The 54,534-nt window shown below is 31.8% G+C and overlaps 5 protein-coding genes and 3 pseudogenes across 9 annotated transcripts; 5 read left to right on the top strand and 3 right to left on the bottom strand.

The window, feature by feature from the left end:
* The first annotated feature begins 6,251 nt into the window (after positions 1 to 6,251).
* Positions 6,252 to 8,173, top strand: MTACP3 (mitochondrial acyl carrier protein 3). Of its 3 annotated transcripts, none has more exons than XM_028075516.2 (3): positions 6,252 to 6,405; positions 7,376 to 7,606; positions 7,804 to 8,173. In XM_028075516.2, the coding sequence occupies exons 2-3, from the start codon at positions 7,412 to 7,414 to the stop codon at positions 7,990 to 7,992; spliced, it is 384 nt and encodes a 127-aa protein (XP_027931317.1). In that variant the 5' UTR covers positions 6,252 to 6,405; positions 7,376 to 7,411; the 3' UTR covers positions 7,993 to 8,173. The 3 variants fall into 3 exon arrangements, with proteins under 3 accessions (XP_027931317.1, XP_027931318.1, XP_085530587.1); XM_028075517.2 differs by having other exon boundaries at positions 6,297 to 6,437; XM_085674461.1 differs by lacking the exon at positions 6,252 to 6,405 and adding an exon at positions 6,524 to 6,931.
* Positions 8,174 to 13,342: 5,169 nt separating this feature from the next.
* Positions 13,343 to 14,406, top strand: LOC114186988 (nuclear transcription factor Y subunit B-3 pseudogene; annotated as a pseudogene).
* A 2,473-nt stretch (positions 14,407 to 16,879) lies between these two features.
* LOC114186933 (nudix hydrolase 2) lies at positions 16,880 to 22,225 on the bottom strand. Its single transcript, XM_028075011.2, has 9 exons — positions 21,901 to 22,225; positions 19,469 to 19,686; positions 18,804 to 18,869; positions 18,529 to 18,666; positions 18,158 to 18,235; positions 18,026 to 18,076; positions 17,862 to 17,896; positions 17,407 to 17,515; positions 16,880 to 17,195 (listed from the first exon to the last, which is right to left on the bottom strand). The coding sequence occupies exons 1-9, from the start codon at positions 22,010 to 22,012 to the stop codon at positions 16,995 to 16,997; spliced, it is 1,008 nt and encodes a 335-aa protein (XP_027930812.1). The 5' UTR covers positions 22,013 to 22,225; the 3' UTR covers positions 16,880 to 16,994.
* A 2,914-nt stretch (positions 22,226 to 25,139) lies between these two features.
* LOC114187295 (Homeodomain-like superfamily protein) lies at positions 25,140 to 27,450 on the top strand. Of its 3 annotated transcripts, none has more exons than XM_085674512.1 (2): positions 25,140 to 25,606; positions 26,470 to 27,450. In XM_085674512.1, exons 1-2 carry the CDS (start codon positions 25,389 to 25,391, stop codon positions 27,239 to 27,241), a joined length of 990 nt encoding a protein of 329 aa, XP_085530638.1. In that variant the 5' UTR covers positions 25,140 to 25,388; the 3' UTR covers positions 27,242 to 27,450. The 3 variants fall into 3 exon arrangements, with proteins under 3 accessions (XP_085530638.1, XP_027931309.1, XP_027931308.1); XM_028075508.2 differs by lacking the exon at positions 25,140 to 25,606 and adding an exon at positions 25,649 to 26,024; XM_028075507.2 differs by lacking the exon at positions 25,140 to 25,606 and adding an exon at positions 26,113 to 26,331.
* A 2,770-nt stretch (positions 27,451 to 30,220) lies between these two features.
* On the top strand, positions 30,221 to 31,026 carry LOC114187433 (putative lipid-binding protein AIR1B pseudogene; annotated as a pseudogene).
* Positions 31,027 to 33,629: 2,603 nt separating this feature from the next.
* LOC114189138 (14 kDa proline-rich protein DC2.15-like) lies at positions 33,630 to 34,817 on the top strand (annotated as a pseudogene).
* Positions 34,818 to 35,333: 516 nt separating this feature from the next.
* LOC146885907 (uncharacterized) lies at positions 35,334 to 37,863 on the bottom strand. Its single transcript, XM_085674221.1, has one exon. The coding sequence runs from the start codon at positions 37,803 to 37,805 to the stop codon at positions 35,601 to 35,603; it is 2,205 nt and encodes a 734-aa protein (XP_085530347.1). The 5' UTR covers positions 37,806 to 37,863; the 3' UTR covers positions 35,334 to 35,600.
* A 12,210-nt stretch (positions 37,864 to 50,073) lies between these two features.
* Positions 50,074 to 54,257, bottom strand: LOC114188585 (uncharacterized). Its single transcript, XM_085674306.1, has one exon. It carries the CDS (start codon positions 54,224 to 54,226, stop codon positions 50,369 to 50,371), a length of 3,858 nt encoding a protein of 1,285 aa, XP_085530432.1. The 5' UTR covers positions 54,227 to 54,257; the 3' UTR covers positions 50,074 to 50,368.
* Between the last annotated feature and the right edge of the window lie 277 nt (positions 54,258 to 54,534).

Below are 54,534 nucleotides of genomic sequence, written 5' to 3'. Positions count from 1 at the left end.
GACCGAACCAAACAAAACCAAACCAAACCAAACCGAACCAAAACGAACCAGACTAGACCAAACTGAACTGAACTGCACTAAGCCAAAATGAACCGAACCAGACCAAACCAAACTGAATCGGATCGGACCGAATTGAACCGCATTGAACTGAACCGAACCAAACCGAACCGAACTAAATCGAACTGCACTAAACCAAAATGAACCGGACCAGACCGAACCGAACCGAACCAAACTAAACAAAAACGAACCAGACCAGACCGAACTGAACCGAACCGCACTAAATTGAAATGAACCGGACTAGACCGAATCGAACCAAACCGCACTAAACTAAACTGAACAGGATCGAACTGAATCGAACCACATTGAACCGAAATGAACTGGACCATACCGACCCGAACCAAACCAAACCAAATCAAAACGAACCGGACCAGACCGAACTGAACCGAACCGCACTAAACTGAAATGAACTGGACCGAACCGAACCAGAGCAAATTGAACCAAATCGAACCAAACTAAATTGAAATATCATTTAGTTGTGTTTAATTTTAAAACACATTCAAAAAAAGAGCAAAAAATTTAAAGGAAAATTTTACACTTTCATAGTTAATTAATATAGAGCAAAAGGATAGTCGTTTTGTAATGTGCACAAAAAATGTCATACCCACAAGTTTTTTCAGCACCAACACCACAATCGTAAGGTCCCTCTTAAACAATTGAAACTTAATGTTTTTTTTCCCAAATTAAATATAGAAAGTGTATAAACAATAACATAAATAAACTGTATACTTTCAATAAAAAAAAACATCCAAAGGATAAGCTTGAATTGGTTTGTATTCACCTTTCACACAAATAACTATTTATTTTGTCAAAGTGGAGAATATAGAGTTCCGAAATTGGTAAAAGCCTAAATATTTAAGTATTTAAGAAAAATATTATAAGACGATGAAAAAGAAAAATGAAATGGGAACAATGAAGCATTGAGTATAAAAAAATAAGAAAAATGCAAAAGACATATAAGAGAATGATAAAATGTTAGTTAGGGTTAAGGTTCAAAAATAAGACATACAAGTTGGGTGGGGTGTGAGGTGTTAAAATTGCACTGAAGGTGATAAGGTGGAATAATGAGAGCAAGGCGACATGACCTTATATAGTAGTGACGGAGATGAGAAGTTCACGATCATTGTCTCAATTGTGGTGATTGAATTAAAAAATGGAGTGTGCGCGGTGTTTAGGATAGAGGCCATTGAAAAAAAGGAGAAAATAGAATACATAATTCAATTAGTGAGCAATTAACCGATAGAAGTTTAATTTTTAAAAAATAAATGGTAAAAAAATACGGTTTAATTTTTAATTATTTTTTTTACTATAATATATAATTTTTATTAAAAATATTTTTTTTACTTTAATATAATACATATAATTATAATTAAGTTTAGTTAGATTAATTTTGTTCATTTATAACAATATATAAAGAGATACTCTTTTTTGTGTCCATATTTCATTATTTCAATTTTACCCTTAATTATTATTTTAAAAACTAATTATTTTATAAATAGTTTACTTTTAACCGTTAGTCTAAAAACCTCTTTTGTCTTCAACCGTTGTTTTAACAACCTCTTTTATGTACATATTTTATTTTTATAATTTTACGTTTAAAAACTATTTTAAAAATTCATTATATATTCTTTATTGAACTGAACCGAACCGAATCAAATTCAACTGAACCGAACTAGACAAACTGAACTGAACCGGATCAGACCGAATCGAAACGAACCAGATCAGACCAAACCGAACTGAACTAAACCGAATCGAACCGCACTGAACCGAAACGAATTGGACTAGACCAAACCAAATTGAATCGAACCAGACCGAATCGAACCGAATTAGACCAGACCTCACTAAACCGAACCGAATCTCACTAAACCGAATCGAACCGGACTAAACCGAATCGAATCGCACTGAACCGGAGCGCACTAAATCGAACCAGACCAAATCGGACTAAACCAAACCAAGCCAAACCAATCTGAACCGAACCAAACCAATCTGAACCGAACCAAACCAAACTGAACTGAAATACTCTTTAGTTGTGCTGAATTTTAAAACACCTTCAAAAAAAGAGGAGAAAACTTAAAAAAAAACACACTTTTATAATTAATTAATATAAAGCAAAGGAGAGTCGCTTTGTAATGTGCACAAAAAATGTCATATCCAAAAGTTTTTTCAACATCAATACCACAATCGTAATGTCCCTCTTAAACAATTGAAACATAATGTTTTTCCCCAAATTAAATATAGCAAATGTATAAACAATAACATAAACAAACTGTATATTTTCAATAAAAAAATCCAAAAGACAAGTTTGAATTGGTTTGTATTCGTCTTTCACACAAATAACTATTTTGTCAAAGTGGAGAACATAGAGTTCTGAAATTGGTAAAAGTCTAAATATTTAAGAAAAATATTATAAGACGATGAAAAAATGTGAAATGGGAGTAGAAAAACATTGAGTGTAAAAAAATGAGAAGAATGCAAAAGACATATAAGAAAATGATAAAATGTTAGTTAGGATTAAGGTTCAAAAAAAGACATATCAGTTGAGTGGGATGTGAGATGTTAGAATTGTAGTGAAGGTGGTAAGGTGGGACGATGAGAGCAAGGCGACATGGTCTTATATAGTAGTGACGGGGATGAGAAGCTCACGATCATTGTCTCAATGGTGGTGATTGAATTAAAAAAGGAGAATGAGTGTGTGCGGTGTTTAGGATAAGAGGCCATTGAAGAAAAATGAGAAAATAAAATACATAATTCAATTAGTGAGCAGTTAAAAGATAGAAGTTCAGTTTTTTAAGAATAAACGGTAAAACAATATTATTTAATTTTTATTAATGTTTTTTACTTTAATATTTAATTTTTATTAAAAATAGTTTTTTTTTACTTTATAATATAATACAGATAATTATAGTCAAGTTTAGTTAAATTAATTTTGTCAATCCCTAAAAGATAAAATAATTTTATAAGGATGATATATTCTTAAATATAAAGAGAAAATAGAAGAAACAAAAAATCATAACAAAAAATTAACAAAAATAACGTACTACTAAAGGAAAATATCAAAGATATTCATGAGACATATCGTTATTATATTGGTCAAGTCAATTTTATCAATATTTTTTTTACAGAACAATTAATGCTTCCTTTTAATATCTTTTATTTTTTTTTTTTATGAGAGACATTAATCTATCCCAATGTAGATGTTAAATTTTGTCTAAAATAACTACAAATCTCTTCTAGAGTGACAAAATATTAAGGGTAAATATCTAAAATTTATAAACCATTTTGAAAATTTCGCTTAATAGACAACAATTAGATAATCAAATCAAAGAGATGAAGAAGCACGTGACATTTTTTTTTCAGCAAGCACGTGACAATGTAAATGTAATAAGTATGAAGGAAGGAAATCTCTACTATATTTAAAGGTTAATCAACAAGTAATTATAAAATATTTAAAAAAAGAAATAAAAAATACATTTTCTATTGTATTAAAATAACGTTAACCAATGATTGATTATGTCTATTCTTTATATATTGTTATAGATGAAAGAAAAAGACATTTTTTTTTGCCCTCCTATGATTTATAACAACAGTCACATGTTTCGAAACAACCTTCTACCCTTCCTAAAGAGACTTCAAGATTACTTATTCAATAAGATTTTTGGAACAAACTTTATGAAATTATAAGAACGTGATTTCCAAAATAGGATTTTTGGAAGAAAAACTTTGAAATAGAATTTCTAAAGCATATGAAATACATTTTGTAAAGAGCCTTCTAGACTATAATTTTTAAAATAAGCTTTCCAGAACATATGAAATACTTTTTTAGATGAACTTTTCAGAACAAACTTTTCAAAACTTATAAGATGTAGTCTGGAATAGGATTTCAAAAACAAGATTTTCGAAACAAATTATTCAGAATGAGTTTTCTTGAATAAGCTTCCCATAAATTATCATCGGTTTACACTCTCTCTTATTGCTTCCTCTCAAAAGGATTGCAACAACAATGGAGAACGAAGGTGTAATGACAATGGCGACGGATGCGGAGGCTCAATAGCCGCAATGACATATTCAACGATGAAAGATATTTTAATATTTTTGCTTTTAGCATGGGAGTTAAACTTAACACAAATTTCTATAAAATATTAAAAAATACGAACACACAGGCGCAACAACGCCTGTGTTTTTGCTACAACAACAAAAATCATTATCAATCCATACTCGCTACAACAACAATCTTTGTGTTTAGCAAAATATATGCATCAATAAGGTTATTACTATTTCTTCAATATTTGTATACCATTACATATACATTTAATGTCTCATAAGTAAATAACAATATTCATTGATATTTTTTAGTTCTTTAAAACTCAACAACTTATGGACCATGTCTTCTACAAAGAATTAAGAAGACTGCTTCAAAGGTAAATAATTTTTTTTATTATTTATACATAATTCAATTGCTACATAATATTTCTGTTATTTGCATATTTATTAACTATAATATTTACTTTTTTTAAAATGCAGGGAAGCTGAAACACATTCTAGACATCAATCTTTATTTGGCCTCCCAATTAAAGAAATGTTTAAGGATGTAAATCTATGATACTTTCATTTACTTTTTTTTTCTACATCATTTTTTTAACGAATGTATATTTATAGACACCTACTAAAATAGTTTGTATATTTATAGACAACTACCATTGACTCCATCACATATAGCTCATTGACCCAAAATCTTGATCAAATGTATTAAATATTAGTTGATATACAATCTTATGAATTAGTAATTTACTGTTCTCTTTTTCAACCAATCTACATATACCTATAATAAATTGTCATTGATTATTCTCAATATTATACATATAGATACATAAAAAAACAAACACACAGACGCGACTGTGTTTTCGCTAGTTCTTATTAAACATCATAACTTTTTTTTCTATTAAAAATTTGGTAGAAAATGTTTTTTCTATATATTAATAAATAATTCAAAGAAAAATTCAAAGTTATTGGTAATGAGTGATAGTACTTTAAATAAAACAATTAAATTAATTAAATCGGTAAATTGTTTGTTTGAATTGAGATTTATGTTGAGAATGAAATAACTTTAAAGTATAACTTAATGTATTCCTACCAAATTATCTGATAAAAATTTTTGACTGAGTTCATTAATAATGACTTTATAAGTTATGATTTCAAACGTGGTAATTTTAACACAATATTAATCATTTAAACTTTTCAATTACATATGTATTTCGTTCTTCTATTGAATTTGAATTGTTCTAGTATATAGTTTTCATTTTTGTTATGCACGAGAAGTTTTCTCCAATGTAACTTAACTGACTCCTTCTACAGTGGTCATTCATTGGTTAAGGTTTTAAAACTTCTTTTAAAAGTTTAAGTGTGATTCTCCAAGGTCAAGTGCTTGAAAAACAGCGTGAATCAAACTTTAATTTTCTATTTTGATCGTATTTCTTAGTTTCCCTGTATAAAAGAAATTTGTGAAATACACTAACAATAGATGATATGTTAGATCTATAGATTTTGAAACTAAATTCTTTCCTTCTGAGTAGTAAAGATATCCTTTGAATTCCTTATGTTAAGAATCACACTAATATAGTATTAGGTAAGGATTATTTCTATATCTATTCGTGAAGTGTTACAAAAGTCTTGACTTTGTACTATTTGATATTGTAGCCAACAAATTGAATATTAAGTTTAGTTTCTTTTAACTTTCACGTATACTTTAAACATATAAACAATACAACATTGTTGTCTTGATTAACTTTTGAAATATGACAAATTAAATACTAAGATTTTATAAATTTGAATGGATAGAAAAATGACTAGATAAATTTTTGTAAGAAAGATTAAAATCTAAATCTTTATAATTAACCCAAAAAAATTATTATGACTAAATTGAATAAACTCAATCAAAATAAAATAAATTTAGTATTTAAGTCTTTTTATCAAAGCAATTGTTTATAACTTTTTTATTAAATTGAGTACGTGTTTAAAAGGGACTATCTTATGTCATGTATTACTAAATAAAATAAAAAAATAGTTATTTAAAAGGGACTATCTTATGTCATGTATTACTGAATAAAAAAATAGTTAAAAGCTGTAAATATTGTTAAAATTAAAAAAAAAAAAAAAACGGAACTGCTGTAGGTGGTGCTCCCAACTGTGTAGTGTAGATAAGGATCAAAAGTGATAGAATATATAGGAGGGTAGTAGGAGCGTGCAAGAGTGAGGTAGAGAAATCAAAGAGTGGCATTATATCAAACACCTACCGACCACTTCATTTGTCAGCGTATCTGACAAAATCAAAATCACAGCCACTGCGATCTCGTGAGTGCCCACTTTCCTCTCTTCCTCTTTCTGTAAATTTTCTCACTTCCACTCTCACCCGCTTTTCACTTGGTTGCTATTTCATGAATGCTATGCTTTTAGTAGGTTTAGCCACTCTTAGTTTGTGATATTATATGGAAACATGATATAACATTTCAGGTGCATGTGTAAAGTTGATTGTAATCTATCCCTATCAAGACAGTTTAATGGAAACGAGTTGATGAACTGTGATATGCTGTTTGCAATGTTATATTTGTGATGACCTTTGGCGTTTCTCTGGGAATTTCCTATCTTTCTTGACCCTGACGAAATGTACTGAATACAGTTCCGGGTGCCAAGGAAATAGGGACAAGACAAGCACCTTTCCTTGTGTAATTCGTGTATTGGTTCGAGGGTGATGTTTTGTTTGACAAAAGACCTGGCTAATGGTGTTGGCATCTGGGAGTTGACACCATTCAAGTCTTAAATCATGTCCAGTCATATATATAGCTTCTAGGATGCTTGCTGCTCATAGACTATGGCTTAGGTCTCTTTAATTTTTCTCATTGAATAGTAAATTGTGTTTCTGTGTAATTTATTTTACCCTGTATTTTGCTTTTTGGCTGATTTTGATCGGCCATACGTTTTAATTTGGCCCTACTTGTAGTGTCATACACTTCAGAGTTTTCTTATCTTCAACTAACTATTTTAGGGAAAAAAACTTACACGCCATTTCTTAGACTCTTTTTATGTTGTTCTTCAATTAGAATTGAAGTTAAACTTTCGAAATTTTTCTTGATTGGAAAACAAGTCAAAAGACACGGAAAAATTGCATCTACTTTTTGCTTATATTAATTGCGTGGAAGCATAAGCAGTGTTTTGAATGAGAGGAAGGACAAAAAGTCCTTTATTATCCTCTATTTAATAGTTTCACTCTTTAATGACGTTTCCTATGTTCTGAAACTAATCATCTTGGATAACTTTGAAATAGTGCTTGCGTTGCTTGGATCATTTTGCGGGGTTGAATATGCAAAGCATAAGGAAATCTATCTTGAATCAAGTGAATTTAAGGAGGTCAGCTGAAAGATGGTTTTTGGCTTGGGATGAAGGTCTGAATATGCATTTGAGATCTTGGTGCTCTGCAACAGCTGCCAGTTCTGATCAAATACTGGACCGCGTAATTGCATTGGCCAAGAAGTATGATAAAATCAATGCCTCAAAGGTATAAAATTAATGGTCGATGGAGATTTATCATTTTATATAGCTATGTTTAGTTCTGGACAATCCATTTTTTTTTTTTCTGTTTTTACTATTCAGATGTGAAAACATCAAAATATTACTGAATCATCTCTTATGCTGAGGGAGAACATTTTGGGAAGTTTCTGATCACTTCTAAAATTCGACTTGACCATTTTGTAGGTTACTGAAACAGCTGATTTTCAAAAGGACTTGAACATGGACAGCTTGGACCGAGTGGAACTCATTATGGCCCTTGAAGAAGAATTTTCTATTGAAATTCCTGATGAGCAGGCTGATAAGCTTGCTTGCTGTGCTGATGTGGCGAAATACATCGCAGAGGTTGATCAGAAAAACGTGGAAAAGCCCTAACTTCTTAACGTTGCTTTGAGCTATACATTCCAGTTATTTTGGCTGATCTCTTTTGAGTCAGCTTAGTTACATGTATGCATACTATCTACAATTTGGCTAATCTCTTTTGAGTCAGCTTAGTCACATGTATGCATACTATCTACAGTTTGCTTTAATGATTTTGAGGTAGTTATTGGTAGAATGTTGATCTAGCCAGGAAGTGTAGAGATCCCTAAGTTAGACTATTTAGTGTGTCTTTCTTTTCTTTTATGGTCCTACCTAAGCCGGCTCGACTCAACTTAACTTGGATCTAGGTTGACTGACCTTGACCTGAGTTGTGGCCTACTTAGCTTAACCTTGGCTCGACATGACATGGTCTTGTCGGATTAAGATCCAATTGAGCCTAGCCAACTCCAATGAATGTGAGTCGTCCCAACTCAAATGAATGTTTATCCATTCCAACTCGGCTCGACCTGGGATTGGGCTGACTTAGACTGTTTTGGGCTCAGGTCGACTCAATTTGATTTAAGCTCAAGCTAACTTGGATCGACTATGTTCGTTTGGACCAACTCAACTCAACCAAGCTGACTCAACATGACCTAGGCCTGATGTTCATCTTAACCTAATGTAAATCGGGTTAAGAGCGACCTGGTCTTGATCAATCTAGGATTGATCTAGGCCTAACCCAACTTGGTTGCACGTAAGGTGACCTCGACTTAAATGAATATGGACTTGTCTCGGCTCAATTAAATGTGAGATTGTCCCAACATGACTTGACCTAGGCCTAGATTGTTCATCGATCTTGGACTAGGCCAACTTAGTTAAACTCGACTGAGCCTAGACCGACTTAACTTGACCAGATACGAATAGACTTGGTTTGGTTTAGATTGCTTATTGTGGAAATTCCACAAAGTACATTGTTTCCTTCTCATTACACAATTAGTAATGTTAAGTCAATTAGTAAATTAGAAATAACGTTTTTCTTCTCACATACGTGCAAGCTACCTTCATTATTATTTTTTTCACCCAATTAAACAATTGAGTACCAATTCCTGTAAATTTGCAGCATCAAAACATTATTAGTCAGTCTTAATTTGGGCAGTGCTGAGAGATACTTAATATGTATTCTACTTCTTAAACAGATTTATTCAAAAAAAAAAAAACAGGCAAGCTCATGATTAGTAATTTGCTTGCTACTACGTAAAAATATTGTTGGAAAATTATTTTTATATTTGTAATTTAAAATTTAAAGTAAAAATATATTTATTGGTTTTAGATAAAAAAATTTAACTTAAAATCACCCACAAGCTTTAATTAATTTGTTCCTGATTTATATATTGTTATAAAAAAACGTTTTTAACAAAAAAAAAACTATAAACCCCAACTTATTGAACTTTTTCCGTAGAGAGAAGTAAATTATGTCGTCTTCTTAAAAACTTTGTTAATGTCCTATAAATGAAGGGGAATTTTTTTTTTGAAAAACATTTTTTGAGAATTTTAACAATGTTCATATGACAACACTTAATTGGATCGATATTTTTTCAAATAGTTTATTATGGCTTCTATAGTCTTCTAGTTTTATCAGGTTCCATAGTAGATGTTAATGTTCTTGATCTCGAATATTGGGTCAATGAAATAAAAAACAAATCTCTTTTTCTCCTCGTATATCAATCTTATGTCTTGCATATCTTTCTTTTTCCTCTTTTTTCCCCTCCTCCAGTAGATCGTCCCGTTATATAGTATTTGTGTTGCTCTCCTCCTGAACTCTCCTGTTTTTTCGTCCTTACATGCCACCATAGACCAAATATCTTGGAATGCATCTAGGAGTCTCTCAACGTACACGTCCCCTGGACCTTATTCGAATTTCACATTTTAATAGGCTGGACTTGGTTTGGTTATCAATACTTTACGATCTCACGCTCATCTTGGAAAGAGAAGATAATGATTTGATGAAGAATTTGTCGAAGTTTGTTAGAACAAACTTTGTCAAAAAATAATTCTTTAATAAGATATTGAGTCGAAACAAAGTTTTTATTTTTAATTATCAATGTAGTAAATATTATAATTCATTACTGCTTGACTTAACCTATTAAATTGTTTAACAAATTACCTAAATATCAATTTAGAACAAAATAATTAATATGTCATTTAATTGATTATTATAAAATGAACAACCTTTTGCCCTGTAAGAAAAATAGTTTACGTAATCAATTAATGAGTTTGTAATAAAGTCTTTAGAAAACATTACTTTTTTTTTTTTTTTATAAAATCACGCCCTTTTACATAGAATACCCTTGATTCGTTTTAACATTTGAAAAGAAAACTCTAGTTTTTAATTTAACTTTCAATGCTCATTGAAAAATTATCACGATGATAATTCACAGTTTGACATATAACAACATAATGCTTCACAACTTAGACACAACACAATCATCATTAACGCATATTAATAGTTGTTTTAGCCTAACTTATATCAATAACACTATACAATGTGGACTTAAGAAAACTAAATATATATTTATATATAACGTCTAATTTGAAGTGATCGGTACTACGTGGCCAACGAACATATGAATGTAATGTAACCGACGATTAAATAACTAAGATATCTTTTATCTTCTTCTTTTTCTTTATCTCGTGGGGACACCAAAGACCTCAGTCGAACCTTAATTTTGTCAAAAAAATTCCGATGGAAAATGTTTGCTTCCCCGTAATATATTGTTGGACCCCTAGGTAATAACAATGTCTCCAATTCATACCTGTCCCAAATATTTTTCGGGTGAAAATATATAAATTTATAATTTTGTTATTATATATTATTCATCTTATTTATTTCTAATTATGATCCAACTTTTATCTTATTTTAAATTTCTTAGTTTTATTTTTTATTATTAATTTAAATTTTACTCATTATTTTATAATATCATTTTATTTATTTATGGTTAATCGTTGATGAGATAGGTAAATATAAGTCAATCTTCACTTTAATTGGAGCTCTATTTACGGTTCCTTCCAACATCAAAACATAATCTAATAATAAACCAAAGTTGTAATTAAAAGGGTGAGGTTAAGAATTGAAAAGTGGGGCCCAAAATTGATGATAGAGTGCCAGGTGGGTGAAGGTGGTGGCATAGCAAGAAAATGGAAAATGGAAAATGAAGAATGAAGTGAACAGTGTGAGGGGATTTGTCTCATGCGTGACGCGCCCCCACACTCATCTCAATTTCTCATATCAATATCTCATCAATATCTCATCTCATCAACCGTAAAACTCAATCGGAATCAAAGCTCTTCTCACATTAGGCGGCTCACTTCATTAGTCCACCCCGCTCTACAATTTGAATTTTTATTCATGAATTATTTTATTAAATATAAATTTATTTTATTTATAAATAATATTTTTAGATTGTAGCTTTACCATCCTGCATTTTTTTTTTCATATTAACTGGTCCATTCGAAAGTTATTAAATGTTTGAAAAAGTTAAGTTGAAATTGAAATCTAACAAATCACTACTACTCCAACACTACAGTGATTTAACAATGTAATTACGATCGTATTTTTTTATAAATTCAAGATAAGATTTGTAATATTTTTTAGAGTGCTCTAAACTTATTTTGAAAAACAAAAACAAAAAATACAATAGTTCCTTTTTAGTAAATTAAGTGAATGATAAAACTTTATTTGACAAAAAATGTTAATATTATCTTAGACGTTGTGAATGACCATGCAGACAAAATTTTTCAAAAACAAGACACTTAAAAAGACAGACTATTTACTAACACATCAAGTTTTACATAACTTCTCGAGTAAGTTCTATTAAACTTTTATTTACATTTATAAGTACTACTTCCTCTATTCTTTAATTGTATTAGCTCAAGTTTTATTTTTTCAAAACTGAGAAAAAGATTTAACTTTTTATTTTAAATGAATGACCTATTCTAATCTTCTTTTTTTTTATTTCACGGTATTTTATATATCAATACATTTTTTCCATGTTGTCATAGCTATTTTTTTCTCTTATATATTAATTAAATTAAAAATATAACTAAAAAATAATAAGAATATTATCTTTTAAAAAATATGTAATTTCGGAAAAGAGAAAGTAAATTAACTACCTAATAAATACCGATTCTATAGTTAATAAAGAAGTGATGCTTTTACATTAAAGGTTGAAAAATTGAAACAAGGAAAAATCATACTTTTCCATTAAAGATTGAAACGTAGAAAGTTGAAAATTGAAACATAAATCAAGTTATTGTTTATAAAAGTAAATACAATGTTCTATGAGGTTTAAATATGTGTAATACATAGTCTAATTACAGGACCAAAAAATTAAACTAAATTAATAATCTTAACTGTGAAAAAGAATTTTGTGTAAGTTGTTCAAATCTAAGCAACATAACACCTGCAAAATCAACACAAATAATTTATTTAAATGTTTATACACAATTAGGGGTGACAAAACGGGCTGGCTCGGCCTGCCTGTGATCCTTCAAAAACGGGCCGGGCCGGCTGGCCCGCCACCAATAAATGGACTGGATATTGTAATTCATTCCGTTCTAGGGCGCGTTGGTGGGCCGACCCACCTCTTTTTTTTTTTAATCTTTTTTAACTTTTTTAACTTTTTTAAAATTTTATAAAAAATTTGTTTATAAATCTAATATATATAAATTTATTTATATAATATAAAAATATTATTTTTTAATTATTTTTAATTTTAAAAATTAAGAAAAAAAGGTAAGCGGTCCAGGACGGACCGACCCGTTTTGACCTACTAAATTGGCAGGTTAAATGAATCAGATTACAACAGATTAACGGGTTGAAAATTTCAATCTGACCCGCATTTTTTTGACGAGCTAGCGGGCCTGATCCGTTTTTACATCCTTATGGACAATAAACATTCTAATAGATTATTAAATGGTTAAAGTATAAATATTTGACAAAACAATTTAATAAGATTTAATTAATAATAATAATGTGATAAAGTGATTTTTGGGTAGGCTTGAAGTTTTTGTTTTCTTGAGCCGATGGAGCCGTCCTACAGAAACAGCTTATAAGCTTTTCTTCCCTTTACCATAATTCAACGTCCACGTGGATCTTCATCTTTTTCCTTCTAATCCAGCGCCAATCATCAACCATACGCGTCAATTACTTAACCAATCACATAAACCAACGCCCACAAATTAGCCACGTCTCTCGGCTAAGTACACTCCGTTATAATTAAACATAATTAATTAACTCCTCCAAATACCTTAATTAAACCCCTCTTATTAATTAATCCAACAACACCCACTTCTCCCACTCCAACCTTCCTTATTTAATCCTATCCTCTCCCATTTACATTCACACTCAACCTTCTTCTTCTTCTTCTATATACATCACTCCCACAATCCAATCTTAATTACTATTAATATACCTACTCAAATACTATTATCAATAATAATATTTTCATAAAATACGCATCTTTATCTGAATAAAACAACCTTAATTCAATCAAATAATTTTGTATCAGTTAATTTATTATAGTTGTAGTAAGTGACGGTTAATTAATACTTTGTACGTATATATATACATAGAGAGAGAAAGAGGATGTGATAAAAAAGAGTAATGTGTATATAATAAGTTTGTGTGTGGTGGCATATATATATTTGTGTTGTTGTTGACTATAGTGTGTGTGAGTGAGGTTATGGCCGAGTCCGATAACGATTCCGGAGGTCATGCCGGAAACACGAGTGGAGGGAATGAATTCTCGGGGTGCAGAGAGCAAGACAGGTTCCTTCCAATAGCAAACGTGAGCAGGATCATGAAGAAGGCGTTGCCGGCGAACGCGAAGATCTCGAAGGAGGCGAAGGAAACCGTGCAGGAGTGTGTGTCGGAGTTCATCAGCTTCATAACAGGTGAAGCATCTGATAAGTGCCAGAAGGAGAAGAGAAAAACTATCAACGGTGATGACCTACTGTGGGCCATGACCACACTGGGGTTTGAGGAGTATGTGGAGCCTCTCAAGGTTTACCTGCACAAGTATCGGGAGATGGAGGGGGAGAAAACTGCTATGATCGGAAGGCCACAGGGCGGTGGTGGTGGTGGTGGTGGTGGAGGTAGTGGCGGTGGTGATCAGAGGGATGAGGCTTATGGCCATGGCCATGCTCATGGAGGTATGGTGCCAAACTCTATGATGGTCATGATGGGGCATCAGGGACACGTGTATGGATCTGGGAGTGCTGGATCAGCATCTTCTGCAAGAACTAGATAGTAGCAGGTTTATGCATGTGTCTGTTTAAGCTTAATTGATTCTATAAGATGATTATCATTAATTTATATTCGTATATGTTTGTTTTAGAAGCAGCTCCACCTTGTAATTGCTTGTTGAAATTTCGTCGTTGAGAATATAGACATTATATATCATGGATGATGGTGATGTGGCATGCACAGAATTTTTGTATTTTTCTTTATGTTTTTATGTGTATTTGTTTTCTGATCCTGGTATGGTGGTATATGGGTTCAGATTTTATTTTTTCCAAGCAAAATGCAGTAGGAAAAGGAGAAAAATATTTTGGCATTACTTTTAAATTAACTAGCAACTATTGCTACTGCTGCTGCTTTATCTTTTCTTTTGGAGTAACCGATAATTGTTGCATGTTATAGTGTTGTGTAGTGGTGTCATTTTTTGTCTTCTAGTTTTCCAATTTTAAGAACTTCAATAATAATATATGAAGCATCTGTGTTACATTCATATATACTTTCCTTAATGGTGAAATGGGTTAATGACTACATGAGGGGACACATTAAATTATTAGGTCTTTTTAGAAAAAGCTTCATATTTGAACGAGTATATGAAAAGGGTTTTATTAAAAGAGTTAAAGTTCACTTTTTGATATATGTGTATACACAAACTTAAAAAAATAGTTTGTCACTCTTAAATTATAAATAAATATGTTGGTGAAATAAATGTTTAAACAGAAAGAGACAAGGGGCGTATCATCAAATGAGCTTTTGGTCACAGTTGACTCTACAAATGGTTTTCCCTGACTTTACCAATTCATCGGATTAAAGCAATGAGAACAATAATATCTTCTGTCTTCAAAACGATTTTCCTTAGAACATAAATTATATACAACAAAAAAACACATAAATCATATAAGAGCATGCATGGAATGTCTTTAACAAGTATTTCAAGATATTAGTTAAGAAAAGTAAATAAAATTATTTAATAAAATAAAGATATTAGTCTATGATACGAAACATATTATGTTTATTTTATAATTATTTTAAGAGTACTTAAAAAAGTAGTTGGTTATATTAAATGTTTCTTGGTCGATAATTTTGAGACGTTTCGTGACTCTTTTGTTTATATTAAGGATAACTCTCGTTAAAAGATTTTGAATGGCTTACATTTCCATGCTCTTATTTGATTTGAGTGAGATATTTTTGCATGAACGTCCTTCGTCAAATTTTGAGTAGGATAAGGTTGTTTTATAAACTAGATTATCTGAATGTTCCTACAAATTGAAGTGAACGAAAGCATGGTTAAGCTTTGACGCAAAGTGTAGACAAGTATTGAAGCAGAAACAAGAGACACGAGTTCCGTGTTATTCGGATTATTTGGCCATTGCCTCAATCAGTGCTATCAAGTATCGATTTTTCTTGCATCTACTTTACACTTATTCTTCAAGTCCACTCCATATACATATCCAAAGAGACAAAGATGTTAGCATCACGATCCAATTGTTTAAACACGAAACATTTCATATCGTATTGGTGAATTAATTGGCCTTTGGTCAAGGGAATGAATATAATGGTCCCCGAAAGGACGTTTTTGGCCATTGATAATTGTCTTAGGTTAGATTCTTATGTAAAACAACAGTAACTAGGTGGAAATTGAAGCGAAATCAATGTTACAAGGCCACGAGGGGTTGTAGATTAGATAGGTTTCTTCCTTCTGAAGAATTAGGGTTGTCTATTGACGCTTCAACTACATGTGAAGGCAGGGCCACACAAAAGTCTTGAATGGAATCTAATCTCAATGGATGATGGATTTTGTTACTTAGTCAAGATAGTGGACGGTTTGTTTAGAAAATTATTACAATCTAGGTAAAGGGGTGAAGAATATTTATTCACTAGTGCTATTTACGGTCTATGTGTGGGTCTACGTTAAACCATCAATTTTTTCCTCTTGTTCTTCAAACATTAGTAGGGAGAGAGGACAAAAATAACATGTTTTTTTCAGACAAACTAAATTTATCATATTCAAAAAGAAAATTAACATTGATTCATTTTTTACATGTTACGGTAAAATTTAAGTAAGATTGGCATAAGATAAATGTCATTTCACCATATAACCACCAAGTAATGACATCTCTCTGTAACAATACTGAAGTGTATCTTTCTAGTTTCACTAGATTGTAGTGTATGATCTTCTTACACTATTGTTCCTATGAACTCAATGATGGCAAAAACTTATTTAAAGATTCTTTTTCTGGTCTAAGTCAGCATAAAAAAAATAATGTTTGAAGAAAGAGGTTGAGTTGAAAAGAGGAGGAGCAAAACTGGGAAGTGATTGGTCCACTCCACTCAACATAGCTTTTCAGCACTTTGAAATGAAACTAATGAAATAATCTTGTGCACTGGACCAAATGTGCGCGCATGACAATCAGCACTAACAAGCTGCAACCAAAGTCACGGATGATGTCAACATTCATGCAAGTTCTTTTATGATGTCTGCATGACTCCAAATAACTTGCAGTACACCATGGCCATCATAGGCACAGTCACAGTCACTCACTTCTGTTGTATAGATCAATTTGAATAAACTTTTATAAGTGTTTATTAAAGAAGAAAATATAACGTGAAAAATGATCGTTTGTTCAATGTTAGCTTTTTTTCTAACCATTCTTGACAGAAACTAAATTTTATGATGAATGAAATGAAATTGCTTTCAAATTTGGCTTCCCTGATGAAGACCAGCATGTTCACATAATGAATGAGATAAAGTAATTGAATGTCCTTTAATCTGTGATGATGCTCAGGAAGAATAGGAGCTCTTTAAGGTCCCAGCATTCAAGTACAAATAATTCTTTTGATCAGAAAAGTTGGATGACGTAGATACAGGACAAAATCCAGAATATTGTCCACCCATCTTTGCCAAACATGTATCATTTATGTACTTCAAAAGCTCACTCTTTTGGACGAATGGTTGAGCTGCATATTCCTCAAATGGCATCCACTGCAGAAAATTAATCATAAGAAAATTGATATTTCCCTTTGTCTACAATGATTTTACATTTCCTTGGGATCCTTTTTCAAAGTATATTTTAGATTGAAATTAATATTTGTGGTCTCTATAGTTTGAAAAAAGTTAGTTTTTAGTTCCCTGGCTTAAAAGATATGGAAAACAAACTACAATTAGTGCTTGGCCTCAAGTAGAATTCGCATACCTGTGCATCCAGTATCTCAAATCTCTGTGTTTGGATGTTAAAAGAAAGAGGCCGCAACATGCACACGAAGAATAAGTCTGACTTCTCAAAGAATGAATTATGACTTTGTCTGTCGATCAGATATTTAGATGAAACAAGAAAAGAATTCTCAGTCATCCATACTGCAGTCTCGTAACAAGAACTCAAGAAACTCCAAAAGAAAGAAATCACCAATTCATCGAGAAATTTTACAGAATATAAATATTTCAAGCATATTCTCCAAGAGACAATAATATAGCTAAAATGGATATGTTAACATAGCAAACTACTCTTGCTAGACACTGCAAGACACAGAAATGGACCCTGCAGCTGAGATCTATTCCCTATATCCCCAATCAGTGAAATCTAAAAATTCTATCTCCTATAGAAACTTCCCATATTCAAATTGTTACAATATATTCATATAAACATGCTACCTGAATGCTAATACTTCCACAAATTCTGAATCAACCTGAAAATTGAGAGAACAACCCATAGCATTTAGGCTTCCAACAACCATAAACTTTACTACTGACACTTAAATATATAACTGATTTCAGGGCTAACCACTTTTGATTGGTACAGCAATGAGATTACTTACTCCTGTTTCTTCTTTGACCTCTCTTACTGCTGCTACACAAATATCTTCTCCCTGTATAGATTGAACGGGTAGATTATATGCACAAAGTTTAGACTTTTAGACCGTGATGAGAAATATATCCAACACATCTACCTGATCAACAACTCCAGTAGGGAATTTCCAAATTCCAGTTCCTTGAAATAGTCCACTATTCTCCTGAACAACCAGGACCTAAGATCAAGAAAGAATTAAAAAGTGAAATGTTAATCGCCAATAAAATTAAATTCTTCAGACTTCATATTTCTAATGGGACAGAAAATGAAGGGACAAACTAAAATAACCCCCAAAAAAAAAAAATCTAAGTATACTAGCTCCTTTCAAGAACAGAATGCAACACATACACAGTAAAGGCATAACAATATTTATCAAAGATAAAACACTCAAACAATGAGAGATCTCTTCCAATTAAGTATAAGCCTGATTATGAAGTTGCACTACATTGTGATAGATGGTGGAGGGAAAACCTCTTGTTTTTCATTCATGACAAATGAACCAACCCCCACCCTGTGTGTGGCATTTACAGGAATAGTACTTGGACTGTCAGGAATCCAATATACAAGCATTAAATAATTTGGTTCTGCATGATGATACCAAAACCCCTCCTGCATAGAAGTACACAGGAAATAATAGTTAATAAATAGAATAGATACCCTGACAACGTTAATGGAACTCCAACTTTCATCAACTAAACTTATTAAACACAACAATTATAATTAAGGTAAGCAATAATATTAGTCACCTTAACTAAAGCTTCAACAAGACCGGCTAAATGAATAGGTAATTTTATCCAAACACCTTTCTTGCCCTGCATGACAACATATAGTGATGGATTCGGATTCTCAGTACAGATAAAAATGCCCCAGTTTTTTTGGATATAACTGACAAGCTTATTAGCGCGTTTTACAAAATAAAAGACAGAAAAGTGAGCGTAGAACCATCATTAAATAAAAAACCTTAATGCAAATTCAAAAGGAAAATAGTTCACATCTTAATTGCTGAACTAGGATTATGAAGGTCAGCTAACATTTTTTTATTGAATAACCAACTAAACTTAACTAAAAGATAACGATCTATGTACTGAATGACAGGTTAATGAAAAAAGAAGAAACTAAAGTCACTTAAAAGTAAATCTTCTGTGTGTGTCTGATGCATTGACGATCAACATATGCTATTTGTTGCTAAACAAGGAAACAAAAAAGGAAGAAAAGGATGGCCAGTACACGTACATGGAAATTATCTATGTACCTGGTCTGAGTGCTAGTATTATTTACCATGATCATGCGTAGTTTTGAATGAAAAAGCCTTATATTTTATTAAACAATTCACCAGTATGTTTTGATCAATGGGTGACATAAAATATGATATATTAATTACTTTAAGCAACTGAGTAGAAAGATTACCTACCAGCTGCTTCCAGTGAGAAACTGAAGCTCTAAGGACTTGGATAAATTCTGAAGAATCCATAGGATGATTCAGTTCCACAGTAACACCACCATAATTATCATCAGTTGATGTTAGTAGCTTGATCTGTTGAATTTGATCTTCTGCAGCAGTTTCTGACGCAATTGCAGATGAAGTTGACTTGGATAGTATAGAAAGAGTGGTTGCCGCTCCAATCTTGACTATTAAGGAAAAGTGAGAAAAAGTAACATTAGATTATTATAATTAAGCATTCCTTATAACATGGGAACAGAATCCAAGTGTAAACGAAGGATTAGCATTCCTGACAGCCAACCTTTTCCCAACTGATTGGGAAAAATATACAACCAAACTTTTACAATACCATATGTGTGGATGCATGAATCACTCATTTCAAATTCAAACTGAAACTTATAAGAGTTTAGAACAGTTACGAAAGTAATTTTCTGAATGAGTAAATTTGTTCAATCTCCCTACTAAATTCATCATTTTTCAGTTACCTCAGCCAATGTAGAAACCAACCAACGATGACCTTTGGATAGGAAAAAAAATTGGAAAAATCAAGAAAACCAAGTTAAAGTAATCCTCCCTTGGGAATGTTGCAACTTGTAGAAAAACTCGCTAACAGCAAGCTTGGTCACGCGTTTGCCAATGCTATTTTTTATATCAAATGAAGCTACTAGAGATAGCTTTGGCATATGTGACATTAATTTTTCTTTTGCTCGAATATATATATATATATATATATATATATATATATAATTTTTCTAATTTATTCAAATACTTTTTAATTATATAGATAGATAGATAGATAGATGAATGGATAGATATATCCAGACAAGCTATAACAGTGGAGAATATCAAAAGCAGACAGCCACTCTTAATTGCAGAAATGTTGAGTGAATTGTGCCACAAAGAACTTGCTGATTCTCTAAGCTAAATATGCTACATAAACATACATATAGATAGATGTAAACACACAGAGACACATATACATGCATACAAACACATAAACTAATTTGTTGAGTTTTTCGAGAGAGGATCATCAGGAAGATACAACACCAATGAAACATGAGCTTAATTCACACATAGGATATTGACACCACTTTCAATTCAAAACTTTAGACTCACACTTGGATCCTTAACAATCTCTCCCTCAAGTGTGGATCCCTTCACATTGGTACTCCCTCCTCCAACGGAAACATTTTAAGTCATGAGTATCCCTTACTTGTACCGTTGTTCATCTTAACGGAACCTTTAGCTCTGATACCACTGTTGTATCTTTTGAGAAAGAGACTAGGGAGATACAATACCAATGAAACATGAGCTCAATCCACACATAAGGGATTGACACCACTCTAAACCCAAAACCTTAAGACAATGGGTTTATGGGTCTTCATCTTTATATGGTGTTCAACTTTTTCATTTTTACTCAATGTGAGACTTAGACTCACACTTGGATTCCTAACAATTTCTCCCTCAAGTGTTAGTCCCTTCACATTGATACACCCCCTTCGAACGGAAACATTAAGTCATGAGTACCCCTTACTTATACCCCGTTGTTCATCTTAACGGAACACGCTTACCTGACCCAGGTTAGGAAAGACTTTCGATACAGTGACTTGTCTAAGCCAGTCACCATATGAACCTTTGGGTCTGATACCACTCTTGGGTCTTTTGAGAGAAAAGATTATTAGGAAGATACAACGACAATGAGACATGAGCTCAATTCACACAAAAGAGATTGATATCACTCTCAACCCAAAACCTTAAGATAATGGGTTAATGGGTCTTTTTCCTTATATAGTATTTAGATTTCTCATTTTTACTCAACATGATATTTAAACTCACACAATTGAATTCCTAATATAATTAAAGGTTTACCCTGTCATATAATTGCAAACTGTCATGTACGATCGTGTTTTTCCTGAGAATATCTGTTGACTAATTCCAATAGTAAATGAAGATTAGACTAATGCATATATACTTGTGTTCATGAGTCAGGAGGATATTGGTGATATACTATAACAATATATCATAACAACACTTCTCATGATACAGGAGACCCCAAAAAAATGTGCAATAGCAAGCCAAGCAGTGAGGTCTACCCAGCAAATGCAGATCCAAAACGAAACCATTACGGTCAGCATGTGCGTTTGGGCTAGTTATTAGTAATATTCAATTCAAATCAGTATATAATAATTAAATAAGATTTTCACTAAGTAATACTAACAATAAAAAGAAAATAGACACGCCCATTGGAAGTTGGAAGCAGTGAAAAAAAAGGCTAAATTTTGCCAGTGATAAACGATACCCAAAAGCGAAAAGAAACAGAATTGGAAACCGGGTCAGTGTTAATCCGACAAAGCAAACATTAATAAGGTGGTTTGATTATTTAGTTTCAGTTGAAAACATACCTCTTGAAGTTGGTCTTCTCCCTTGAGATATGAAACGCTGAGCACTTCTAAGATAACGAGGATTCCTAGCTGAGGAAAAGAGGGGTGAGAGCTTGGGCAGTGATCTCAGCATGTTGTTAATGTGCGATAGCGAATCCAAAGCCACAACAACAGAGAATACGTTATCGTAACATTTGTCTGCTTAATTAATTATTGGGTTTATAGGACAAGTAATGAACCTGCGAGTGCGTAAGGAACTGAAATTACTAAATCAAAGTTTGACGATAAAAATGAATGGAGACATATTGGCGTGTTATTTGTGTTTGTGAGAAGAAAAGTGAAAATTGAAATCAAAAAGGCTTTCGAAATAGCAGAATCTCCACGGAAGGAAGGGAAGCGGTGGAGAAGTTGACACGCAAGCACGGGATACCCTCGCCATAATAAATCAACAAAAGGTCACACCCGTAATTCAGTTTGAGAGCTCATTTTTTGTTTTTTTGGAGTACATTAAAATTTAGTTTTCTCTAGTTATATATATTTTAGGTGATAGATTTTAATATAATATATATATATATATATATATATTAAATGATTGGTTTCTGATAATTTTTTAATTTAATTAATTATATAATTTTAATAGCACTCTAACTGAATATGTAAGTTTGGGATTCGGTTGGATTAAACAAAATATGTACTAAATCAAAATTATGAATTTTAAAAATCTATAAATTAAATTAAATAAAATTGGAATTAAGAAATAAAAGAGAAACATTGCAATATAATTATATAATATAATAATAACAAATAATAATAATACGATACATTCAATTTTTAGTTAATATTTTTATTAGGCATTGCTAAACGAAACTATGATACAACATCAAGTTATTAACTTAGGTTAAATTAAAAAACTAAGGTATAAGTGATGGTATTTTTTAGAGGAACTAGTGTGAATACGAGGGTAGTTTTTTAATGTTTTTAGGTGTACATGATTATATTTATCTTTATCGTGTTGATAAGTTAGTTAATTTTTTTTTATAAAAATTAATATAAATGATTTAATATTTTACTTCATATATTTTTTAGATTTTTTTTATAATAATAAATAAAGTTTGTCAATATTTCGTTAAGTTTTTTTTATATATATAATAGGTTAGGTGTGGTCTCCCTTTATTTTATTTTATTTTTTAATCAAATTTTATGTGACAAATAATTGTTGAACTTTGAAATATCAATATAGTTTAGAAGTCAAAGTTCACAATTGCACGGGAATGAAGAGTGGTAATGAGCCACTCGTGATGAATGAATGTCATAAGTAAACATAGAAGAAGAAAATGAGAAGAGAAAAGAAGGAGAAGAAGAAACAAATCTAATTACATAAAAGAGACAAACATGACACGTTCTCATTTTTTATTATATTGATGTTTTAAGTCATCTATTATGTATCAATGTGAATATCTCAAAACGTCATCCTCTTCACATTGTCAATACCAATATAATAAAGAGAACCACATTAACTATTTTTAAATATGAAATAGGACTAAAATTAGGAAAAACAATCTAGAGATTACATTGAATATATTCAAATATATTGAGAACAAAAATTTTATTAAATTAATTACATTTGAGTGCATGGTTGGATTTTAGTAAAATATTTCTTGTCACATGAATAAAAAGTCTTCATCAAAAATATTATGAAGGTAAAAAAAACCATCAATTTTTATTAACTATAAGAACAATATTTTATGTTCACAACTTTGTGGTCAAACTTTTATTATAATTTTTTATTATTATCATTTGGGCATAATCACAACTTTATCGTCAAATCTCATGTCTACTTTTTTACAATGACATATCTCATATCAATGTGGATACAATCATATATTTTGTGTTTGAATCTCTTGTGATACTTAATTAGTATTTTGGTCCATATAATAAAGATAATTTTCATATTAAATGTTGTTTGAAAACTTATTTTTAAAATTGATTTTGAGTGTATAATTACTAAAATGGGCAATCATACTTATATATAATTTTCACAGAGACATTATTATTTCCACTTTTAAAATTATTGCAAGAACATTTTTTCAAGTAATTACTAAGTCAACAAAGATAGAAACATGCATGATTGATTTCATATTCAATTTTTCTTAAATTAGTGTTCACTTCACAACAATCACTTCGTTAACTCTATAAATGTGGTCAATGTGGTCATCTAACGTCTTTTAGCTTCATAAATACACTTGGAGGGTGATTGCAATACTAACCCGTGTACAATATAGGAAACTTTCTTCTTGGGATTTTCATCTAACACTTTGTTTGCCAACTCTTATTTTTCACACGCAATATGCGTTTGATTCCTAAAGAAAGTTTTTGTAAAGGTTGAATCGCAAATTAAATTTGTAAAAATTAAAAAAATCAAAACCAAGAAAAGAAATTAAAGAAGAAATAATCACAATTGGAACAACCAAAAACTCAAAGAAAAACCACATACAATAAAGACAATTTCACTTTGAATATAAGCGCAACCAACAACGAGGAGTAAAAAAATAAATGAGAGTATGAACCTCCAAATCGTTGACAGAGAAGGTAAAATGAGTGGTTTCTCTCCGAACATGAATATGCCATCTTTAATTGATTTTGAAAAGCAACGAAACAATCTATCACCATGATTTTGATGATTTTATATGCACCAACATTGATTTTGGGTACTTGCAATCTAAAACCAAAGAGACACCTATAGAAATATATAACATTTCTTTTTTGTGTTTATGTAAAAAAGAGATTAAATTTTTACATTTAATATCCAATTATATCTTGAATTACTTTCTCTATAAATAAAATATAAAATATGTAAGAAAAACAAGAGAGGCTCAGATTAGTATGTTGAAAACATATGAAAGCCTATCATTTTCCTTTAATGAATAGTTTTACGGGGGTAACAAATAAAGAACCCCAATTTACCAATTTACAAAGCAGTCTTATTTTATATAAACAATAGGCTAATTTTTTAAACTACATGGCAAAATAGAAATTTCTTTAGCCGACATTTTTCTACCGACACAAGATTTGAAATTCAACTGAAGTCTCCTGTTTTTACGATAATCCAAATATCTAAGCAGTCACTAAATATATAACTAGCTATGAAAATATTATTATAATTTTTTTTTTCAACAAGCATGCTTTTATTTCAATTTAAAAGGATAAGAAGTGGAATGTGTGTCTTGCATTCTTTAATTCTCTTAGAAAATTGTATTCATGATTGGTGAATCAAACATTACACATACCTAAAATAAAAGGTGTAATAAGAACATTTTGGGCACATTACAAGTTACAACAGTAGATGGTTCACTTCACTTCTTCCAAGTTATATTCTAATTTACCAACGGAGTAACGCAGTAGTCATTTTACTTACCAACGAATAACCATTCTCCTTCACTTTTCACCTCTTCTCAAAACCCTCGCGCCGCAATTTTTTCCCCTTTTTCTTTTTTTTTTTTTACCATTTTATGGACCTCTTCGCCGCCGATCACTTCCCCGTCCCCGACCACGTCGCTCCATTTCCCGATTCCGGCGACCTTCTTTTCCCTGCCGACCTCCTCTCCCACCGCCACAACCCCCAGAAGCTCCGCCCTATCCGGTCCCTCCCCTCCGCCCTCAATGCCCACCCTCGTCCGCCCGATCCGACTGCCTCCGGGTCGGGTCACGCCCCGAGCCAAGAATCTGAGTGAGTCCATTTCTTTTCTCCCATCTCTACCTCTGCTTTTCTCCTTTTATTTTTTTATCTAATCAATTATTAAAAAGATCCCCTTTTTTCTCTTCTGTTATTTTTAATTATTAATTCGATTTGAATTTGTGTGCCTTTATCTTTTATTTTTATGCTTATATTATACCCTGTCTTTGCGGAATGGGGGCGGAACGAACAAACAATAAAGTGATTTCCTTTTTTATTATTTTAGTTGTTTGGAAAAGGATTGTGATTGGCCGTGGTTGCAGAGTGTGTTGTTTTTTTGATGGGTGTTTGCGATTAGGTGTTAGGCAGGAACTTGTTCTTAGAATATGTTGCATTGCAGTGTTGTCCATTTGATGCTATAAACTCTGTGTTGCGTCTTTATGAGAGAGACAGAGACTGAGCCCACAACTTGGTACTACTATACATCATTCGTTTCTGATTCGAGAATGCTTTGCTTTGTAGCAGTGTGCTTTTTGGTGGATAAAAAAAATGTACGGTGTGTTATTGTTTTTGTAGTTGGGTCACGAGTTATGTTTTATTTGCACACAAGTATTTGTAGTATATAGAATGTTCTGTGTGGTAATTGAAAAACAAGCCTTGTGGGCAAGGTCCTGTAGTGTAATAGAATGTTCTGTGATTTACTAACGGGAGGTGAGTCTGGTGAAAGGGTTAATCTCTTGTGACATGAAAAATCAAGGTTCAGAATTTTACCGAAAGAGGTGTGTGTGTTTCATTTATTGCGTGAGAGTGTTTCGATCAAGATTCACTCTGATGCATGTGGGAAATCAAAACAGTCTTTCTTGACAGTTTTAAGATTGGTTTGGACTGTTTTTCTGATTTGTTCTTCCTTGTTTCAGCTCGGCTTTGGATGCGGAGGATGAAGAGGAGAATGATGAGAATTCATCAACAAGCACTGAAGGAAATGGCCCTAGAAAGAGGAGGAGAAAGACGGTGAGAAAGCTTGAAGTTTTTGTGAAGAATTTGGTGACAAAGGTGATGGAGAAGCAGGAACAGATGCACAAACAGTTGGTGGAAATGATAGAAAAGAAGGAAAGGGAAAGGATAAAGAGAGAAGAAGCTTGGAAGAATGAGGAGATGGAGAGAATTAGAAAAGAGGAAGAGGCTAGGGCCGAAGAAAAGTCTCGGAATTTGGCCCTGATATCCTTCATTCAGAATCTGTTGGGCCAGGAGATTGAAATCCCCCAAGCAGTAGAAGCATGCAGCAAAAGAGAAGAGGGAGAAGTTGAAGTGAATGGTCATAAAGAATTGAATAGTGATCCTAGTAAGAGTAGATGGCCTGATGTTGAAGTGCAATCACTTATCACAGTGAGAACTTCATTGGAGCACAAGTTCCGTTTCATGGGATCAAAAGGGTCAATATGGGAGGAGATATCTGAAGCAATGTATGGGTTGGGCTATAATCGCTCTGCCAAGAAGTGTAAGGAGAAGTGGGAAAACATCAACAAATACTATAAAAGGACAATAGGGAGTGGCAAGAAGAGGCGTCAAAATAGTAAAAGTTGCCCTTATTTTGATGAGTTGGACATTCTGTATAGAAATGGCCTCTTAAGTGTTGGAAATGCCTTGAGCAATACCACTGATGCTCCCCAGAATGAAGAAAAGGAGTAGACTCAAACTTCAATACTACTTCATAGTCATAGATACGCCTTATGTATAACTTCTTTCACTTCAGTGTTTATTTACCCATTCTTCTTTTTAGTGACAATATACAATCCTTTAACTCTGCTTTTAAAGTTTTAAATATGAAGCTCATTGGGTTGATATCTTTAACTCGTTGGTTTATGGCAATGGACAAAGGTGTTTTTGCATCTTTTTGGTGATGGAGTTGCGTTGAAATTGGAGTTTCAAAACAGTACTCCACAGATATACTTTTTAATATCAGCAAAGTTGGTTTTTCGCATACTTTTTAATAGCTGCAAGTTGTTAATCTTGATCTCAAAACAGTAGAAAAAATTGATAAAGTACTGTAATATGATTTGTCCTTCAGTATAAAGGTGTATAAACTATAAGGTGGAGTTTATCAATAAGTTTTCACGGGATAAACTCTTGTTGATAGTTTATTTTTTCTGTTTTTCAATGTGTCAAATTACGTTCTAAAGGCAACATTTTACCAGATTTAACACGAGGAGGCCACAATGGACTAAAATTTAAAATTATATATTGATTTTTATAATCAATATAAAAATTTATTTTTCCTTACTTCTAGTGGTTGTATATTGTTTATGGACTTAGTAGGATATTACTATGTAAAATAAATGCTGAAATGTTTTTTTTGCACATCGAAACTGACCAATTTAACCCATGGACTTTGCAGAACTACTGTGATTTGCAAGAATTAAAGTTCATTTTTAATGTGAATTATGTGGACAAGTTTGTTACCTAATGTAAATTTATGACATGCACCCTTATCGTGGGAAAAAAATTATTTAGTTTAGAGTGGACAAAATTACAATGACTCTTATATTATTAATTGATTTAATAATATGAATGGATTTAACATATTTGTCCAAAAGATGAGATTAAACTTCGCATAAGCTAGAGAGCATAACTTTCCTCTTATGTAAAAATATTACTAGGATAGGATCGTAAAGAAATGTTTTCAACTGAAATAAATTTATGGTAAATTGAGTTGTATAAAAAAATGAATTATTTTAAATAAAAATTACCCTGAACTCTTTTATTAAATTGGTTCTTAAAAATTAAATTTCTTGTGAATACAAAACCATTTGAATTAAATTAAATTATAACTTATAATATTGAAAACATATTTTAAAATAAAATTAGTTCATATAGTTCAAATGATTTAGAGTTGTTTAATTTAATTTACTCAATATCACTTTTAAAATTTAATTTAGTTTTAGAAGAATTAATTCAATTCATGTGTTTTATCGAATAAATGGCAAAGAAAAAAACTACTTACAATAATATATCAGGGATGAGGGGCAAGAGATAATTCCAAATATAAGTGTCATTAGTGCGTTTGGAATAAAAATGCCTAAATTCTCCTGAAAGCTCCGGTTTTAAACCTTAAAATTTTTAGATAAGGGTGAAATTAGGTTAAATTATTCGGTAATATAGTTAACTTTTTATTAGATATGTGAAGAATAATAAAATGAAATTATCAAAATTATGTATCATTCAGTGATAGTTGAATTATTTAAAACATTATAATGGGTAGATTGGAAAGGTATGTTTTGTGATGCTATTTTTAACCAATAAAATCATGTACAAGAAGACCAATATAGAACCAGTTAGAAATGAAAAGAAACTTCATTGCTGAAATATGTAAACTAATGTTCACGTGTTATGATACGACAAATATATGTGACATAATACTTCATTTCTTAATTATATAGTGACACTCATTGGAACCTCTTTATGAGAAAAAAAACAGTGAACATATTCTTAGAGTGTTTGGTGGGAAAGTAAAGATTAAGCAGTCAGTTACGTGTGAAAGGTTATCTACATGACGTATATAATTTGTCTGTTTTATAAACATTAGTTATTTCAGTTACATATCATATATAAAGAGTTTGATTTTATACGCTCTCAATACAAAACAATTTCTTTTATAATTGATTTTAGATTTTATTAAATATAATCTTTTAAAATAGCTATTTCTTTTATTTTAATCATTTTTTCTTGTGTTTTTTTATTGACAAAAACAAATTAAATTAGTCAGATAATTAAGTTACCTCAATCCATATATACAACATAAATAAAAAAAAACAAAAAAATTAGTATTTATGGTCTCTTCTTCCATATGAAGTCTAGTGCGCATAAACCTTACATTCTCATATAACACAAAAGTTAAAAATCTTAGGTGTTCGTACATATAAAGCAATTCCAAACCCTACTAACAAAAATAAATGAAAAAATGGATTAAACATAAAAAATCTCAAGTCACTTTTAATTCAATATTGATAGTAATTTCTTTCATGTATCAACTAATAGATACTTCATTCATACTTATTTCTTGGATTTGTTACCTAAAAGTCATGTTGCAGTATCATACATATACATAACCTGCAATCAAACTGCAAACAAATTGATAATATCATACCTTCACGTTTTCCCTTTCTTTTGTAATATTCAACAATTTCAAAAGTTAAAAGAGAGGATACGAGAGATCGTGAGTTTAACTTCCTCTACTAATATTTAGAAAGATAATTTAAAAGGTTTGAAAAAAAGGTAATAAAAGTTGTGAAATCAACTATTTCACCGAAAGAAAACTAACGGTTAACATTTATCGAAAAAGATTATAAATTAATAAGATTCACTATGTGTAAAATGTCAAAGGAAAACAAAAACGAGCGAATCATGCATACTTGGTTGTCATTAACTTGACGAAGTTATAATAAGATTCAATCCTTTACGTCAATTTTGTCTTATGAAAAGAAAAACAAAATGAGTAACTGTTCACTTTTGTTGCTACATATGATCCCATATGATCCCTCGTGTTGCCCACCCAGGGTGCCAGCTAGTGAAGCATCTCAATTATAATCAAAGGTTCACGGGTTCTCCTAACTACTAATTTATACACACAAAAAAAAGAAACCACTAAATTAGTTACCTATAAAATCCCCCTCACACTTCTCTAACTTTCACCAAATTGATTACTTTTCTTACTTTTTGTTTTCCTTAGTTTAGTGAAATGGGTTCCAAGGGCACTGTTGCATCAACTTATGTTGTTGCTCTACTCCTTTGTCTCAACATGCTTTCCTACACCATGGTGAGCTCAACATACAACATCCCTGTAATCCCAGACCCAGACCCATCACTGCCCTACCAAAAGGGTACATGTCCTATAGATGCAGTTAAGTTGGGTGTGTGTGCCAACGTGTTGAACTTGGTGAATGTTAAATTGGGGTCACCACCAACCCTTCCATGCTGCACCCTGATTAAGGGTCTGGTTGATCTTGAAGTTGCTGCATGCCTCTGCACTGCCATCAAAGCTAACGTCCTTGGCATCAACCTTAACCTACCACTTTCCTTGAGTCTACTTCTCAACAACTGTGGAAGGAAAAGCTCCGACATTGGTTTCCAGTGCCCTTAAATATTCATCTCTCCTTCAACATATTCCACATGTTGTCTTCCTCGTATTTCGTCTCTCTTTATGTTGTTTTCTCTTTTCAATTCATGTTGTGCTCCTTGTACTATTTTTTTGGTGCTTCCCATGCCTCCTAAATTCTCACTCTTTCATCATCCTCCTCGTCACCATCTTTGATTGCATGTGTAGAAGCTGTGCTACCAATAATGTTATGGGACTTTATTGTAGGAGAAATTTGTGTCATTTGGCGTGAAGCTTGTTTTGAACAGTAACCTAAAATTTGTTTAAGGGTTAGTTGTATAACAGGTTAAATTTGCTATATAGAAAATTATTTGATTGAAAAGGTTGACAACTGTTGTTTTATGCGAGAGCAAAATTGCATTTTACTTCTATTAATTTTAACTCAAGAAAGGAGAGTTGCGACGTTTTTAGGAAATTAGGAAACTGGAGATAGAGAATGATTGATGACAAAAAAATAAAGTCTGCCTTTATTCGATTTTATCATATGTTAACTTACGCTAACAACATCGACATTTTCTCATATTCACACAGTTAGGAATCCAAGTGTGAGTCTAAGTTCCACATTGACCAGAAGTGAGAAAGTAGAGCACCATATAAGGATCAAGGCCCATAAACCCATTGCTTTAAGGTTTTGGATTGAAAGTGGTGTCAGTATCTTATGTGGTTAGGCTCAGGTCTCATTGGTGTTGTATCTCCCCAGTGATACCCTCTCCTTTATAATACAATGATCCCATAACTTCAAAGCATCCGAACACATTATCCGTAATACAACTAAAGGATTACTCTCAGTATATATTCATGATTTTCGTCACTATAAATTGGCTAAAATTTGAACCAAAACCATACCACTATTAAGAATCATTATGCCTTTTCTAATCATCGAGGCACTGGTGTATGTAATTCAACTTAGAAAGGTATCCAAATATGTGGATTGTATACTTTTACCTTTCACAGTTGTTTGGGGCTGCATTTCATGCATCTATAGTGATTGAAACAATGATATCCAGTTCCCTTAAATTCATTGTCCTTCAACATATTCCACATGTGATTTTCATCATATTTCGCATCTCTTCATCGTAATTTTCTCTTTTCAATCCATGTTGTGTCCCATTTATCATCCATCCTTCTCCTCGTCAGAATCTTTGATTGTTGTTTGCAAAATTCAATCTTAACGATTGAATGATCAATATTATTATAAGAACTCCAATCTTGAAAGTCTTTATCATATAAGCGGCAGAGGAAAGACAAAGGATAACACACCAAGAACATATAAACTTTGTTCTGAAACGAACAGTTGTTGAAACGAGAGTGATTAAAAGTCTGATAGAAACAACCGTCGTTATAGCTTATCTCAACTTAAGAAAATAAATATATATGCCCCAAAATATATATATATATATATATATATATATATATATATATATATATATATTAGCGCGAGCGGCTAGACATACAATAAAAAAATGGAAAAAAAATATTTTATGATTAGATCAAAATATAATGAAAATTGAAAAAAAATAGATCAATAGAAAAAAAAAAACTAACACTTGAAAATATGTGTGTTTGTGAGAGTGGTGATAAGAAAGAATAGACGAAGTGTAGAAAATATTTTTTTTTCCCATCTCTTTTTTCTATGACAGATCGTGTATTTATATACACTTAGGAATTCAAGTGTGAGGAGAAAATGAAGTACTATATAAGGATAAACACCCATAAACCCATTGTATTAAGGTTTTGGGTTGAGAGTGATGTTAATATCTTATATGGTTGGGTTCAGGTCTCATTAGTGTTTGTTCTCCCTATTGAAACCCCCTCTATAAACCTAACAAGTGATATCAGAGTCAAGATGGTTAATGTGTATAAAGAAAATACAAATGAAAAATTGGGATTGTTAAACAAGAATTGGACTTAATCACAATTTTTTTTTATATTTTATATTATATATATATTTTAAAAAAAATTATTAAATCGGACAAAATTGAATATTTAGAGATGTTCATCAAAGTATCAATTTTTAGGATAAAATTGAATATATGTAATCCAAGAGGATTATCACACTATAATAGTACTGATGATGTAAATATGTTCCCTGTAACTTTTAATCAAAATGGTGAAATAAAATCAAAGATGCAGGGAGAAAACCAGAGAAAGTTGTAGTGAGTAGTTGAAAAAGTATAAGTTAGGTGCATTGTTTTTTATCCTACTATTCATATGCTTTATTAAATTTGACTCTTTGATTGGGTTAACGGGACCCTTCTTTGATGATATATTAGTTGAATAAATTTGAGATATCTCTATCTATTTTCAAAATCATATTCTTCACAGTAAGAATTAATTATTTTCAAAAAAACATTTTTATATAGCTCAATTACCCTTCTTAAGGGGTACATGTCCTATAGATGCACTTAAGTTGAGTGCATGCTAATGTGTTGAAGTTTGTGTATTACACCATTTTTTTTAGTTTAAACATTAAGTAAAAATACTCTAAGTAAAAAAGTAAAAGTACATCACATAGATACAACTAAAAGTATATATATACTCTAAAATTTGAACCAAAACCATACCAATATTAAGAATCATCATGTGTTTACTCATCGGTACATGAAACCATCAAAGGTGTAGTGATTGAAAATTCAAACTATTATCAGTGAATCAATTGATATATTCCATTCATGAAGTTTCTCCGGTTGCTTAACAAAACATGTTAAAATCTTAAGTAACTCTTACATAAACTAGATTTCACAGAGAAAATTAACAAATAAATTAAGTCTTTTTCAATTTGGTCTAGAAAATTTCTTAATTTTGATGGAATTATAATAGTATGTAGCAAACAAAAATCCAGGCTACCAGAAGCCTATAATAACATATTCAACGAATTATTGTATCAGTTTGTCTTGGATTTCATGGAAAGCAAGAACATGGCAATCATACATCTACTTGCTTTCTTTTTATACAGTTATCATAAACATCACTGACTAAGATCCCTCATGATACCCAACCAGGGTGCCAGCATGTTAAGCATCTCAATTATAACCCCTAAGTTTTCTTACTTAATACAAACACACCAAAAACCAGAACTAGTAACGACCTATAAATTGCCCTCTACGCTTCCATAACTTTCATTAGCATCCCAAACCTAATCCTTCAGATCCTGGTTGTGTAGAATGGCTTTGAAGGGCAGTGTTGCATCCACTTATGTTGCTGCTCTGCTCCTTTTTCTCAACATGCTTTCCTATACCATAGTGAGTTCCACCTACATTCCTGTAATCCCAGATCCATCACTGCCCTATAAAAAGGGTACCTGTCCTATGGACGCAGGTAAGTTGGGTGTGTGTGCCAAAGTGTTGAACTTGGCCAATGTTAAACTGGCCATGCTGCACCCTCATCAAGGATCTGGCTGATATTGAAGCTGCTGCATGCCTTTACACTGCCCTCAAACCTAACGTCATTGCCATCAACCTTAACCTCCCAGATTCCTTGAACCTACTTCTTAGAAACTGTGGGAGGAAAACATCAAACGCTGATTTCGAGTTCCCTTAAGTTCATTGTTCCATCAACATATTCCACTTCCACATGTGATCTTCATCATATTTCGCATCTCTTCATCGTTATTTTCTCTTTTCTATCCACGTTGCGTTCCATTTATCGAATTTGGATTCTTGCTTGGTTTTGTTTATTATTTCTTTATTTTGCTTTCAAAATAGTTTGATAACCACCAATTTTAAAATTTTTAAAATATATTAAAAAATATTTAAACTAATATTTTAGTGCTCAGCAAGGCAAGGACGGTAAAAAAAAACTCAATACAAAATCTGGACTCCCATTTATTATTCATCTTTCTCCTCGTCAGAATATTTGATTTTTGTTTGCAAGTACAGATTCAATCTTAATGATTGAATGACCAATTGAGATTAATCAATATTATTCTAAGAACTCCAATCTTGAAAGTCTTTATCATACAAGCGGCAGAGGAAAGACAAAGGACAACACACCAAGAAAACTTCCCATATCATTCAGATCAAGCTTCGGTTGTTTTCAGATTTTGTTTGTTACAGTAATGGAAATTGTTTGTAGTTAATTCGCGTGGACATAAATTTAATATGTTTTTCTGTACTTTGGTTTCTGATTAGCATGTGTATAACAAGATGGGTTGGAACATTTGTTTCATTATATATAATTTTTTTTTTATTGTTGATAAAATAAAATGTTGCAAGTATTTTTTATGTGGAATTTTTTTCTTGAAACTTTTGCCTTCTTGTTTTTTTTTTTTTTTTGAGTTGGTATTCTTATTGTTGTTATACAAATTATTACACATTTTTAATATATTATAATATTCTAAATTTGGGGATTATTAATTGGATGAAAATTGTACGCACATATTTCCGGTTAGCATTTGACAATGTGAAAGATGAGGTCCTACATTTTCTTGTACGCACATATGTCTTCGTTTTGCTGGATGTGATATATCTTGACCACTTATTCATGCTTTATTGCTTAGACTTTGGACAAAAAGCTATGATAATAAACCAATGTGAATATGATATTTTAATATCAATGCCCCGACCAGTATTTTTACCACAATAATTGTAACGATGGTATACAAAATATTTAAGAATGTGAAAAGAGATAGAAAAGGAACCGAATAACGGGACTCACATAAGTTCAATATTGCAAGGAAGATAGGAATCCCATACAAGAAGGAGTACTTATAATTGTATAGCATATTTTATGGACGTTTTATTAACATATAATATTATAGTGTCCACCAGAATATATGTATATAAGTAGCAGACACTAACGATAGCGTCCTTCACTTTCTTAAACACACACAACGCAAACAAAAGACATAAAGTAAGACAAGATAATATGATCTTAATTGTGATGCATATTTTGTTCTTAGCAACTGAAATTGTTTGCATTGCGTCCACAACCGACAAACACGGTTCTCATACGACCGGTCAAAGTAGGAGCGTCCATTCCAGGAAACCTGGCCCGACCATTGGCACACACGCACCGCGCAGCTTCACTGGGAGAACGACTAACTAAGACAGCGGAGCAACAAAGACTGTCTACCCCAGGAATTTGAGAAAATAAACCCAAAAAGTCGGTGCACACTTGGAAAGTTAGACAAGATGACGGTCGAGGAGGAGGAGGTGGTGGAGAAGATATAGGTGGAGGGGGAGGTGGTGGTCGAGGGGGAGGAGGTGACGGAGGAGGAGGTGGTGGTGGAGAAGGTGTGATAGGTGGAGGGGGAGGTGGTGACGGAGGGGGAGGAGGTGGTGTAACAGGTGGAGGGGGAGGTGGTGGCAAAAGGGGAGGGGGAGTAAGTGGTGTAACAGGTGGAGGAGGTGACAAAGGTAAAATCGGTGGTTGTAAAGGAGGTAATGATGGTGAGTTCGGAGGTGACAATGGAGGTAATGTTGAGGGCGGCAAAAGAGGTGGTAAGTTAGGAGGAGATAATGGTGGTGAGATCGGAGGTGACAACGGAGGTAAGATTGAAGGTGGAAATAACGGTGGTGTTTCAGGAGGGGATAATGGTGGTGACTCCGGAGGTGACAATAATGGTGGAGTGATAGGAGGTGACAATGGGGGTAACATTGAGGGTGACAATGGAGGTGGGGAGACAGGAGGTATCAATGGTGGTAAGTCAGGTGGTGACATTAGAGGTGGAAATAATGGTGGTAAGACCCAAGGGGACAATGGAGGTAAGGATGAAGGTGGGAATAATGGTGATGAATCAGGAGGGGATAATGGTGGTGAGGTTGGAGGTGACAACGGAGGTAAGGTTGAAGGTGGAAATAACGGTGGTGTTTCAGGAGGGGATAATGGTGGTGACTCTGGAGGTGACAATAATGGTGGAGTGATAAGAGGTGACAATGGGGGTAACATTGGGGGTGACGATGGAGGTGGTGAAACAGGAGGTATCAATGGTGGTAAGTCAGGTGGTGATAATGGTGGTGACATTAGAGGTGGAAATAATGGTGGTAAGACCACAGGGGGTAATGGAGGTAAGGATGAAGGTGGAAATAGTGGTGATGAATCAGGAGGGGATAATGGTGGTGAGGTCGGAGGTGACAACGGAGGTAAGGTTGAAGGTGGAAATAGCGGTGGTGTTTCAGGAGGGGATAATGGTGGTGACTCTGGAGGTGACAATAATGGTGGAGTGATAAGAGGTGACAATGGGGGTAACATTGGGGGTGACGATGGAGGTGGTGAAACAGGAGGTATCAATGGTGGTAAGTCAGGTGGTGATAATGGTGGTGACATTAGAGGTGGAAATATTGGTGGTAAGACCACATGGGGCAATGAAGGTACGGATGAAGGTGGAAATAATGGTGATGAATCAGGAGGGGATAATGGTGGTGAGATCGGAGGTGATAACGGAGGTAAGGTTGAAGGTGGAAATATTGGTGGTGAGTTAGGAGGGGATAATGGTGGTGACTCTAGAGGTGACAATAATGGTGGAGTGATAGGAGGTGACAATGGAGGTTGTGAGAAAGGAGGTATCAATGGTGGTAAGTCAGGTGGTGATAATGGTGGTGATATTAGAGGTGGAATTAATGGTGGTAAGACCAGAGGGGAGAATGGAGGTAAGGATGAAGGTGGGAATAGTGGTGATGAATCAGGAGGTGATAACGGTGGTGACTTTAGAGGTGGTAATAATGATGGTGGGATAGAAGGTGATAATGGAGGTGAGATTGGAGGAGATAATGGAGGCAATATTGATGGTGACAATAATGGTGGTGAGACCGGAGGTAATGGAAAAAGTGGTGGTGGTCTAGTAGGGGGTGGTGGTGGCCTGGTAGGAAGTGATGGTGGTGGTGGTGATAGTCTAATAGGAGGTGGTGGTGGTGGTGATAGTCGAATAGAAGGTGGCGGTGGTCTAATAGGAGGTGGAGGTGGTGGTGATAGTCTAATAGGAGGTGGCGGTGGTCTAATGGGAGGTGGTGGTCGTCGGAATGGAAATTGTGGGATGGTAAGTGGTGGGACGGGAAGTGATGGTATCGGAAAGGAAAGGTTGTTTGAACTAACCATGGGAAAGAAAAGGAGGGAGAGGGTAAGGAGAAGGGCGACGGGTGCCACCACACCCTTTGAAGCCATTTTCCTTCCTATTTTCCCTTGTGGCTTTAACACGTGAACAAGTGTTGTTTGTTTTATCTGAACTTTGCAAGAGATTTTATAGGCCATGGGGTGTGTTTTTTCTTTTGTTTTTACTTTTTTTGCGTAGAATAAATAAAAATTAAGGAGGGTTGAATCTATGGGCATAAATAGGTAGCTAGAATCTTTAAAGTTTTGAAGAAGATCATATTGCCCTAAATATTTAATTTCCTATTTGGCGAAAGTGGCATAACAATGCAAATGGATGCACCTAATGAAAGCATCACACTCTGCCTTCATCATATTTTCGTTTGTTCTCTTTTCTTTTGTTTGCAACATTGTTTGTTGCCTTTCATTACATTTTAGTTAACTGAAATTAAATGGAAGCGTCGGAGTCACAAATATTATTTATAGTAACGCAATCTTATATTAAGTTTGAGTCTATAATTACTTTTTATTTATGGGTTTATTTACTAATTAAAAAAGATGATATATTATTTTACAGCGTATAAATACCATGATAATAAGTTATGAGTGTATTTGGGTTCACAAATTAGCTAATCAACATGATTTACATGACAGTCTTTCGGTGAGTATAAGTGTGAAACTAAGTTTGGCAAAAAACAACTATATTATTCAGAATCGCGTTCAGGATTGAACTAATTATCATTAGTTTGAGTAAATGTATAATGTGAAATAAGTCATTCTTCTAAATGTTTTTTCTAAAGCTTTCAAAAAATAATAAAATATAGATTCACCGATGAAAATAATTGAATTATATGATTAAAAACTTTAGTCACTGTAATAAACTTTAAATTTACTGCATAGAATGGGTTTTAAAATTGAAATATAATTCCAATTATAACTTCAAAATTAAATGAGTATTTTTCAATTCTTAATCTAGATTAAAAAGTCACTAAGTTTTTATTCTCTCTATATATTATCATTTAAAAGAATGAAAATAATTTGAATAAAATAAAAACAGACTTTCGTATTTTTATAGAAGACTTTTATTATACTTTGTTTTCGAACCACATAAAGTTACGCAAAGGTGTGCTGCTTAGATTGAAACTTTAACCTAGATATAACACTTAAATATTTCTATTGCAAAATGAAGTTTGACAATATCATGATTATGATAATATATATGCAATATTTCAAATATGATTATCCATTCTTCTTAACTTTCAAGATACATGGGATTTTTAGATTGGCCATCAAACATTAGAACGTTAACTTGTTTCCTTAATCATGTGTCTTTATATAACAAATTTAAACTATTATTCTTAAAACTGAGATTTTTTTTTTTTTATCATCAAATGAAATACGTCTTTTATTTTATTTTTTCATTAAGTCAAACTGATATCTTTCCCGACTTATGCTTTCTATCTGAACTTTTTTTGTTGTGTACTTTTTTCAACAAAATTAAGCTTAACCAGACATTTGCAATTTGTCATTAATAATTATAATGTAATGTAATACTTCAAATTCCTTTTGCAACAAAAAAAAAATTACTTACAATGTAGAACTAATTTTTTAATTGTTTGTATTCCAAAATATATTTTTGATCATTAAATAAAATAAATATCCATTAATTAATTTACTTTTGGCTTTGTAAAGTTTGTACATATATACTCGTACAATATACTAGATACTTAATAGAAATTCAAATGAATTTAATGTTGATCCTCAGTAATTTTGTATATATCAATTTTATTCCTAGTTTTCATTGGCATAACTTTTAAGTGGCTTACGCTTATAATAAAAGTAAAAGAATTAAATATGACAAAACAATAACGTAAAATAATATAATAGGAACATAGTACAATTATATTACTTTTACATGGATAAAATAATAAAGTAAATAATATAATATAAATTATGTTTAAATATTTTTTTTATGAAAATTATGTATACTTTTCCAAAAGTTAAACTTTGATTTATATTTTTTTGACGAATTAGGAAATTATAAAAAATATAATTTTAACTGAATTATACGAAATTATATTGTAGTTATATTAATGCTTTTAAATTACGAAATTTATATAAGATTTTAAAGTTATACCTAATACCTAATTAATATTTATTTTATTTTATTTTATTCAAAATAATTTAATTCATATTTATGTGTCAAAATAATTATAAATAAAATAAAAATAAATATATGTTAAAAATAAAATAAAAATATTAATACATATTGTTAAATAAAATTATATATATATATATATATATATATATATATATATATATTTACACACACACACACACATATATATATATATATATATATATAATTTATATAGTTACTTTTTCTCAAAATTATAAATAAATTATATACTTTTTTTAAATTAATATTATAATTGAAATTTAAAAATTCGAATAATACAATATATAAAATTAAGAGACATAATTTCCTTAAATAAGAGCAAGTTTATTGATGAAATTATTAGACTTGCATGCGACGGCAATTGTATTTAAATTAAGTTTTGTTGACCTTCCATAATTTATGTTATCATGCCAAACCCTAACAAGCTAAGGCGTGTTTTTACTTAATAATGTTTGACTTTAATGAAAGTTTATTGATGTATTTTTCAAGAAAAATAATATTTAATGCTCTCAATATATAAAAGTTTGTTAGCATATGTCTACTTAATTTTTCTTATCATCGATAACTCACCTATTTAATATTTAGAAAATAAGTTAATAAAACAATCATAACTATAACTATAACTATTTTAAATATGTTGTTATAAACTGTTCTATTTTTTTCAGTTATTTAAAATTAAAATTAAATAAACTATTATCAAGCCCCTCTTAATCAAAGTATCCAAATTTTAGGATACAATTGAATATATATATTTAATCAAAGGGTTATTATAATTATAAATAATAATAATAATAATAATAATAATAATTAAATATATTTTTTGTTCTTTAACTTTAACTAAAAATTGAAATTATTCAATCTTCAAAATTTTGGCCCAATGTAATCCCTTAACTTTAAAAATGCATGTATTCAATATTTTTAATCATTAATTTAGTTCATTTAATCTGTTAAGTTTATTTGACGTTTCAAACGCATTTCTTAATAATATTTGAGTTGTTTATATTAATCCACACATTTTCTTTTCGATGTGTGTTTAAAACGTCAAATCAAATTAATTAAATTTAGTTAAAATAATTAAATCTACACATTTTCAAAGTTTGAAGACAAAATTAGATAAAAATTTTGAAAAAAAACTAATTTTAATTTTTTAAGAGAAAAAAATATATTTAATAATAATAATAATAATAAAATGTTCCCTGCATTATAACTTTTAATAAAAATGGTGAAAAAAAAAATCAAAGATGTAGTTAGTAGTTGCCGTAATATAACTGCATAAGTTAGGTGCATTGTATTTTATTCCTACTCTTCCTTTTGCTCTACATTAAATTTGACTCCTTGATTGGTTTAACGTGGCCCTTCTCTGATGATATTAGTTGAATAAATTTGAGATATTTTCAAAATCATATTTTGACAGTAGGAGTTAATTATTTTGAAAAGCCATTTTTATATAACTCAATTACCCTTCTTAACTATGCCAAAAGGGTACATTTTGATCTTGCAGTTTCCTTGAATGTAATGTACTTCTCAACAACGGTGGAAGGAAAAGCTCAAACCCTGATTTCCAGTTCCATTAAATTCATTGTTCCATCAACATCAACATATTCCACATCTGATCTTCATCATCGTTATTTTCTCTTTTCAATCCATTTATTATTCATCCCTCTAACGCTCACAAACTTTGATTCTTGTTTTCAAGTACAGATTCAATCTTAACTTTTATTAATCAATTCAGATTAATTAATTATTATCTCAAGAACTCCAATCTTCAAAATCTTTACCATACAACCGAGTTCACTTCCATCACCATAACTTTAATATATTTTGTAATTAACATGTATATTAAAAAAAAATGAACACAAACATTGTTTCATTATATAAAAAATGAGTTAAGAATTTTTCTAACGAAATTGAAATTCGTCTATGTCTGAAATTTTAATATATTTTGATTTTTAAATTTTAAAAATAAATGGATATAACCTTTTTAACGTAATTATGTTATATTTTTTTGACGTGTCAAGTGTTTTTTAGTTAATATTAAAGCAAGAGTGTGTCAAACGGTTTAAATAATTTAAATGTCAATATAAAACGTGTTTGATATATAAAAAAAAGTTTAACATGATTAAAATGACTATATTCATTTTTTTTTAATTTTTAGACCTAAATATATTAAAATTAGATACATTTTGGTTTTCAATAAAACTAAATAAATATAATTTTTTTAATTTAATTATGTTAAATATAAAATAGTTTGTATAATTTTAAGATAAGTAATCCGAGTTAGTGATGATGCCCATGTATTGTGTGAAAAATCTATTTAATTGAAAATTTGTATTTAATCTTTACTGTATGTAACAACTCATTGATGACATTACGAGTAAAATTAGTCTGCGAGTTAGTAATAGGAAAAGTTTTTGGCGGAAAAAATATATTATATTGAGTAAATAATATATTTAATAGGATCAGGTACAGTTCTAGCATTTGGAAGGTAAATTTTAAGAATGAAGTTTTTTATTTAAAATTTATTTTTTATATTCTTTTATGATTTTTTAAAATTATTGAAATTAATTTCATTTAATTTCTTTTAATAAATAATAAAACTAATTTATTCAGTCTTTTATATATTTGTAATCGATATCATGAGTTTAAGAATCAGTCTTATACTCATTTCGCTTTTATTTTTCTATTGTTATTTATATTGGTATTATATTGTTTTTTCAAAAAGTACTTACTGAGATTTTTTTATCATTCGTAATTTTTTTTTCATTATATTAAAACTTCAACTTTTCTTTTCTTTGGAAATTTTTGATAGTTTCATTCAGACTTTTTAGTTGTCATATTTTTTATGTTTTTATATGAAATAAAAATTTATAATATATAAAATTATATTAAAAATAAGTATAAAAAAGTATGAGTTAAAAAAATAAAATGTGATTCTAGTTATTAAAAAGGTAGACTCTATCGTTCATATCATATACTTGTAATATTGAAGTCTCAAGTATTGTTCTTTTTCTCGTATGTTAATTTTTTCATAAACATGCAAAGTTTATTGTGAGATAAATCATTTATAAAAATAATTAAAAAAATATTATTCTTCTCGACTACTAAACTCTATTCCCTAAAATAAATTAGGCAAAAGAAATACACTTATAATTAATATATGAAAAGTCGAGAGATAAACGAAGAAAATAAAATCAAAACTAAAGTTATAGGAAAATACAAAAAATAGAATAAAAAATTAGAATCATATAAAGACAAAAGAATAAAATATAATCAAAATTAAAGTCACATAAAAAATAAAAGAAGAAAATAAAATTATAATTAAATCATATCAGATAAAAAAAGAAAATAAAATCAAAATTAATTATAAAAGAATAAAGATAACAAATTCCCATTTTCATAACAACAGTTATAATTCATTGAAAAAATGTTTTAACTTCATTAAATATATTTTTAATATCAATTGAAATTAATAGACATTAATAATAATTCAATTAAACTTTATTTCCAAACGTAAATTTATAATTAATTTAATAAAAATATATTAATCCCAATTTGTATTTCTGATGTTTTTTTATCTTAAACCTAATTTTATAATTAATTTAATAAAAATAGTAATATTAAAGAAAATATTTTGAGACATTTTTTTAAATATAATTTTGTAATCAATTTAATGTGGAATATTAGTATTAAAACAAAAATGTGAGACTTTCTTTTTGTTGGAGGACTAAGGCAAATGTTTTATTTGTTTTATTCCTTATAGTTAGCCCTGCATTTGATTTTGTTAATATTATAAAATTAAAATATTACCAATAAAATATTAAAAAAATTTGTATCTCATAGGGAATTTGTCATGCAAGTGTTATAAGCAACTTGCAAGAAAACCTTATACTAGATCCATGATGTCATATTACTTTTAGACAACCGACACTTGATTTTTATTAGTTTTATTACAGTACTATGAGAACTCACATTTTTATACTTTTATTTGTATTTAATTTTTTTATAGTTTAAAAGAAATGTAAACGTGTAAATGACAAATTACAAATGTTTGGTTAAGCCTAATTTTTATTAAAAATTAAAATGCTAATTATAAATATCAGTTAATATACATGGTTTAATTGAATATATAATTAAAAATTGTTAACATATAAGATGGTTGAAAAATGTGTCTCTTATAATGACAAAAACGTGTGAGGTTAATACACATTTAAATCTTTAAAGGCCACTTTAATAATTTCACGTGCATTTTGAAAATAAGATTAATGTACATTTACTGTGATAGTTGATTTTTTTTAATCTTAAATATATATAAATAGGTTCTACTAGCTGGCTGTAACTATTAAAGTTTGAATCTAAGTAGCATTTACCTTGTGTATTTGGTATTTGGTTGTCTATTATTTCATTTTACTAGTATAATAACCTGCACGAGATAAGTATAAAATCTAATAATATATATTTTTCAAATTTAAAATATTTTTTATGCATAAAATTATGTTAGTAAATATTATATAATATTTAAAATCAATAAATATATTCTTTATAATTGTTCAGCTTCAAAATTTAGTGTAATATAATATTGTGAAATTAAATTACTCTCAAGAATTATTAAAAAAGTTTTTGGTTTACGATTGTAGTTGCTCAATATTATGAAACTCAATGACTAACTCATATGTCCCAAAGTATTTGCTTTAAGAATTCATTGTGCAGAAAAGTAAACATGAGGAACAAAAAAGGTTGACACCTATTTATACTACGAGTGTAGGAAATATAAAGAGAAAAAAATATTAATTTAAATACTCTTTTAGTTGTAAAGAATTGTCTAGTTTTGACTTTAATATTTATAAAAGAAAATTATTATTTATCTTTATAAAATTTTAAATCAAACCTTTTTATTTTAATTATTTTAAACATTTTTCTTTGATTTTCATTATTCTAAAAAGTTAAAGACAAAAAATTAAATTACTTATAACAGTATGATAGACATTAAGAGTTATTTTTTTTTTCTTTTAGAGGTGACACGCTATATTATATCACAAACATAGTAGTGCCATTAAAGATATCCGCTTGTGTCATTAAAAATGTCCACTTGATCAAAATAATATTTTGTAAGAATTAAAAATATATTTAAATTATTATATAAATACATTTTATTATATCCATTTAGTTTATACAGTTGCATAAATTTTATCTTTAGTGTTTGTACTTAAAGTTGTTTATTTTATATCTCTCTTAGCAAACTTTTAATATATTTACTTAGTGTATATTCTATTTTTAATCTCTACCTCTACTATTTAAATTTATAGTATTAAAAATAAATAAAAAATCCTTGCCCTATATAAACTCGCAAAGCTGAGCAACGAGTAAAAGCATCACTTGTTCATCAATAATTAAGGTTGGAAGAGAAAGTGTTGGGAAGATGGGTTCCAAGAGTGTTGCACACTTTCTCCTTCTTCTCTTTCTCCTTCTTCTCTTTCTCAACCTTCTCTTCTTTTCCATGGTTAGCTCTAGAACCCCTCCTCGGATTGCTCCGCCGTCAATGTGTGCCCCCCCTCGAAGACCGCCACCGCCACCACGGCAGCCACCACCACCGCTGCCACTGCCACCGCCTCCGCCACCACCTGCTACTACCAATCGCATTATTTGACTAGAATCATCATTTTCTGTTGTGTCACTATCATTGTGTTGTTTGTGCGTGTTTAAAGTTAAGGACGCTATGCTTGTTAATAACGTCCATGATCATGAAAATTATGTAAAACTGAATTGTGTTGTACTTCCTCCTTCTCCTCCGTTTCTTTCTTTATTTATTTTTAAGGTTTTTCAATAAAATTCATTTGGTTCTATAAGTTATATATTCCAGGTAATTCAATTCATTATCCGTCTTCCGTTTTGCCACTTTCTTATTTTCACAGTATGATAATGGATTTGGTTTATCTCTGATCGGTTGTTATGAATACACGGAAATATTGTATTCTATACACTTAATAAATCTAAAATTGATTATGCACTTTAGCTCCTGAATTATGCCGTATATTGTTTTATTTACAATTGATTGATAAAAAAGTAACATTATAGTTTTACTTTTTTTTATGTGGTTTAACGTAAAACATTGATTATTTTAAAAAAAAGATAGTTATGTATTAATCCACGATATTAATGGAGTAACAAAATGAACTAACTGCATTGGCTTGCCGAAAATGAGACAAACTAGTTTGTTGTAATAAAATAGGTTAAAAATGTTGACCTATCCTCTCAAAGTGTTAATTGACTCACTAGACCATAATTTTTTCTATAAAATAATATATATATATATATATATATATATATATATATATATATATATATATATATATATTACATTTAACTATATAAACATTTTCTAATTTTTTAATTAATTAATATCTTTGGTAGAATAAATAAAATAAATATCATAATTATACGTTAAATTATTTTATTATAATTAATAATAAAAATTTAATATATAAGTATTGATGATTTAAACTAAAATATTATTATATATTTATATTTTTTGTTAAATAATATATAAAAATAAATAAAAAATTTAAATTACTTTTTATTTTAATTTAAAATAAATGGATTCACTAGTTGAAAACTTTACTCTTATCTGAGGGCTAAAATCCATCTTGTCAACCCGACATATAAAAAAGTTATCCATTCAAATAAGCATCATAAATCTTTCATATTAACTATGAATAAGCAATTTAGAGACTTTTTTAGAATATTGATTCATCGTCTTTTTGAAGGTCAATTACCTCAAGGAGTAAGCCAACTCTAGATAAAAAGAAGGTGATATTTGTATCAAATTGTAAATTTAGTTTTTGTGAATGATTTGACTTTTTATAAAATTAAAGTTTTTTGCATGAAAGAAGTTCAGGAATTGAGTAAAAATTTGTGATCAAAATATTATATATCTCCTGTTTTTCACTCTATGAGATGTTCTAAGATCAAGATCAGTAACTTCAGCATTATCAAAAACAATACGAGTAACATGATCCGTAGTAAGGTCAGTGTGGCATGTGAAACAGGTCAAGTTGGAAAATCATACATGCTAATATCACAATTAGGAGAATCATCAATTGAAACAATAAAGTTATCAGAAGGCAAAGAGAATGAGTAAGGAAAAATATTTTCATGAAAGATAACATTCCTAGTCACAAAAATAGACTTGGAGTGAAGATCATACAAAACATATCCCTTTGTTTCAGATTTATAACCAAGGAAAACACATTTTAAGTTTCGAGAATCCAATTTAGTTCTTCTAGTATTGGCAGAACTAGCGCAAGCCAGACAACCAAAAACTTTTAGATAAGAAAAATCGGGTTTAGTAGAATAGACCAATTCATAAGGAGATTGATTACTGAGAAAAGGAGCCAGTAACCTATTAATTAGATGAACAACCAATTTAAGGGAATAAGACCAGAAAATGTTTGATATTTTTGCTTGAAAAAGAAGAGCACGACACACATTAAGAAGATGTTGATGCTTCCTCTCAACAATTCCATTTTGTTGAGGAGTTGCAACACAAGAAGTTTCATGAAAAATACCCATGCTATTATAAAAATCATTAAGAAGAAACTATTTGCCATTATCAGAACGTATTTTCTTAAACTTGCAAGAAAATTGATTTTCTGTCAAATTAATAAAGTCTTTGTCCATAAGCTTGTTGATGGTCTTATTCACCTTCTTCATGTTCCTTATAGAAGTCAACTTGCTGATATGTTTACTAAGTCCTTACATCCTTCTACTTTCCGGGTTGCTACTTCCAAGTTGGGCCTTTACAATCTTCATGCCTACCTTAAGAAGGGGTGATAAAGATATTATATATCTCCTATTTTTATTTATATTGATAGAGATATCATATATTTGATTCTCTTCTATTATTATCAAATATTCTTTTTTATTTGGTTTTTATTTTTCCCTTTATATGATGGGACATTGGACTCTATATATTGAACAAAGGTTCTAATAAATCAAGAAGCAAGCAAGCTCTCTTTGAGTTATTTTTCACCCAAACGTTTCTAGTGCGTTTTTTGTACGCATTCTTTTTTCTTTCTCTCATTGCTTACACATATCTAACAATTTGCAAATACAAATTGTTTTTGGAGGAGGAAAATTTATGATATTGTTCAGTTGTGATTTGATATTCTAAGATTTGTTTTGAGTTGATGAAATTAAATGTAAATGTTTGTAGATTAAAAACCCATAGTAATCGATTAATGTTTAAATTAGGTTATAACTATTATTGGAAATGTGGTAGATTGAGGTGAATCTCTACTGTTTTTTTTTTGTGTTGTTCTCTGCTGAATATTAAAAATACATTGTGTTGACATTTTAAATATTTTTTTAATATATCTTAAAAGTTAAAATTAGTGGTAATCAGTGTATTATGGAGACTCAGTAGAAAAACACCACCAACAAAACCCAACAGAGAATCCAAATTCAGTATATATATATATATATATATATATATATATATATATATATATATATATATATATATATATATATATATATATATTATAGGTAAATTAAATTTCTAAGTGGTAAAACTTGTTTGAGATTGATATTTTCGATTTTTTTAAGATAATGGTTTTAAAAATGACTTGGTATGTTATTTATGAAATTGAACTTTTTTTTAAGGAAGCACACACATACATACATATATATATATATATATATATATATATATATATATATATATAATTCAAAATAAAAGAAACCATACAATACCACTTTTGAATAAAGGAAACCATGAAAATATCACTCCGTAAGCTTGTATGTTGCATTTTTACTTGTTTCTCTCAGTAGAAGTAGTACAGTGTTTGGCAATATTGATTAATTTTTTTAAAATACAATCTAGATTCGTTAAAATAAATTGGATCTATGTAGATATATTTTAATTAAACTAAGTACATTTATATTTTTTAATCCATTTTAAATTGGATTAAATCTATATTGAATCCATTTATCAAGTAGATGAGAGATTGATTTAACATGTTTAACAATTAAGGGTGTGTTTGGAGATAATTTGAGAGAATTGATTCTATTTGATGTGATAAAATTTGATGGAGAAGCCAGAAAGAGTTGTTTATCTTTGATGTGAATTTTCCATCTATAATTGATTTTAGAAATTGATTTTAGGTGCTTCCAAACAACTTAGTAGCATGAATTAATTTTAGGAATTGATTTTGGGTGTTTCTAAAGTGAAACCAAACATACACTAAATCTATTAAAAATTGGTCGAGTTGATTTGACTTTGTACCCAATTAACTTAGTCCTATATTTATTTAACCTGACTTAGCTCGATTTTTGATTTGGATCGACTCAACTCGATTTTTGTCACTTTAAAAGAGGTAATCTTATGTTAAATTGAACTTGTATTTGGGTTGAAATAGACTCGGAAGGTTTTGTGAAGTTTTAAGAGAATTTTTTATTTCTTGATTGATTTAATTTATATAATTGTGATGAAAGGAGAGGTGGAAAAGGTTGTGATTCAACTTTCTTTATTAACATTTGAGAGAAATAAGGTTAGTTTGAATATATACTATTATTATATTAATGTCAATTCATGAGAATTTTAACTTTTAAATTATTTTTATGTTAATTATATATCATAATTTATTTAATAGTTTTTTTATTTTCTGAAAAAGAGAGAGTTGAAACTATAATTAACATTTATCAATTTAGAACCTCTCTAAATTGGGTTAAATGATATCGATATAAAATTTAAACTTTTAATCGAAGTGATCGAATGATGAGCTTAAAATATTAAAAAACAATTGAATAATTTTCTCTCTTTATGTCTACCAAATTGGGTGACTCCTCCTACTCCAAATGATAAACATACAACCAAATAATTATCATGCTCATCCAGACATAAATAATTTGGTAGTACCTATTAATTGCTATAGTTTTAAAAAATCTCAAGGATAATGTCTCCTTTCAAGATTATTGTAGAAATATACTATGATCAATATATGTATAACTTGACCATTCTTTCATGCTTTTTTGTTTAGACTTTGGAAAAAAAGCTATGATCGAAAGCCGCTGTGAATATAATTTTACAATATCAATGCTCCGATTTGGATTTTACCCCATTAATCGAAACGATGATACAGAAAATACTTAAGAAAGTGAAACGAAATAGATAAGGAATTGAATGACAGGTATCACTTCTTGAACAAAGAATTTTACTGAACAACTTTCACCAATAAGATGACAAACAAGATTTCAAGTAGGAAGACGGAAATCCCATACACAACAAGAAGAAAATTGTATAGCATACTTATTAGTTATTGTGTATGGATGTTTATTGATATGTAATAAAATATATATGAAGCGGGCTTTTACGGTGACATCCTTCACTTTTTTAAACACACAAACACAAACCTAAGATATGAAATAAAACATACGATATTGAATGGTCATGCATATTATGTCCTTAATTGCAACTAAAGTTGTTTGCATTATGGCCACATTGCCCCATTACGTGTCTCATACGACTCGTTAAAGCAGAAGGGGTCATATGAGGATATGCAGTCTTGCCATTGCTGCACATGCACCTAGCGGCTTCATCAAGAGAGCGAGCACTAACAAATGTGCAACAAAGTCCCTTTAGACCAGGAAAAGAAGACAATAAGTTAGTGCAAATACGTAAAGTTGTACAACGTGTGGGTTGTGGAGGTGGAGGAGGTGGCGTTACAGGTCGAGTAAGAGGAGGTGGAGGAGGTGAGACACGCGGAGGGGGAGGAGGTGGGGTAACAGGTCGAGGAGGTGGTGGAGGTGAGATGGATGGAGGGGGAGGAGGAGACGTAACAGGTCGATAAGGTGGTGGCGGTGGTGAGATAAACGGAGGGGGAGGAGGCGGCGTAACAGGTCGAGGAGGTGGAGGTGACGGTGGCGGAAGTGACATATATGGAGGAGGAGGTGAAGGTGACACAAGTGGAGGGGGAGGAGGTGGTGTAAAAGGTTGAGGAGGTGGAGGTGGAGGTGGAGGTGAGACAGGTGGAGGGGGAGGAGGTGAAGTAATAGGTGGTGGAGGAGGAGGAGGCGAGGGTAAAACAGGTAGGGGTGGAGGTGTCATAATAGGAAGAGGTGGTGGTGGTGAAGGTGAAATGGGTGGTGGAATAGGAGGTAAGGATGGTGGTGACATAGGAGGCGATATTGACGGTGACTCTAGAGGCGGAGATATTGGTGATGAGTCTGGAGATAACAATGGAGGTAATGTTGAGGGTGACAATAGTGGTGGTGAGATAGGAGGTAACGATGGTGGTGAGTTAGGAGGTGATAATGGTGGTGACTTTAAAGGTGGCGACAACGGTGGTGAAATAGGAGGAAATAATGATGGTGAGTCAGGAGCTGATATTGGCGGTGACTCAAAAGGTGAAAATAATGGTGGTGAGACAGGAGGTGATAATGGTGTTGACTCTAAAGGTGGCAATATTGGCTGTGAGATTGATGGTGACAATGGAGGTAAGGTATCTGAGGGCGAAAATAATGGAGGTGAGATAGGCGGTAACGATGGTGATAAGTTAGGAGGCAATAATGGTGGTGAGTTTGGAGGTGATTGTGGTGGTGACCCTACAGGTGGTAATGTTGGTAGTGAAATCGGTGGTGACAATGGAGGTAATGTTGAGGGCGACAATGGTGGTGAGATAGGAGGTAATGATGGTGATAAGTCAGGAGGTGATAATGGTGGTGACTCTAGAGGGGGCAATAACAGTGGTGATAATGGTGGTGAGACGGGAGGTGATAATGGTGTTAACTCTAGAGGTGCCAATGCTGGTTGTGAGATCGGTGGTGGGAATGGAGGTAAGATATCTGAGGGCGAAAATAATGGAGGTGAGATAGGAGGTAACAAGGGTGATAAGTTAGTAGGCGATAATGGTGGTGAGTTGGGAGGTGATTGTGGTGGTGACTCTAGAGGCGGTAATGTTGGTAGTGAGATTGGTGGTGACAATGGAGGTAATGTTAAGGGCGACAATGGTGGTGAGATATGAGGTAATGATGGTGATAAGTCAGGAGGTGATAATGGTGATGACTCTAGAGGTGGCAATAACAATGGTGATAATGGTGGTGAGATTGGAGGTGATAATGGTGTTAACTCTAGAGGTGCCAATGTTGGTTGTGAGATCGGTGGTGGGAAGGGAGGCAAGATATCTGAGGGCGAAAATAATGGAGGTGAGATAGGAGGTAACAAGGGTGATAAGTTAGGAGGCGATAATGGTGGTGAGTTGGGAGGTGATTGTGGTGGTGACTCTAGAGGTGGTAATGATGGTAATGAGATCGGTGGTGACAATGGAGGTAATGTTGAGGGCGACAATGATGGTGGTGAGGTAGGAGGTAATGATGGTGATAAGTCAGGAGGTGATAATGGTGATGACTCTAGAGGTGGCAATAACAGTGGTGATAATGGTGGTGAGACGGGAGGTGATAATGGTGTTAACTCTAGAGGTGCCAATGTTGGTTGTGATATCGGTGGTGGGAATGGAGGTAAGATATCTGAGGGCGAAAATAATGGAGGTGAGATAGGAGTTAACAAGGGTGATAAGTTAGGAGGCGATAATGGTGGTGAGTTGGGAGGTGATTGTGGTGGTGACTCTAGAGGTGGTAATGATGGTAGTGAGATCGGTGGTGACAATGGAGGTAATGTTGAGGGCGACAATAATGGTGGTGAGATAGGAGATAACGACGGTGATAAGTCAGGAGGTGATAATGGTGATGACTCTAGAGGTGGTAATAACAGTGGTGATAACGGTGGTGAGACGGGAGGTGATAATGGTGTTAACTCTAGAGGTGCCAATGTTGGTTGTGATATCGGTGGTGGGAATGGAGGTAAGATACTTGAGGGCGAAAATAATGGAGGTGAGATAGGAGGTAACAAGGGTGATAAGTTAGGAGGTGATAATGGTGGTGAGTTGGGAGGTGATTGTGGCGGTGACTCTAGAGGTGGTAATGTTGGTAGTGAGATTGGTGGTGACAATGGAGGTAACATTGAGGGCGACAATAATGGTGGTGAGATAGGAGATAACGACGGTGATAAGTCAGGAGGTGATAATGGTGACGACTCTAGAGGTGGCAATGACGGTGGTAAGATAGGAGGTGATAATGGTTGTGAGTTGAAAGGTGATATTGGGGGTGACTCTAGAGGTGACAACATTGGTGGTGAGGTCGGAGGTGACAACGGAGGTAGCGTTGAGGGTGGCAATAATGGTGGTGAGTCTGAAGGTAATAATGGTGGTGAGTCTAGAGGTGACAATAATGGTGGTGAGATAGGAAGTGACAATGGAGGCAACATTGAGGGCGATAACAATGGTGGTATGGTAGGTGGTATATCAGAAGGTGACTTTAGGGGTGGCAAAAGTGGAGAGATAGGAGCTGACGATGGAGGTGATGTTGAGGGTGACAATAATGGTGGTGAGATAGGAGGTGACGATGGAGGCAATGTTGAGGGCGATAACAATGGTGGTGTGATAGGTGGTATATCAGGAGGTGACTCTAAGGGTGGCAAAAGTGGATAGATAGGAGGTGACAATGGAGGTAACGTTGAGGGTGACAATAGTGATGGTGAGATAGGAGGTAACGATGGTGGTAAGTCAGGAGGTGATAATGGTGGTAGGACAGGAGGTAACAATGGTGATGTATCAGGAGGTGATAATGGTGGTGACTTTAGAGGTGGGATAAAAGGTGACAATAGGGGTGAGACCGGAGGAGATAATGGGGGCAACGTTGATGGTGACAATGATGGTGTTGAGATTGGAGATAATGATGTTGGTGGTGGTGGTGGTGTTGTGATTGGAGGAGGTGGTGGTAGTGGTTTAGTAAGAGGTGGAGGTGGTGGTCGTCTAACAGGAGGTGGAGGTGGTGGTCGTCTAACAGGAGGTGGTGGTGGTGGTCGTCTAACAGGAGGTGGTGGTCGTCTAACAGGTGGTGGTGGTGGTGGTCGTCTAACAGGAGGTGGTGGTCGTCTAACAGGTGGTGGTGGTGGTCGTCGTCTAATAGGAGGTGGTGGTGGTGGTCGTCTAACAGGAGGTGGTGGTCGTCTAATAGGAGGTGGAGGTGGTCGTCTTCTAATACGAGGTGGTGGTGGTGGTGGTGATCTAGTAGGAGGTGGTGGTGGTGGTGGTCTAATAAGAGGTGGTCGTGGTGTCTTAGGATATAGTGGAAATTTAATTGGAGAGATGTGAGATTGTGGGAGTGTTATTGGAAGGGAATCGTTGTTTGAGCTAACCATGGGAAAGAAAAGGAGGGAGAGGGTAAGGAGAAGGGCAACGGGTGCCACCACACCCTTTGAAGCCATTTTCCTTCCTATTTTTTCCTATGGCTTTAACATGTGAACAAGTGTTGATTTTTTTACAGCTGAACATTGCAAGAGATTTTATAGGCCATGGGGGTGTGTGTATTTCCTTTTGTGTTTACTTTTTTGCGTAGAGTAAATAAAAATTAAAGAGGGTTGAATCTTTGGGCATAAATAGGTAGGTAGAATCTTTAAAGTTTGGAAAAAAACCATATATGCCCTAAATATCTAATTTCCTGTTAGGCGTAAGTGGTATAACAATGCAAATGGCTTCATCATGTTTGTGTTTGTTCTCTTTTCTTTTGTTTGCA

The sequence above is a fragment of the Vigna unguiculata genome, chromosome 6 (genome assembly GCF_037176805.1).
Source record: "Vigna unguiculata cultivar grain cowpea cultivar isolate G323 ecotype 2 chromosome 6, ASM3717680v1, whole genome shotgun sequence".
Taxonomy (NCBI): Eukaryota; Viridiplantae; Streptophyta; class Magnoliopsida; order Fabales; family Fabaceae; genus Vigna; species Vigna unguiculata.
The sequence above is the reverse complement of the archived record's forward strand: the minus strand, read 5'-3'. Positions and strand labels throughout refer to the sequence as shown.

Coding starts and splice junctions, on each gene's coding strand:
- MTACP3 (XM_028075516.2), top strand. CDS start 7,412: ATGCAAAGCATAAGGAAATCTATCTTGAATCAAGTGAATTTAAGGAGG. Junction 7,607..7,803: donor ATAAAATCAATGCCTCAAAG/GTATAAAATTAA, acceptor ACCATTTTGTAG/GTTACTGAAACAGCTGATTT.
- LOC114186933 (XM_028075011.2), bottom strand. CDS start 22,012: ATGCTGAGATCACTGCCCAAGCTCTCACCCCTCTTTTCCTCAGCTAGG. Junction 17,897..18,025: donor AGGTCAAAGAAGAAACAGGA/GTAAGTAATCTC, acceptor CTCAATTTTCAG/GTTGATTCAGAATTTGTGGA. Junction 17,196..17,406: donor TTGAGATACTGGATGCACAG/GTATGCGAATTC, acceptor AATTTTCTGCAG/TGGATGCCATTTGAGGAATA.
- LOC114187295 (XM_085674512.1), top strand. CDS start 25,389: ATGGACCTCTTCGCCGCCGATCACTTCCCCGTCCCCGACCACGTCGCT. Junction 25,607..26,469: donor GCCCCGAGCCAAGAATCTGA/GTGAGTCCATTT, acceptor TCCTTGTTTCAG/CTCGGCTTTGGATGCGGAGG.
- LOC146885907 (XM_085674221.1), bottom strand. CDS start 37,805: ATGGCTTCAAAGGGTGTGGTGGCACCCGTCGCCCTTCTCCTTACCCTC.
- LOC114188585 (XM_085674306.1), bottom strand. CDS start 54,226: ATGGCTTCAAAGGGTGTGGTGGCACCCGTTGCCCTTCTCCTTACCCTC.